The sequence below is a fragment of the Adiantum capillus-veneris genome, chromosome 2, assembly GCF_014529385.1.
Source record: "Adiantum capillus-veneris isolate H3 chromosome 2, ASM1452938v2, whole genome shotgun sequence".
Lineage (NCBI taxonomy): Eukaryota > Viridiplantae > Streptophyta > Polypodiopsida > Polypodiales > Pteridaceae > Adiantum > Adiantum capillus-veneris.
This window is the reverse complement of record NC_140932.1, coordinates 88,478,050-88,550,138: the sequence shown is the minus strand read 5'-3', so window position 1 is coordinate 88,550,138 and position 72,089 is coordinate 88,478,050.

The window sequence follows — 72,089 nt, the reverse complement described above, 5'->3', positions numbered from 1 at the left end:
TTTAGATCTAGCCACCTCTCCGTACTTGCCTTATCTTTCGGGGTTCTGTGATGCATTATCCCTTTCGCATGCACTTGTACACACCCATGATATTGCATTGCACACTTTCCATCATCCACCAAATTTTGTTTCACCATCATTGTCCACCCCCTAGTTGTACATCTAGGTTCAACCAAACACATGCTTGTTGACCTCCAAAATTAAAAAGCTACACAAACCTTTAAGCAAAAGCACAAAACACATCGTAACCTGTATGTACAAATGTATATCCAGAATCTTCCTCCCGCTGTCATGAAGCTTTGATTCCACAATGGAAAAAGAGTAGAAGTTTGTAGATTGAGTATCTATAGTACACAAAGTTCTCTACATCCCTAAATTTACGGCTCATCAATTAGAGTCTAGATCAGTAAGATGTTGTTGGGTGCATCCAACGTCAATAGCCATTTTCACCTTCTCATGGACATTATTTTTCCATTTTCTATGTATATACTCATGGGCTCACATTGAGTTCCAAGTTGTATCTGTTTACCTGCCATAACTTTTAAAACCCTAGGTATATAAGTGGATGTAGCTCATGTGAAAGGAAAGATATCATTTTGAGAGAAACCTAGAGTAGAGAAGAAGAAGAAGAAGGAGGCTATGGAGGTGGAAGTATGGAACCACATGTACTCTCTTCACGGATTGATCATACGCATGCAACGAAGAGGAGTCCTTTTGCCTTTCTCTTGATTTTCATTAAGCTGTGTATTAGCGTATTGATGGTATAGACTAAGAACTAATGGCTCTCTAATTCTTGAATGCCTATTGTATGTTTAATTCTAGTAGTGTGTACATGATTAGATTAGTATTTAGATTAAGGATTTGTGCATGAATTTCTCTAATCATAACTCCATGAGCTTGGGTGAGCTTGTGATTAGGATGTGATCTCATGAGGATTAGTAGAGAATACACCGATTAGCAACCTTGATTAGCATAAGGGTTAGCATGTGTGCATACACTAATCTCCTTCATTAGTTCTCTCTTCTTCCTATTATAGGTAATCTCACGTGATTTCCCCAGTCAATTCTATCTCATTTCTCTCACACAATCACCCATGTGTGATGCTTCCATGCCCTAGCCGGGTCGCTACTATCCTTGGATTGATAATTTTTTTGATTCTTTGGAGCTATGCTACAAGGGAGTTAACACTTTGTGCCATTTCTGGGGACGCTAGAGGATAATTTTTTAGTATAATCGAGTGTTTAGGAGTAGATTTAGGTAGAAAACCCTCAATTTCTCACTAATTGATCAAATTCTGTGATTTCTCACTAAACCCTCAATAATGTTATGACAATGACGGTTCAAATTCTGTGATTGCTAAAATTGCACCATTATGCCATCGAAATTGCGGTAGAAATGGTGTGTGTGCACTAATTACCGGATTTATGTTTAATTTTGCTAGTTTTTGCACACACAATTGAACTAGTAATTGGTTGCAAATTGATGCGTAATTGATTGCATTACAAATTACAAAGCACATAATCAAGCGTATGTGCAAAAGTTTTCCAATCGCATCATTAAGTCTGCTAATTTCTAGATCAAAATTGGGCAAAAAAGAGGCAAAAAAATGATCAATTTTACATTGATTTGATTGTCAAATGCATTGGAAATTGATTGGGATTGTAATCTTGATGTTACAAGTGCTAGAAATCAAGTACAACAAGCTGCATATTTTTCAAAAAAAATCGGCTAATTTTTGGTAATTATTTTGTTATTTTTTGGCATTTTTAGTATTTTTTGTGCTAATTTAGTGCTTAAAATTGTTCAATTTTTAAAAAAAATTTATGAAATTATAAAAATCTGATGTGAACAATCAATTCAAAATGAAACATTTAAAACGATCAACTCTCGCTAAGTTTTTGGTTGTTTTTAGCATTTTTCCGGTATTTTTTGGATAATTTTACCTTCTCGGGCAAATTTTTTTAACTTTGTTGCATCTGTGTATATTTTCACCTTCCCTGCTTCCGTGACCACCGGGCCCCGCTCAACCTTGCCTGAATCCACGTTTGCACTTACCTTGTCCTGCACTCGTTGCCCCCATCCACACACTCTCTAACCAGTCTGCACTTTTTGATCTCGTGTGACCCAACACACACACACACCCAAAACAAAATCAAAACAAACAAAAGAAGAAAAGACAAGAAATTTAACACACAAAGAAACAAACAAACACACACATATGTTTTCTCTCTCGCGCACACACACAAGAGACAAAAAAAATTTAAAAAGTAAACAAAATTTAAAAACTCAGAAAACAAATTTTTTTGTTTTGTTTCTTTTATCTGTCTTGTTTCTCTTCATTGCACTGAAGATGCATCAAACATCCGCACACACCCTGTTTGCACACAATTTAGCACGCATTTAGAGCCCCCAGAGTCAAATTTCATCCGAAATTGTCTGATTTTGTTGATTTGAGCCGTTTTTAGCATATTCAAGACAGACCTTGTTTGACACAGATTTTGATTCTAGGTCTACGATTTTCCAGATTACACGCTTTAGAGTTGTTTCATACGCAATATTACATTTTGGCTCGATTTGATCGCAGAGTCCCATGATTGACCATATTTGACCTCGACTTGCGATAGAGATTCGTTTTGGCCTTGATATTGACCAAATTTAGCTAGTACAAGCCTATTCATATGCGAGATCTCAATTTGGCAGCTTTTGTCTATTCTTAGCACACCGATGTGCGATTAGAGATCGATCTGGTTACTAGACCTATATTTGGCTATGACTTGGACCGAGTGATCGATTTTAGAGCCAGATTGCACACAGAGATCCGGACTACCATTTGGATAGCCATTCATTTCCAGATTACGCCTTGCATCTAGTGCACTGGTTTATTGCCCCCTAGCACCAGATTTGACATAGACTGTGGTAGTAATGGATCTTGAGGCCATATTTGATCGATTATTATGGATCCATGGTGAGCTATATTGATCACTTGTGTACATCCATGTAGATACCCATCAGAGGTATATCCACATTCAGCCCAGAGACAGCCAGGCCCTCACATTTCAGATCCTCCATCCTCACTGCCATCTAGGAGACGAACTTCATCAGAGATCATAGCAGAGGCTAGGCAGATATGGAGCGTAGGATGTAGAGCCATACTAGTGCACGACTAGAGCTATGATTCACAGAGATAGTTATACCTCAAATTTTAATTCTTCCTACTATTAGCACACGTGCTAGAGAGGTTGTAGACATGGTACCACGTGCACGAGATTTACTGATGATTGGTAGATCACCCAAAGCCACCATGCAAACACGAGCGGAGCCTAGGATTGACACTCCAAGTATTGAGGATCAAGATGAGATTGGGCTACATTTTGTAGGCCATAGAGGAGCCATGCCTTGGTTTCTTGACCATGACGGACATTCCTATACTAGAGGTACCTTCTCAGATGACATAGACCCTTATATACGGCAGATAGCTAGAGTTCAAAGAAGACATTTTGGTACGACTGAGTTCTTTATCGATGAACTCAAGGGCACATACATGTCCCTGTCGACCAACCCATATGATGCTATTGACAGAGCACATCCCGATGATTGTTTAGATACCCATGTACAACTTAGGATAGTGCAGTTATGTAGATTGGAGCACACATTGACTTATGTTGATGATTGTGGGCGTAGATACAGATATGAGAAGATGAGAAGGTATATTGAGCCATCCATGAATGTTATGGCATATCTTATTTGAGATCTTTGCGATAGGATTTATAGGACCCATTGGGTGAGATTTACTATTTGATGATTGGATTGCCAGGATACTAGACAGATACCCACCAAGCGTTCACATACAAGCGTACCAGGTCACCTCCCAGAACTTCATCACCTAGACAAATTTGGCCATAGAACATAGTTGATCAGTTGCGGTCTAGAGTGATTGAGATGAAGAGGACAAATGCTCAGATTGACGATAGGATGAGTACACTAGAGGGCCCTACCATGGAGCCACCTACATTGACAATTCTAGAGGTAGATACTTGTTCTACGAGGGATGTACAGCCTAGTGAGATTGCTCCTACACTAGAGACGAGCACTGAGCCACTAGAGAGTGATAGAGTGCCAGATTCCATAACTATTATTGATGATCCCCTTGCACCTATCATAGAGGTAGATGTCCCACCACAGCCTATACATGAGGAGATAGTCAATGCACATGATCATGAGAGTGTTGACATTACTACAGAGTCTTTAGAGACCGAGATACCTATAGAGAAAGATGCCTGCATAGAGACACCTACTGATGAGCATTCACCACTAGGTTCACTGATATAGATGAGGTATTTAGAGACCATGACTGTCACCCCCCGAGTGTAGATGTCACACATCAAGATGCAGAGACCCCTTTGACGAGAGTGACTTCTACCATTGTACTTAAGATACCCTGAGAGGTAGAACCTACATTAGAGGATGTTCCCACCAGGAGTAGTCCCACCCATCAGCCACCTGGGATATATCATGCCTATAGCTCATCATTGAGAACTTATGATAGGACTACTAGACATGTTTATGCTCTCATACAAGGAGGGGCTCACCTTTGGAGTCTAATGCAAATTCAACAAAAGGGGGCCTCTGAAGACTTTTTTTGTGAAGAAAAATAGGCCTTTTGGTGGAGTTTTTAATATTCATCTCCACTCCAAATTTGAAGCAATGACCAAGAGAGGAAATGTGGAGCAAGAGATGAATAATCACTTCAAACATTTTGATAATTTTTGGAGTTACCACCAGTGAGATATGATTTTTTGAGTGGACCCCAGTGTGCCCACTTATCTCAAAGTAACACATAGTCTTCTCCCACCTCCTTTCCTACTTCCACACACACACACACACACACACACACACACACACACACACACACAAACACTCAGTCCTTTCCATCCCTCACTCAAGCATGCAACTTTCTTCGCTTCTTTCATCTTCTTCACCATTCCCATCTCTCCTTTACTCCATAGCTCAAAAATTATAATCTCTACACACATATAGCTCAATTTCTCTCTCTAGAATCAAACTCATATTGCCATAACCTCTTCATCCTTCCACAAAAAGAGAAAAAATCAGCAAATAACCAAGCTCAATCTCTACAAAAGGAAGAGTTTGATCTTGGAAAATTCAACTTTTCCATTGTCACAAGAACTACACCTATAGAGTTCTACAACCGTTCATTCGCTGAAGGAGATAGGTGGAAAATTCCCTTTCCATCTTGTTTTTTCCATCAAATTGTGTATATTATAATCCTTATATTCTTACTTTTTATCATTGTATAAGAAATATAATGCACCTGAGTGAATATGCCATCTACTTCTACCCCATCCTACTAGCTACAAACTACTAACACTAACTACTAACATACTAACACAAAATAGCCATAGACCTAACCATAAAAGAAACCTCACCTCAAGCCTACATGTGCATAGTAGCTCTCTCTCTCTCTCTCTCTCTCTCTCCTTCATTAAAACCCTACTTTCACCTTATCTACCATCAATAATATTCTCTTTTGAGCCCACATCCATGACTCACGCAGACAAAGAAGGCGTGCAATGTTTTGATATTTAGAAAAACTCATAATCTTGATTTGTTAGCTTGTAAATTAGGATTTTCAATAATCTTAATGAAAGGTCTATAACCTATAAATAGGCCCCTCTCCTTCTTGTAAAAAACTTCCAATATCTCAGATAGCACCCCAACACTCTATGCGTGAGGAGAGACTAAGGCGTAGCAACCACTTTGTGAGATTCACTTTTGGTGTGAGAGAAGCTTTTAAGCTACACATGGAAAGTGAGAGAGCGTGAGTTCACAAATCTCAAAACCACTCTTGTATATGTTCCTCCATCATCAATAAATTGAGGTTTGGTGCATCAAAGGTGTGATTTTACGTTCAAATCTTCTCCCTTCCACTTGTGCAATATGGTTTGGTGAATTCAAGGTGACGTGTATTTTAAGTTTCTATCATTTGATCTTGTTTGAGAAAGTGTTTTAGTGTGTTTTCATTGCCAATTTTGTGTCCATTGTAAGAGGGTATTGTGGTGAGAGGTCTCCCACACCCTAAGATAGTGTGTGTGTGTGTGTGTGTGTGTGTGGTGTTGACAATGTTTAGCATTTACTAAGCATGAGTTAGTCTTGTACAAGCTCTACGACAGCATCATAACAAACTATCTCCATTTTCAAGTCACAAACAAGGTATTGTGCAAGTTCCATCCCTCTCTCTTTCTTCCCTTTTCTCTAGCTCTCTTTGCTCCATTTGGTGTGTGCATTGGTGTGAGATTTCTTGTGTGTGTTTTTGTGGCCCATCTTCTTGGGTGTGACAAAATCTCTCTTGCATCCTAGTTCGCATACCATAACAAGGTGGTGCCCATTCACTTGTTTGGTTGCGGGTTTGTTTTTATTCCTTTCTTGTGGCTGCCCCTACCCTAATTGAGCAACACGGGAGACTTGAGGGGTGTTTAGAGGTCGCCTCTCTTGCTGTCTATCCCGGAATGCCTCAATTTTGGTGCCCCTACTGAGGAGGGCTTGTGTATGTTGTTTTGAATACTCAACCTTTGGAGTAATCAAGTAGCTTGCATGAATCACGAAGATTTGTATGACCCATTTGTTCCTATTGCAAGGCAAAAGGTACATATTATTGTAAGCACAAAATTACAATTTCAGCGAGTAATTTGTAGAATTTTGGGCCCTCTTAGGTTGTCCGAGATAAACGCTTCAGTAAATCCTTTGATTTTGCCTCTCATTAGGTACAACCTTAGTTTGGACGTTTATATTTTTGTTTTGTTTTAAGCATTTAAGTCATGGATAGAACGTGGATAATGGCCCAGGAATAGAGATTTTTTCCTTCCATTTCACTCCACACATTAGAATAAGCATTGCAATTAGTAGGAAAATTCATTTTCAACAACTTATGGAATTCATGTTTGGTGCCAAAAGGGTAGGAGAAATTATCGCGTCACCAAACCCTGTCATCCTGCCTCTTGTTGATTATCATAGGTCATTTGATGTGCATATTTTTATTTTGTTGTAGAATAGATTGCATTTTAGAAAATATTATTGTGTAAAACTTTTTAAGAAAGAAAACAAAAAACGTGTTGTCACTTTGAAATTGATTCAATGGAGGCCCAACGCCAAATGTCAGGATATCCTCTCTTTTTTGTATAGCCTGGAAAGTATGCCAAGCTATTTGTAGCAAATTTCAAAAATCTTTCCGCATAAAAAGAGTGATAGGAGATAAGGAATGCCAAGAAATGTTTGAGTTGGTAGTTCTGAGGAAGGATGCTAGCACATGGTTTGAATCTCTATCTCAGGAGGTTAAGGGAAACTATAACTAAGTTGTTGATTATTTCAAGAGATATTTCTTTGACCCCCAAAACACTCAAAAGCTATGGCAAGACATCGTTTCTCACAAACAAAAAGACTTAGATGACTACTACATGTATAAACAATAATTTCTACGTCTTTGGGCTATATGGGTGAAAAATGTTTCTAACACTGGTGATGGTGTAGAATTCGTAAAGAAGGAGAGATTCATAGCCGGTCTCTTTTCCAGACTCAAGATAAAAGTTGAGGTGGGTGCACTTGCTACCTTTGATGCAGCTGAAACTAGGGCCGTTGACAAGTATAGGAAACTCAAGTGTCTAAGATGAGAGGTTCCAATAGAGGGTCCTAGATTTAAGGAGAAATTGCAAGCATAAACATCTAGAGAGATTCCTAAGGTAAAAACCGAGGTAATTGAAAATTTGAATGAATCCTCAAGTAACTTGTCAATGCAGCTTGCACAAGTTGTAGGTCCCAAGGGACAAACAAAGAAAGCAGAAGAGCAAGAGCCACGACCTAGGTGACTTTTTCAGTGTTGGAATTACGGAGAGTTTGGACATGGGATGTACGATTTTCCTTGGCGCCATGGGGATCCAGGGAGGCCTAACTTGAATCATCTAGTGATGAATTCATGTGAAGGAACTAGTCAACAACCATGGCTTCTACAAAGGCCAAATGGAGCAAGACCACCTCCAGAAGGAATGGAAGGAGTTCCACCTTTGCCAGATCCAAATGTGCATGTGGTAAAGGTGACAAATTCAAAAGAGGTTGACATGGAAGAAAATGGCATTAAGCGTGGCTGAGGAAAAGGTAAGGGGAAAGAATGAGTTACGTCACAAAGTGACCATGGACGAGAAAAGAAGGCGAAGGAAACCAAGAAGCTAAGAGGACTTGACGTCGTGTCAACCTCCAAGAATTCCCTTTTGGACATGGTATGGCTCCATGCAACTTGTTGGAAGACATGACAGGTAAGGGTCCTGATATCTCATGGCCTCATCTTCTTGCATTATGTCCACAAGTTAGGACGGAATTAACAAAGTCAGTTAGAACTAGGATAAAGGTAAAAGAGAGTGTGCCTATTGTAAAAATTGCACAAGCTGGAATGAATGGGGGTTTGCATCATGACAGAGGGACTCATGCAAAGACTAGGCATGCACATCCATGAGACACCTGAAATCAAATTGAAAATGGAAAACAATGGCAAAGCTAGGTGTGTAAGCATTTGTAAAAATGATTTTGTGGAGGCCTTTGGCACTAAGAAGGCAGTGGATTTTTGTGTTATGTCGACCAAGTAAAGTGGCTATCCATTTATCCTAGGAAGACCATGGCTAATGAAAATGCGATCTTTGCAGGATTGTGAAAGTGGAAAGTTGATCTGTAGAAATTACAATCATAAGAAGTTTGTCTTTGACATGAAGTAGAAACGTCAAGAGGAGCTCCATGAAGAATCATCTCAAAGTGAGACGGAGGAAGAGTGGACTGATAGCACTTCAGAGGAAGAAGGTAGCGGTAGCACTATGGAAGAGGATTCTTCCATTTAAGTCATGGGGGTGAGGTTTAATCCAAACAACCAAAAGACCTCTTGTCATGTTTTGGAGGAGGTAGGTTCCCAAGAGAACCAAAATGTGGAAGATGAAGGAATTTTAGAAGGTATGTTGTCTACAACACCTACAAAGGATGAAAGAGAGGAGCTCAAAGGTGTGTTAAGAAATTTTTCTAAGCTATTTGCTAATGACTACACCGACATGCGTGGAGTAGATGATGCTCAACACAAGATCAAGCTAAAGCCAGAGGCCACACCTAAGGCTCAAAAGATATGAAGCTAGAAGTCATCAAGGAGCAGGCTTTATTCAAGGAGGTAAGAAAGATTCTTGTAGCAGGTTTCATTTATCTAGTGGAAAATTTAGAGTGTGTCTTTCCCGTTGTTGTCACCCCCAAGAAGAACGACAAGTGGAGGGTGTGTGTGGATTATCGATCAGTAAATGAGGCAACAAAAAGAGATCACTTTCCCCTCCCATTTTGGGATGAGATACTAAGTGAGGTAGCTAGTCACAAGAAGTACACTGTGTGTTATGGCTATTTAGGTAAATTTCAAATAGGTATCTCATTGGAGGATCAATTGAAAACAACTTTCATCACTCCTTGGGGTTGTTATGCTTTCAGAGTCATGCCATTTGGCCTAAAAAATGCTCCTCCAACTTTCCAACGCTTCATGAACATGGTGTTTCAAGTATTGTTTGGGAAGTCCATTATGGTTTTTATTGATGATTTTTACATTTATAGCTCAAAATCATTACATCTACAAAAGGGTAGAAGAATGTTTGAAGAGACTCTACGACATGGGAGGTCAACTCAACCCCGACAAGTTCCACATAGGTGAGAATGAATTGATCTTCCTTGGTCACAAAGTTTCTTACAAAGGTATCGAGGTGGATCCTTCAAAGGCGAAGTCTCTTATTGAGTTACCATCACCCAAGAGTCTTAAGGAGGTCATCTCATTCATTCAAAAGGTGAAGTATATGCCATGCTTCATTCACTTAGCCTCAGAGTTACTTCACCCTTTGCAAAAGTTGACACAACAAGTAGATTTTGCATGGTCTGATGAGCTTGAATAGTACTTTTGTAACATTAAAGTCATTCTATCAGAGCTACCAACACTCATGCCTCCTTGTTGGGAGTACACATTCTTTGTTAGCTCTAGTGTTAGGAAGGAAACACTTGGTGCAGTTTTATTACAACAAGATCCCTACAGTACCATGATGTGTCCCATCTACTTTGCTAGTACGGTCATGAATGCTTTGGAGAGAGGCTACACGGAGGTAGAAATCATGATGATTTCTCTCATGTTTGCAGTGAGAAAGTTTAGATCCTACTGGCTACCAAAACCTTTGGTAATTCTCACTGCAAAAAATTTGTTCCCTTGGGTGTCATCTCAAATGAATCTTAGTACTAGGATCTCTAAGTGGATTATGGAGTTTGTTAACTGAGTCAACGTCAGTTAATAGGAGCTGCTAAAGATAAAATCCTTATGAATGCACATCAAAAATGAATATGAAAAAGCAGTGAAGATTGGAGTTACACACTTTTCATATTTTTCCAAAATGGCCATGTATTGTAATTTCACGATTTATTTAGCCATTGTGATAATTGTAACATGTTACGGGCTCAATAAGAGTTCCAAGATGTAGAGCATAGGTGTTTTAGTGTACGTGTCTTGCAGATACAATAAGTGTGGAGCCTCAAAGGACTTGGGCACTAGACATTACACATTTTAGACATTGGCTAAGGTATAAAAGCCAACTTTGTAAACATTTTATTAAGTTTTGGATAATGAAATACATAGCGTGAGCTAATGATGATCACTCCTGTTCTTCTCACACTTCCTACTCCCTCCCCAGTTGTCACATTGCAATCGTGTTTGCTGCATTGCAACTGCAGGTAAGATCTCTACGCATTGACGTAAACACATCACAATTCATAGTTTTTGCCGTCGTCGACCCGCGGCCTAATTTCATCATAACTAGGAATTTACACTTTCAAATCAAAAACTAAGCATAGGTGGGGTATTGGGGCATCATTGCTAAGCATTTAGATGCATTCTGGGTCGAAAACGACTAGGTCAAAAATCCACTGCTGTTAATAATCACGATTTTAGAACTTGACCTAAAATGGGTTTTGAGACCATAAGCATGTGTGCTTAGGTCTTATAAACATATCCGAGAAGTTTTTTTGGATGTCATTTGATGCTGTAACAGATGTGGTTTGTTTTCCGATGAGCGATTTTCTTTTGGTGATTTCAGTCACTTGAGTGTATCTTGAGTTAGATGCTAGCTGTTAGTTGTTTTTCGAGAGATTGACAACCTCTTGTAGACTCTATGCACTATTCGAGATAGCTTCGTCCCATGGATTGACAATTTAATTGTGGTTCTCACTAATACTGCAATAAGATAGGATGGTGAGGTTAGACATGTGTCCCACATTTGGCACCGTTGCCAGGGACGAATAGACCTAAACTAGGAAAAATAGAAGCGCCTTGTGTAGTTGTCCATTAACTTCCTCTAGGTTCACCTGGAGTTAAACTTTCTTTTTAAAACCACATAGCTTAAGAGTGTCGTCTTTTGCTGTGTAGAGGTAGCTTGGGAGTAGATCGTACTTGCTGAGTGTCTTTAGGATGGTAGGATTGTACAATTAGATTAGGATTTTGAGAATGGTTGATAGATGAGACAAGTCCTAAGATCAAAGCTCAGAAAACCATAAAAAACAAGAAAACTAGTGTTTGTGGACACTTTCCACAATCCCTTTGCATGAGAATCTAGGAGTAGGGTAACTAGGATCCAAGGTGGAATTTAAAACATTGCTCTCTCTGAAAGAATCAAGTGTGAGTTGTTATTGGAAGTTGCGTAGTTTTAGGTCTACGGCTAGAAATAGCACAAAAAAGACTCCAAACCACTCAATCCGACTGGAGAGTAAGCTTAAAAGTTGTACGAAGCAGTGGGTAAGCTCAAGGGCACTTTGAGGTAAAATTTTCAAGAGTTGGCCAAAACTCAGATTATTTACTTTTTCTTGATATTTTAGGCCAAATTAAGTTTTGACTTGATTCATAGGCTCAAAATAGATCATGAGAAGACTATTTAGTGAAAATGTTCAAAAAAGTGTCAGTTTTGGGCCTAAAGTTAATAATCGCAATTATTAACTTTCAGTTCAGATTTGACCAAGGTTCATACCATTGACTCATTACATGTGTACAAACAACTTTTGTAAAGGACCATAAAACTTCGATCACCAAATTGACCAAAAACTGGGTAAAAACTAAAGTTTGTACTGACTTTTTGAAACTTGAGTGTACTTTGGGAAAAATTTTGTCCAAACTTGATGAAATTTGATCCATAGGCTTATATTGATGTGATAAAGATGTGTACATGATCACTTGACCAAAAAGATGCAAAAAGTTGTCAGTTGTAAATAATCACGATTATTTACATTTGTCTTATTTTTCAACCTTTTTTTACTAAGTTAGCATACCACTAGTTTTACCATCTTGTAATAAGCCCACAAACAAAACTTGGTAAGATTTGGATCATTGGATTGAAAATTGTGACGAAATTTGCAAAGTCAATCTGCGGACAGAAAACTGATAACCATTTGACCAAAAATTGTCCAAACTTGATGAAACTTGGCTAGAGATCTTAAGTTGAGTTCCTTAATAGATCTGTGTCAAGATTGGGACAAAAACTTGCAAAAATTTAGCTGGAGTAAATAATCACGATTATTTACATGTGCTTCAAAAATTGACAATCTTGGACATTTGAGTATACCACAAGGTCAAGCATACCAAGTAAGTAGACCACACCAATCAATTTTGATAAAATTTGGATCACAAAAGTGAGACTTAAGCCAAATTTTTGAAATCAGAGTCTGCAAAGAGAAAACTACTGATAAAGAAATCTTGTTCGAATTAAGTTTTAACTTGACTCAGAGGCTCAAAATAGATCATAAAAAGACTGTCATTGAAAAAGTTGAAAAATTATCTATTTTAGGTCAAAAGTAAATAATCATGATTACTTTTGGCTCAAAACTGATCAAGGTTGCTACCAGAGACTCTATGCATGATTACAAACATCTTTTGTGAAGGCTCATAGAGTTTGGATCACAAAACAAGCCAAAAACTTGACAAAAATTGAAATATGTACTGATTGTCGAGAAATTGTGTCTCAATTGATGAATCTTGTTCAAATTAAGTTTTAACTTGACTCAGAGGCTCAAAATAGATCATAAAAAGACTATCTAGTGAAAAAGTTGAAAAGTTTATCCATTTTATAATTAGGTCAAAAGTAAATAATCACGATAATTTACTTTTGGCTCAAAACTGATTAAGGTTGATACTAGAGACTCTATATATGATTACAAAAATCTTTTGTGAAGACTCATAGAGTTTGGATCACAAAACATGCCAAAAACTGAAATCTGTACTGATTGTCAAGAAATTGTGTGTGACTTGGTAAATCTTGTTCAAATTCAGTGAAACTTGACTCATAGGCTTATATTGATGTATTAAACAATTGTACATGCTCAATTGACCAAAATTATGCAAAAGATTACCAAAAGTAAATAATCGTGACTATTTACTTTTGAGAAAAGAAAATAAAAAATAAAAAAATAAAAATTCATGTAGTAAATAATCGCGATTATTTACATTTGCTCGATAATTGACAAACTTTGCACAACTGAGTATACCACAGGGTTAGGCACATCAGGTAGACTCCACAAATGAAATTTGGTGAAATTTGGATTACAAAATTGAGACTTAAGCCAGATTCTTGGAATCAGAGTCTGCGAACACTAAATAGTTGATAACGTGGACAAATCTTGATCAAACTCAACCAAACTTGTTCAGAGACCACAAAAAGGTAATTACTTGGCAAAAAAAGCCTAAAAAGTGTAGAAACTGAGAAAAGTAAATAATCAGGATTGTTTACTTTTGAGCCCCAGAAACAAGATTTTGGACTTTCGAGCTTGTATAGTGTTAGAACAACATAATACAAGGCCAATGGCCAAGTTTGGGTTCCATTGGGTCAAAATTAATACATGATAACTCAGTTTTCAAGCTGCAGATTAGTCCTTTAGCTCCTTGCAAGGATACAATTTGGAAATCTCAATTGCTGACTCACTTAGCTCAAACTGAAGAACCAGGTTGCAAGCAAAGAATTGGGAGCTTTACAAGAGCTGAATTCAAGTCAAGTGGAAAAAACGGATAGCAATCTAATTTGCAGGTTAGGTTATTCAAGGCCTAGATTTTCATCATTTCAAAGGATACAATCAATTCTGCCATTTTCGAGTTAGAATTAATCAACTCTTGTGAGTCTAAGAGAAATCAACTGCCAAAAGTACTTTGGCAAAGGCAGTCTTATCAAACCCGAGCAGAAATGTTTTCGCTAATCAATACCAAAATCTGCTAGGAGACAGTTTTTACAGAACCAGTCGACATGGACTCATCTCAAGCTGAGAGTTCAATTACAGTAGAGCAAGCCAGTAGCAGTGGTAACACAGTTACAAGTGCAACGGAGAAGATTTTACAGCTTTATGGCTACAATGGAGATAAAGTCTTGTATACAGATTCAAAAGGCCATAGATACTTGATGAATAGCAAAAGCAGCAAAGGAGCGAAGATCGTATTGATCAAAGTAAAGCCAGATTTAGAGAACTCCCAGATGTTCAGAGACTTCAGTGGAGCCAAGTATTGCAAGCTGAAAGATGAAATGCAGATAGAAGTTCAGATAGTCAACCCAAGTGTTTATCCAGAAATCTGCACAAGACAGTAAAACATACAGTTAGTGCATATGCAATCAGGGTCATTGTACATGGACTACAATGGTCAGATATATAATCAAGAACCAAAAATGAAAGATCCAGCAGATCCAATTGAATCCAGTCTAATTGGAAAAACGAGCCAAAGATGGTACAAAGGTCAAGATGGAGAAGTCTACAGCTTGATGCTCAGTGTTTTAAAAGAAAATTTCGACAACTTGGAAAGCACAAAAGTTGAAGATTCTCAGCAAGAGCCTAACATGACAAAACCAAATGAAATACCACCCATCATGGCGTATTGCTCAGATTGTGGACAAAAAGGTGGACAATTTTTTGAAGATTGTCCAAGAAATCCTTACAACAGGGACATATCAACCTCCAAGCAAGGTATAGAGAAAATTGGAAATCCAAATCTCGATGTAAGTGCATCTATCTTGTCACTTTTAATGCAATCAGATGATTCTGCATTATCATTAGAAGCACCGGTGAAAACACCGCAAGTTCAAAATTAGCATAAAGATTCACAAGCACCTGGAAAGCTTAAAATTGATTCTTTGAACAACAAATTCCTACATAAAATTGGTCAAGATGTTGAGATCTCACGAAAAATTGAAAAGACTCTTAGGTTTGCAAATGATTTTGCATCCACTGACACAAGTGTGCAATTATTCATGAGTCTAAGGGACACATCAAACATAATGATGCTAGCTTTGTATGGTTCACATAATTCATATGCACACTAAGTAGACCAAAAAAGGGAAACTGTACAAAAAAGATCAACCTATGTTTGAACGGCCCACATACCATCTCATGGAAGTACGCCCTATGATAGATCAGAAAGGATGGTTCATTTCAGAGGAAAGGGTCTATTATAACCCATCCTCTCTAGAGCGGAAGGATATTACCCGAGTGAACCCAAAAATCTATTCATATCCAAACTCTCCTCCATTGGAAATCAAGCTTTGATGTTGTGACCAAACAAACATATACTTTGACCAAAACAGTCGTAGATATAGACGAGAATCTAGCATCTATGATGCCTTGGATCCTACAGAATCTCATATCATAACAAATCGATGGGATAGACAATATTAGTGCAAAGATAATTCTATCTACAGCTTGACTTGGGAAATAATTTTTCATGTTTCACGGAGATACATAGGAAACTATGCAAAAGGTTTACAGATGCCAAACATCAACAGTGCTACCCAAAGTGTAACTTCACAATCTCAAAAGGTGAGACTCAACCAGAGCCAAACATTTTTGAGCTCTCACAATGAAGTAGGCTATAGTGACCACCCTAGGAATGGATGAGCTACAAATTCATCAAGCTCAGCTCTAGTACCAGAAAATGATACACCAGTTAGAAGCCCAACAACTTCTAGCCAGCAAACCCCTTCAAAGAAAAGACCTTTGGAAGACCATATGGTTGTTGGAAGTTTTTCATTGACCGAGAAACCATCAAAATTAGCAAAAAAATTCTTCTATGAAGATCATCGGGGACAAAAGTTTTAGTTGATCTCCACAATTCAAAGTCAAAAGCCGAGAAATCCCATAGTGTTCAAACAATTGCATGAGACGAAGCTCGCATATGCATATCAAGATGCACATGGTAACGAATATCAGCAAGATCTTGACCTTGTACAAACCCATGTGGATGATACGACTGAAGTCAAAGACTATCTGAAGATGATGAAAAACCTCAAGTTGCCATAACAGGTGACAGAAAAATCAAGATCAACAAAAGCTAAAGTCCAGAAAGATACACAAAGGTCACCACCAAAATCTCCTCCGAAGAGACAAATTCTGCCAAAAAGTATAGTGGATCTTCTAAGATCAAAAGTTACTCAAATGCAGGCACACAATGCTCAACGATTGCAAGAAAAAGGTATGGTATTACAACAAAACGAGCCAACATCAATTGAAGCAGGTGATCAAAGCAAAGAAGATGCAAATAAAGCTCAACCAAAGGACATTGCCACAACAAAAGCAGTGAATAAAGAAAGAAATTATGAGACGATCAAGTGCAACATTGTTGGTGAGAATGAAGAAAAGATGTCAAAAGAAGTAAAGCTAGATAAGAACCTCATGTCCTTTTGCACTTGGAAAATATCTGGTCGACCACAACTGGAAGATGCTCCTGAATTTGTAAGCATATCAGAAAACAAATGAGTAGAATGCTGGCAAATCATCTCCACTAACATTGAAGTAGGTTCACAGATCATCATAGCTCAATTCTATGTGATCATAGCAAAGGATATGCCAGACGACATCATAATGGGAATTCCAATGGCCAAGAAGGTGTTAGAGATACAGGATGTAAATAGGATGCAGTCTTCAGAGACAACAAAGAATGAAGACCAACACTGATCATCATGGATGACAACACAAAGTCCTCAAGCACAGGTAAAATGGAGATTAATATCAAAGTAGATCTTATTCAAGATGATCCATCTCCATCAAACAAAACTTAGAAGATCTTGAAAGTCAACAATGGAGATACAAAGGTCATCGCGAGATTTGGATTTCTAAGTCTTCCAGTGCTCCTAGTCAAAATCCAAATGCCGACATTGAGCAAAGACCTACAACAACATCAAAGACTCGTATCAACAGGTCCAATCGGAGAATGAAACAGATAATGGAGTCTTTAGAGTCAAGAAGGACAACCCAACCAACGCGAATACAAATTTAAAGATGATAAAACAGGTATGGCAAAAGCAACCTTTAATGATCCTTTACTAGTCCTCTTTTTTAGGAGTCAAGCTTACTTTTACCTGAAGAAATGTTTGTAGTAAGCTCAAGAATGTAAAAAGTCAAGTCGCTAGGGTGCAAAAAACACTCTTTGGCATAGTCAAAGTTGGGCTGCTGAGCCATAAAATGAGCAAAGCATAAGTCCCAAAGCTTCAAGTCATATTAAACTCTGTGCTGAGTCATAGTTATTAGGCTTACGCGCAAGCTAGAAAAGTTGAGCATGTCTAAGTCGTGTTGCCCATGCTGGATGAGATGAGCATAAGAGTCAAAGTCTATTAACTTAAAATTGGTGGAGTGTCATAGAGTTCAACACTCACGCACAGTGCATAGTAAGATGAGAGCACATATCCTCGTCAATGAAAACCATTCTTAAAGAGGTTCCAGCTTGCAAATCCATGTCACATGCTTTTATAGCTATACCATCTTTTTGAAGAACTCCTCAAAATATTTCCCATGCATTTCTGTGTATGCATAAATAGGATGTCCCACCATTGGACATATGCATTAGACACTCTTTTTTGCTTCCACCTATGTACCTTGAGTGGAGTACAACAGGCAAAAATTTTTCCATCATGCTACCCTTTCATATTTGATGTCTCTTTATTTCCACATCTATCAAGAAATAATCCCTTGAGTACTTTATTAATAATTCCTATGCTAATAAGTACTCCAATAATGGACGTATCCCAAAGGAACTTTTTTCCCAATGGGTTATTTCCCTTTGGTCATCCAGAGATTAGACCCTAATTTAGATCCTCAACATTTCAATTCTCTTGTACATACCTTTTGTAAATAAACAACAACCTCACCATTATGCTATTACAATGGACAAATGCAACATCATCACTCACAACCAACATATTTTGACCAATGAAGATGCTGTAGCAAATTGAACCTCGTCAACAAATTCAACAAAAAAATAAGACCATCAACCCGTCAACACCCAATCAAAAACCTTCCACAACCTCCACGGACACTTTTCAACAGTGCCTGAGGACGAGCACTAAAATTGGAAGGGGGGAATGTTAACTGAGTCAACGTCAGTTAACAGGAGCTGCTAAAGACCAAAGCCTTATGAATGCACATTGAAGATGAATATGAAAAAGCAGTGAAGATTGGAGTTACACACTTTTCACATTTTTCCAAACTGGCCATGTATTATAATTTTCTGATTTATTTAGCCATTCTGATAATTGTAACATGTTACGTGCTCAATAAGAGTTCCAAGATGTAGAGCATAGGTCACTTAGTGTACCTGGGTTGCAGATACAATAAGTGTGGAACCTCAAAGGTCTTCGGCATGAGACATTACACATTTTAGACCTTGGCTAAGGTATAAAATCCAACTTTGTAAAGATTTTATTAAGTTTTGGATAATGAAATACATAGCTTGAGCTAATGGCGCTTGCACCTCTCCTTCTCACGCTTCCTACTCCCTCCCCGGATTTCACATTGCAGTCTTGTTTGTTGCATTGCAACCGTAGGTAAGAGCTCTACGAATTGACGTAAACACATCACAGTATTTCGTAGTTTTTGGCGTGGCCGACTCACGGCCTAATTTCATCATAACTAGGAATTTAAACTTTCAAATAAAAAACTAATCATAGGTGGGGTATTCGGACATCATTGCTAAGAATTAGATGCATTCTGGGTCAAAAACAACTAGGTCAAAAATCCATTGTTGTTAATAATTGCGATTTTGGAACTTGATCTAAAGTGGGGTTTGAGACCATAAGCATGTGCGCTTAGGTCCTATAAACATGTCCTAGAAGTTTCATTACGTTTGGATGTCATTTGATGCTGTAACGGATGTGATTTGTTTGCCGACAAGCGATTGGCTTTTGGTGATTTCAGTCACTTGAGTGCATCTTGAGTTAGATGCGAGTTGTTAGTTGTTTTTGGAGATATTGACAACCTCTTGTAGCATCTATGCACTAGGCAAGTCAGCTTCGTCCCATGGATTGACAATTTAATCGTGGTTCTCGTTAATACTACAATAAGATAGGATGGTGAGGTTAGACATGCGTCCCACAGAGTTGCAAGAGGTCCAATACTCCTTCAAGGTAGAAGATGGTGTGCGTGCACAATTGGCAGGGATTCTCACTTATAAGGTGCATGAAAAGGAGATTAAGGTTCCTAAAGTAAAGACCCTACCATTGGCACCACCAAAAAGTATTCCTAATGATTTTACATTGTTCTTTGATGGAGCTTTTTGACGAGCCAGAGGAAAAGCTGGGGAAGGGATAGAGTTTCTCAACCCAAGTGGAGAGGCGGTCATGAAAGAGAAGGTCAATCTACCAGGTTCAACTAGCAACAATGAAGCGGAGTATGACATACTATTTCATGGTTTGAAGATGTGCATTAGTCAAGGTATACAATAGCTCATGGTAAAGGGGGGTGCACGTCTCATTGTGAAACAAACCTTAGGCATTTGGGCATTCTTGCATTTGGGCATGCAAGAATGAAAGCCTAAGGACAAAGGTTCATGTCATCCGTAGGTTGTTTAATCAATTTGAAGAAGTGCATTTGTATCATATTCCTAGGAAACAAAATGAAGATGCCAATTTACTTGCACAACAAGCAGTTACATGTGTTGAGAAAGAAGTGCAGGTCATCATGGTGGCAGCATTTGTCAAGCAACCGAGATCTCAGGAATCGGAGTCATTGGCTCCCATTATTGGCTACATCTTGGACGGAAAGTTTCCACAAGATTTCACAAAAGCTCAGAAGAAGAGACTCATGAAGAAGGCAAGCATTTATCTCTTCCTAGAAGGCCTCCTTCTATCAAAGAGGGAAGGATCAAGTGTGTAGAAGAGTACAAACTATTGAGGGAATTCCATCCATTCTAAAGGGTCTGCATGAGGAAGCATGTGGTGGTCATTTTACCCAAGATTTAACTGTGAAGAATATTTTTCTTCTTGCGGGGTATGTTTGGCCAATTCTGCATATGGATGTCCAACATTGGTGTAAAAGTTATCACAACTGTCAGGTAAATGGAAATAGAAGGTTGGTGCATGGTCTGAGGCAAATAGTGCTTGCAAATGGACCCTTTGAAAAGTGGGGCATTGATGCTATGGGTCCTCTACTTAGAACTAAAAATGGTAAACTCTACATTCTAGTGGATGTAGATTACATGACTAGGTGGGTAGAGGTTTAAAGTGTGGCAAGGGTAAATGGTGAGCAGGTTTTTCTACACTAATATTTGTTGTAGATTTTGCACACCTTTGGAGATTGTTTCTGATAATGGTTCAGGGTTTAGGAAGGTTTTACTCACACAAGTTTGTGAAGATCTTTACATTCTGCATCGTCATAGCACACTCTACAACCCGCAATCAAATGGTTTGGTGGAGAAGGCTAATGGTGTCATTGTAGGAATCACTAGAAATATGGTGAAAAACAAGACAAAGTTATGGGATGACTTCTTGGATGGTGCCTTGTGGGCATATCGAACCACATACAGGGAGGCCATAGAGTTCACACCATTTCACTTGGTGTATGGTCAAGAGACCTTGCAACCTATTGAGCTCAACATTCCAACAATGTGACTGCATAGCAAAGAAACACAAGATAAACAAGAAGCATGGATGGATCAACTTCTTACCTTAGTAGAACTTAAGTGGAAAAGAGAAGCAGATTACGAGTGCTACAAGAGGAAATCTTTACAAGCAAAAGAAAATCTTGAAAAAAAAAACTGAAGGACAAAGGCATCAAGGAAGGAGATCTTGTGCTAAGGTATGAAAATTGACTTGATAATCATTTTGATGCCATATTTGAGACTAGATAACGGGACCATACATTGTCAAAAGGGATTTCAATTCAGGTTATTACCAACTCATGGACTTAAATGATAAAGAGCACTCTAGGAAGATAAACAGGTATCGGCTAAAGCCCTACTTGAGTTTCCTTCTACCAAAGGATTTATCAAATAATTGTCAAAGATCTACTATCTCTTGTAAGTTTTGTTGCATGAAGCATGAGTGTGACAATAAGCCACACGATGAAAATCATGTCAAGGGACCAAATATCATAGAGGACTCAAAACTACTCTATTTGAAAAATATGTCTTTTGATGATACATGAATGTATCGTCATCCTGGGGAAGGGCTAATGATAGCCATTTTTCGGCTCTTTGTAACTTCCATAGTGAGCTACCTCACCCTACCAAAATAACCCAAACACTGTGGTTATCCCTACCTTTTCATGTACATAGGCGTGTGTGAGTTAAGGGAATTTTCCAATATCTCCTTAAAACCCTCAGCTTGCTAGTCATTGGGTTAGTTGAATCAAAAACATAAATAAAACCAAAAATATAAAATATATTATGTCCCATTTGTGTGTAAATAATTCATTGTATATAGGACCTAAATATAAGGAATTTTCATAGTTATTTTGATGTTTATTTGAATATTTCTATTTAGGTGTGCGTTATTTTCCTATGTATGCTATTACATTGACTCACCATTACCACAATTTTTCTTACCATTTTTCATACTCTTTATTCCATATAGAAATATTTTCATGCAAGCCTCTTTTATTTTTGGTGTGAATCCACTCCAAGGAAAAACCTCAAAAACATACCTTCCACCATTAGTCATTGTCTTTCACTAAATGCCTATTTTCTACAGGTATTTTTTCTTACCTCTTGTAAATAAATATACATCAATAAAAAGAAAATGAGGACCCTCCTCATTTGATTCTCTATATTTTCATATATTTATATTTTATATATGCAGCTAACACTATTCTAGATTTCATGAATTAATTATATACTAATTTGTTTTTTTTCATCATATCCATTATTATATTTGTGCATAATCCACAACCATGCATGTTTTCAAACTTCTAGAAATCCTTTAGGTCATGCTCTCATACAAGTAGGGGCTCACCTTTGGATACTAATGCAAATTCAACAAAAAGGGGGCCACTGAAGACTTTTTTGTGAAGAAACATAGGCCTTTTGGTGGGGTTTTTAATATCCATATCCACTCCAAATTTGAAGTAGTAATCAAAAGAGAAAATACGGACCAAGAGATGAATAATGACCTCAAAAAATTTGATAATTTTTAGAGCTACCATTGGTGAGATAGGATTTTTTGAGTGGACCCCAATCTGCCCACTTATCTCAAAGTCTTCTCCCACCTCCTTTCAAACTTCCACATACACACACACACTCATGCCTCTCCATCACTCACTCAAACCTACAAGTTTCATGGCTTCTTTATCTTCTTCATCATTCCCATCTCTCCCTTACTCCATAGCTCAAAAATTATAATCTCTACACACATATAGCTCAATTTATCTCTCTAAATTCAAACTCATATTACCATAACCTCTTTATCCTTTCACAAAAAGAGGAAAAATCAGCAAATAACCAAACTCAAAATCTACAAAAGGAGGAGTTTGATCATGGAAAATTCAACTTTTCCATGATCACAAAAACTACAGCGACAGAGCTCTACAACTGCTCTTTCGCTGAAGGAGATAGGTGGAAAATTCCCTTTCCATCTTGTTTTTTTATCAAGTCGTGTATATTATAATCCTTCTCTTAATTTTTATCATTATATAAACCACATAATACACCTTGAGTGCATACGCCATGTAATTTTACCACATCCTACTAACTACAAACCACTAACATACTAACACAAAATAGCCATTGACGTAACTATAAAAGAACCTCACCTCAAGCCTACATGTGCATAATAACTCTCTCTCTCTCTCTCTCTCTCTCTCTCTCTCTCTCTCTCTCTCTCTCTCTCTCTCTCCCTCCTTCCTTTCTTAAAACTCTACTTTCACCTTATCTACCATCAATAATGCTCTCTTTTGAGCCCACATCCATGACTCAAGTAGACAAAGAAGGCCCGCAATGTTTTGATATTTAGAAAAAACCATAATCCTAATTTGTTAGCTTGTAAATTAGGATTTATAATAATCTTAATAAGAGTTCTCCAACCTATAAATATGCCCCTCTCCTTCTTGTAAATAACCTCCAATATCATAGCACCTAACAATCTATGCATGAGGAGAGACTTAGGCTTAGCAACCACTTTGTGAGCTTCACTTTTGGTGTGAGAGAAGCTTTCAAGCTACACATGGCAAGTGAGAGAGTGTGAGTTCAAAAATCTAAAAACCACTATTGTATATGTTCCACTAGCATCAATAAATTGAGGTTTGGTGCATCAAAGGCGTTATTCGACGTTCAAATCCTCGCCCTTCCACTTGTGCAATACGGTTTGGTGAATTCAAGGTGACTTGTGTATTTTAAGTTTCTATTATTTGATCTTGTTTGAGAAAGTATTTTAGTGTGTTTTCATTGCCAATTTTGTGTCCATTGTAAGAGGGTATTGTGGTGAGAGGTCTTCCACACCCTAAGGCAATGTGTGTGTGTGTGTGTGTTGGCAATGTTTAGCATTTACTAAGCATGAGTTAGTCTTGATAGCATCATAACAAACCATCTCCATTGTCACAAACAAGGTATTATGCAAGTTCCATTCCTCTCTCTCTCTTTTGTTTGCTCTAGCTGTCTCTGCTCCATTTGGTGTGTGTCTTGGTGTGAGATTGCTTGTGTGTCTTTTTGTGACCCATCTTCTTGGGTGTGACAAAATCTCTCTTGCATCCTAGTTTGCATACCATAACTAGGTGGTGTTCCTTCAAGTGTGTGGTTGTAGGTTTATTGTTGTTCCTTGCTTGTGTTTGCTCCAATCCCAATTGATAAGCATGAGATCCTTGAGGGGTGTTTAAAGGTCGCCTCTCTTGTTACCCACCCCGGACCGCATCACTACCTATGATGCAGTTGAAACTAGGGTTGCTGATAAGTATAGGAAACTCAAGTGCCTAAGGTAAGAGGTTCCAATAGAGGGTCCTAGACCCAAGGGAAAGTTGCAATCATCAACATCTAGAGAAATTCATTAGGTAACAGCTAAGGTGATTGAGAAGCTAAATGAGTCATTGAGAAACTTTTCAATTCACCTTGCACAAGCTGTAGGTCCCAAGGAGCAAACAAAGAAAGCTAAGGAGCGCGAGCCACGACCCACACAAGTACCACAATGTTGTAATTTTGCGGAATATTGGCATGGTATATATAATTGTCCTTGGCCCGGTGGGGAGCCAGGGAGACCTAACTTGAGTTACCGAGTGATGAATGCAGGTGAAGGAACTAGTTACCAACTAAAGCTTCTACAAAGGTCAAATGGAGCAAGACTACCTCCACAAGAATTGGAATAAATTTCACCTTTGCTAGATCCAAATGTGCATGTAGTAGAGGTGAAAAATTCAAATGAGATTGACATGGACTCCAAATGGCATTGAGTGTGGCCGTAGAAAAGGTAAGTAGAAAGAAGGAGTCACATCACAAAGTGACCACGGACAAGAAAATAAGGCAAATGAGACCAAGGAAACCAAGAGAACTCAACGTGGTATCAACCTCCAAGACTTTCCTCTTGGACATGCATGGTATGGCTCCATACAACTTGTTTGGAAGACATGAGAGGTAAGGGCCCTGATATCTCATGGACTCAGTTTCTTGCATTATGTCCACAAGTTAGGAGGGATTTACCAAAGGTAGTTAGCACTAGGAGAAAGGTAAAAAAGAGTGTGCTTGTTGTAAAAATTACACAAGCTAGAATAAATGAGGATATTACACCGGTGCTAGACTGTTACATCAAAGGAAGGTTAGTTAGGAAAGGTCTAGTGGATGGGGGTGCAAAAATTTGCATCGTGACAGAGGGGCTCATGCAGAGACTAGGCATGCACATCCATGAGACATCTAAAATCAACGTAAAAATGGAAAAACAATAGCAAGGCTAGCTGCATAGGGATTTGTAAAAATGTTTTTGTGGAAGCCTTTGGCATTAAGAAGGAAGTGGATCTCTATGTTATGTCTACCAAAGGAAATGGTTACGCATTTATCCTGGGAAGACCATGGCTAATGAAAAAAATGCAAGCTTTGCAGGATTGGGAGAGTGGGAAGTTAATTTGCAAGAATGACAGTCATAAGAAGGTTGTCTTTGACATGAAGGAGCAACACCAAGAGGAACTCCATGACAAATAATCTCAAAGTGAGATGGAGGAAGACTGGACCAATATCACTTCAGAAGAAGAAAGTAGCGGCAACATTACTAAAGAGGAGTCTTTCATCAAAGTCATGGGGGTAATCTTTAAGCCAAACAACGAAGAGACCTCTTGCCTAGGCTTGGAGGAGGTAGGTCCTCAAGAGAACCAAGGTATGAAAGATGAAGGGATCCTAGAAGGTATTCTATCAATCACACTTACAAAGGAAGAAAGGGAGGAGTTCAAATGTGTGCTAAGGAAGTTTCCTTAGCTTTTTTCCAAAGACTACACGAATGTGTGTGGAGTAGATGTTGTTGAACACAAGATTGAGTTAAAGCCAAAGGTCACACCTAAGGCTCAAAAGCTACAAAGGCTAGGAGTCATCAAGGACCAGGCTTTACTCAAGGAGGTAAGAAAGCTTTTAGCAGTATGTTTCATTTATCCAATGGACAATTCAAAGTGGGTGTCCCCGGTTGTGATCACTCCCAAAAATAATGGAAAGTGGAGGGTGTGTGTGGAGTACCGTCTCCTCAATGAGGCAACAAAAAGAGATCACTTTCCCCTCCCATTTCAGAATGAGTTAAATGAGGTAGCAAGTCATGAGAAGTATACTATGTATGATGGCTACTCAAGTTACTTTCAAATAGGTATTGTATTAGAGGATTAGTTGAAAACTGTTGAGATAGGCATGTGACATCTCTCTACACCTAAGCCTAATGATGTTCACACCTTTGTATATGTGTTGTATGGCCAAGAATAAGCCATGTATGGGCATTTGTGTCAGCCGTGTAATATCAAGGCTCTATATAAAGCCTTGTATTGTACATATACTATATGCTATGGAATATGATATCCTACTTTTGTGTGTATCTTAATTTTTCCATTTAGTGGTCGTGCATCTTTTATTAAGTGTGTGCAGATCACTGTGTAACAATGGAGTCTTTCACCTTTGAGCCTCCTTGAGCTCCCTTCCCCTCCTGATCCCCTACAACTGGTATCAGAGTGTGTTTTTTGATCCAAAGCTTCAACCCTTCTCTTCCGCTTGTACAAGCCCACTTGGACCTTGCAAGGAAAATCAAGGCAAAGACTCACAATCGGGCAGGCAGTCGTCGATAGCTAGGAGGAGAGAAAGGAATTGAATCAAGGGAGCGGTGGTTTTGCTAGTTGCAAAGCTTGAAGTTAAATCAAGCTCAAATCAAGTTCTTGATGGGCAGCGCTGGGAGCATCGAGCAGTAGCATTAATAAGCATCACAGTGCATTCACTAGAGCCTTGCCATCGGCATTGACTATTGCTGCAGTGTTGATTTTCAAGCACACACACAAGCTTAGAATCGGATTGAGAGAGAGCAAGAGCTTGATTGCTTCACACACACACACACACACACACACACACTCTTGTGGCCGCTCAAGGCTCTCCTCTGGCAGCCCCTATCCAAATCGAACCTCATGGATGTAAGTATAGGAGCAAGGCGACCTCAGCTGCAGCTTCAAATCCCTCAAAATCTCAAAAATTCCATCGCCCCTCTTTGGACGGTATCTGCTTGCTTTTGACAGGCTCTGCTCGTCAAATTCGTCTTCTTCTCATAAAGCTTTACCCCTTGGCACACTTAATCCCCTTAAGCGGTGTGTCCCACATGCATTGCGCATTACAAAGTCCTTCGCAGAGAGAATCCTCATATCGTGGCAGCTCGACAAACTCCACAACATAGCAACAAGCGACAAGTTTTTATTTTTGTACAAAGTTTGATTAAGCGTTTGTAAATTGCCTACAAGCAGCTAGTGCAAAGCAGGTATTCAAAGTTTTCCCTTCGACTTCAAGGCTAAACCTTTTTTTCTTTTGTGAAAAGGGACTTTGCAAATCCTACTTGCAAAGAGTGACTTCGCAAGTTAAGCATAATCCGGCATTCATATTACCTCCTATAAAGGGCAAGACACTGCCATAGAGATAGTATCTCTATTGGTAAGACCGAGACCCTCTGTGTTTGGAACCACTTTGCATCATGGGAGAGAAAGGGATTGAAAAATTCAATGGAGACGATTTCCACACTTGGCAGACCAAGTTGCGAGGATATCTTATGAAAAAGCAACTATGGTCTGTTGTAAAACCAAGAATAAGCAAATCATCCACTTCTGTTGAAGGCACTCTCACTAGAGCCCAAATTGCACAAGCACAAGCTAAAGATGAACAGGCACTTGGCATAATTATCACATCACTGCACGATAATTATGTGAATTTTACAGATAGCTGTACCATTGCAATCCAAGCATGGGATATTCTGGAACATAACTTTGATTCTAAACAAAAGCAAAGTAAATTAGCTTAAAGAAAAATCTTTACAAACTTACTATGCTTCAAGAGGAGGATGTTTCAAGCCTCGTTAATAGACTAATGAGTATAATCATGCAGCTCACTTACATTCAATGCCAAGTCCCGGAAGAAGATCAAGTCGATGTGCCACTGAGTGCTCTACCTGAAAGTTTTGACAACATAGTAACAGTCTTAGAGAAAAAGGAACCCATACGTTCTCTGCAATATGTTATAGGGGCAATCCATGAAGAAGAAAAGAAAAATAAGAAGAAATCTTAATCAGTGGGAGGAGCTTATTTTACATCATCATCATCATCATCATCATCTAGGGCCTCATCATCATCACCTAGATTAGATAACAAGAAGTGTTATGAATGTGGCAAGCCTCGACACTTCTCCAAGGACTGCTACAAGAACAAATATTGTAGCAATTGCGGCATCAAAGGTCATCCACCATCAAAGTGCCAAGGAAGCAAAAAAAATAGAGTCAATCTTGCAGAAGAAAAGGATGGAGATGCAGCTCAACAGGAAAAGAATTGTCTCCATGTGTGTGCCGCCCCCAACTACTTTTGCGAGTATACTGATGTACTGTAAATATGGATGGTCTTCCACCTTCTTTGTTTAAGGGGAGGATTTCTTGCTCTGTGTGACACCATATGATGAGACCACTCAATCTGTGTGACTACCTTAGTCTGTGTGACTATTAGCCTGTGTGACTTTAGGTCTCGATTCAGCTTCATTCAGTATAGTCCATGCCTAAGGGGAGGATTGTTGAGATAGGCATGGGACATCTCTCTACACCTAAGCCTAATGATGTTGACACCTTTGCATATGTGTTGTATGGCCAAGAATAAGCCATGTATAGACATTTGTGTCAGCCGTGTAATATCAAGGCTCTATATAAAGCCTTGTATTGTACATATACTATATGCTATGCAATATGATATCCTAATTTTGTGTGTATCTTAATTTGTCCCTTTAGTGGTCGTGCATATTTTATTAAGTGTGTGCAGTTCACTGTGTAACAATGGATTCTTTCACCTTTGATCCTCCTTGAGCTCCCTTCCCCTCTTGATCCCCTACAAAAACAACCTTCATCACTCCTTGGGGTTGTTATGATTTAAGAGTCATGCCATTTGGCTTGACAAATGCTCCTGCAACCTTCCAACACTTCATGAACATGGTGTTTCAAGCATTCTTTGGAAATTCAATTAGGGTGTTCATTTGATGATTTTTACATTTATAGCTCAAAATCGTTGCATCTACAGAGGGTAGAAGAAGGATTGAAGAAGCTCTATGACATGGGAGGTCAACTCAACCCCGATAAGTGCCACATAGGTGAGGATGGAGTGATCTTGCTTGGTCACAAAATTTGTTAAAAAGGCATCGAGGTGGATCCTTCAAATGCAAAGGCTCTTATTGAGTTACCATCACCCAAGAGTCTTAAGGAGGTCATGTCATTCATTTATAAGTTGAAGTATATGTCACACTTCATTCACTTAGCCTCAGATTTACTTCACCCTTCGCAAAATTTGACACAATAAGTAGAATTTGCATGGTCTTATGAGCTTGAAGAGTACGTTTGTAACATTAAAATCATTTTGTCAGAGCTACCAACACTCATGCCTCCTTGTTGGAAGTACACATTTTTTGTTAGTTCTAGTGTTGGGAAGAAAACGATTGGTGCAGTTTTATTACCACAAGATCCCCGCATTACTAGGATGCAATTCATCTACTTTTCTAGTAGGGTCATGAATTATTTTGAGAGAGGCTACATAGAGGTTGAACTCATGATGATTTCTCTCATGTTTGCAGTGATAAAGTTCAGATCCTACTGGCTACCAAAATCTTTTGTAATTCTCACTGCAGAAAATTGTTCCCTTGGGTGTCATCTCAAATGAATCTTAGTACTAGGATCTCTAAGAGGAATATGGAGTTGCAAGAGTTCCAATATTCCTTCAAGGTAGAAGATAGTGTGCGTACACAATTGGCAGGGATTCTCACTTATAGGGTGCATGAAAAGGAGATTAAGGTTCCTAAAGTAAAGACCCTACCTTTTCCACCACCAAAAATTATTCCTAATTCTTTTATCTTGTTCTTTGATGGATCTTTTCAACAAGCCAGAGGACAATCTAGGGGAGGGCTACAGTTGCTCAACCCAACTGGAAAGGTGGTCATGAAAGACAAGGTCAATCTACTAGGTTGAATTAGCAATAATGAAGTAGAGTATGACATACTACTTCATGGTTTGAAGATGTGCATTAGTCAAGGTATACAACGTCTCATGGTAAAGGGGAATGCACTTCGCATTGTGAAGCAAATATTAAGCATTTGGGCATGCAAGAATGAAAGCCTAAGGACAAAGGTTCACGTCATCTGTAGGTTGTTTAATCAATTTGAAGAAGTGAAATTGTATCATATTCCTAGGAAACAAAGTGAAGATGTCAATTTACTTGCACAACAAGCAGTTCACGTCATCTGTAGGTTGTTTAATCAATTTGAAGAAGTGAAATTGTATCATATTCCTAGGAAACAAAGTGAAGATGTCAATTTACTTGCACAACAAGCAGTTACATGTATTGAGAAAAAAGTGGAGGTCATCATGGTGGCAACTGCCGTCAAGCAACTGAGGTACTAGGGATTGGAGTCATTGGCTCCCATTATTGGCTACATTTTGGACGGCGAGTTTCCGTAAGACTTCACCAAAGCTTAGAAGAGGAGAATCATGAAGAAGGCAAGCGTGTATCTCTTCCTAGAAGGCTTTTTATATCAAAGAGGGAAGGATCAAGTGTGCAGAAGAGTACGAACTATCTCGAGGAAATTCCAGCCATTTTAAAAGGTTTCCATGAAGAGGCGTGTGGTGGTCATTTTGCCCAAGATTTAACTGCAAAGAAGATTTTTCTTGCGGGGTATGTTTAGCTAAGTCTGCATGTGGATGTCCAACATTGGTATAAAAGTTGTCACAATTGTAAAGTAAATGGAGAGAGAAGATTGATACATGGCCCCCAAGGCAAGTTGTACTCACAAATGGACCCTTCGAAAGTGGGGCATTGATGCTATGGGTCCTCTACCTAGAACAAAAAAAGGTAAAGTCTACATCCTGATGGCAGTAGACTATATGACTAGGTGGGTAGAATCACAAAGTGTGGCAAAGATAAATGAGAGAACGATGAGCAAGTTTTTCTACACTCACGTCTGTTGTAGATTTGGCACACATTTGGAAATTGTTTCTGATAATGGTCCAGGATTCAGGAAGGGTATACTCACGGAAGTTTGTGAAGAGCTTCACATTCTACATCATCATAGCACACCCTTCTACCCATAGTCAAATGGTTTGGTGGAGAAGGCTAATGGTGTCATAGCAACCATCATTAGAAAGATAGTGCAAAACAAGACAATGTTGTGGGGTGACTTCTTGGATGGTGCCTTGTGGTCATATTGAACCACATATAGGGAAGCAACAAACTTCACGCCATTTCACTTTGTGTATGGTCAAGAGTCATTTCAACCAATTGAGCTCAACATTACAACCATGCATCTCCAAGGAAGAGTAGTGCATGGTAAAGAGGAAGCATGGATGGACCGCCTTCTCACCTTGGTAAATCTAGAATGGAAGAGAGAATAGGCCTACGAGTGCTACAAAAGAAAGGCTACACAAGTAGAGGAAAAACTTGATAAGAAGGTGAAGGACAAAGGAATCAAAGAAGGAGATTTGGTCTTAAGGTATGACAATCGACTTGACAATAGGTTTGACGCTGAATTCAACACCATATGGCAAGGTTCGTATGTGATCAAAAAAAATTTAATTCAAGTTACTATCAGCTCATGGATTTAGATGGCAAGGAGAATCCTACTAAGGTGAATGGGTACCGACTAAAGCTCTACTTAAGTCTCACTCTACCAAAGGATCTACAAGAGCATTGCCAAGAAGCTACATCATCATGTAAGTCTTGTAGTTTGATTTATGTCAATAGTTCAAGACAAGGTGAATAAGTAAAAACAAAAGAAGACTTTTTTGAGGCACAAAACATCGCAAATAGCTTGGAACCACTCTCATTGGAAAAGATGCTTTTTGATGGTACATGAATGTACCATCATCCTCGAGGAGGGCTAATGATAGCCAATTTTTAGCTATCAAAAATTTCCATAGTGAGCTACCTCACTCTATCAAAATCACTCAAACATTGTGGCTATCCCTATCTTTTCGTTGTACATAGGTGTGTGTGAGTTAGGGGACTTTTTTCATATCTCTTTAAAACCCTCAGCTAGCTAGTCATTGGGTCAGTTGAGCCAAAAAAGTAAATAAAATAAAAAATATATATATTATATGGCCCGTTTGTGTGTAAATATTTCATTGTATATAGAGCCTAAATATAAGGAATTTTCATAATTATTTTGGTATTTATTTAAATATTTCTACCTAGGTGTGTGTTATTTGCCTATGTATGCAATTTTTCCACAATTTTTCTTATCATTTTATATACTCACCATTACCACAATTTTTCTTATCATTTTATATACTCTTTATTCCATATAGAAATATTTTCATGCAAGCTTCTCTTATTTTTGTTGTGAATCCACTCCAAGGAAAAACCTTTAAAAAAATACCTTCCATCATCAGTCATTGCCTTTCATGAAATTCTTATTTTCTATAGGTATTTTTCCTTACCTCTTGTAAATAAATATACATACAATAAAAAAAAATGAGGGCCCTCTCATTTGATTCCCTATATTTTCATATATATATATATATATATATATATATATATATATATATATTATATATAACTCACACTATTCTAGATTCCATAAATTGTTTATACATACTAGCCTAAGGTTTTCAACATATCGATATATTATATAATTTATGCATAATCCACAACAATGCATATTTTCAAACCCTTATGAATATATTATGTCATACTCTCACGCAAGGAGGGGCTCACCTTTGGAGCTTTATGCAAATTCAACAAAAAGGGAGCCACTGAAGACTTTTTTGTGAAAAAACTAGGCTTTTTAGTACGATTTTTTATATATATCACCACTTTGAATTTGAAGTAGTCGTAAGAAAGAAAAATTGTGGACCAAGAGTTTAATAATCACCTCAAAAAATTTGATAATTTTTGGAGCTACCACCGGTGAGATAGGATTTTCTTGGTGGACCCCAGTCCGCGCACTTTTCTCACAAGTAGCCCATAGTATTCTCTCACCTTCTTTCCTACTTCCACACATACTCACTCACACACTCATCCTCCTCCTTTATCACCAAAACCTGCATCTTTATGAATTCTTTCATCTTCTTCACCATTTTCATCTCTCCCTTACTCCATAGCTCAACAATTATCTTCTCTACACACATATAGCCCAAATTCTCTCTCTAGAATCAAACTTATATTCCCATAACCTCTTCATCCTTTCACAAAAAGAGAAAAATTCAGTAAATAATCAAGATCAAGCTCTGTAAAAGGAGGATTTTGATGATGGAAAATTCAACTTCTCTATGGTCACAAATACTCACCGATAGAGTTCTACAACCGCTTCATTCACTTGAGGAGATAGGTGAAAATTTTTCTTTCCATCTTGTGGTTTCCATCAAATTGTGTATATTTTTATCTTTTTCTTACTTTTTATTATTTTATAAATCATGTAATGCACCTTGAGTGCATATGCCATGTAATTTTACCCCATCCTACTAACTACAAACTACTAACACTAGTGACTAACCCTTCTTGTAAATTGCACCCTCTATTATCTACTAGAGTAAGCACCTTCAAGTTACTCACCTCTCTCTCCTTTCACTCTCAATAATTCTTCCCCTTGGTACCACATCCATGTGACTCAAGGGATAATGAAGACTCATTCCCATTTTGAAAATAAAAAATATTTAATAATCTTTTGTATCGACAATAAAATTGATTAGGTGTAATCCTAGTCAAGGCTCCCAAAAACAGCCCATTCCTCTTTGTAAAATAGATCTCCACACTATTTCTCACTACTTTGAGCATACCATTCTCCATCTTAGTTTTAGGGAGAGAGAGTTAGCTATCTATACACCATTACTTGTGGTGAATAGGAAAGCTTCTTTGAGATAGTTGTAGCATTGCAAGGAAGTGATTGATTCATAACTTCCAATCAAAGTTGTACCTACTCTTACACATCAATTGAATCAATAAACTGGTGCAACCGCGGTTCAAAAATCTCTTGGATCTTTCCAATTCATGCTTGGCAACCTCATCTCGTTTGGTTTCAGGTGATGCGTTTTTATTTCGAGATTCTTGTGTAGTATTTGCTTCTATGTGACTCAAGAGCTCTTGTGTTTGTTTTGTTGCTTTGGAGAACATTATAAGAGGTTTGTATGGTGAGAGGGTTCCCATAACCCTAAGATAATGTATAGATCACAATATCATCAAACTTAATTGCATCTCTTGACTTGTTTCCAACCTGTTTATACATCTGCGTCAATCATTTAAATTGAAGCTTAATTCCTACACAAATCTCTCTCTCTCTCTCTAGGTGTTTGGTGTATGTATTTGTAGCATTGATATTAGTGTTATTATACCCTTCCTTCTCACTTGTATTTCTCAGGGATTCTTCTCTTCATCATCCTAGTTCGCTCTCTACCTAGGTGGTTGCCCTTCACTTGTTTGGTTGTGGGTTTTGTTCTTGCTTTTTTCTTGCTTGCCATTGCTCTAGCCCCAATTGAGCAGCACACGAGCTTTGAGGGGTGTTTAGAGGTCGTCTCTCTTGTTGCCCACCCCAAACCGAGTCAATAGAAATACCTACTTGAGTTCAATGCCATTGGATATGCCTGAGCAAAAGTCACTTATCCATCTACACTTCTCATTGTCATCAAAGATGATAGTGACATTGTGAGGATTGAACTTAAGGAAAGGTATGTAGACTCCATCGAACTCGTCTTGAGATACATAATGAAATTTGTTGCTACGATTTGACTTCTTCCAAACCCTCATTATGACTTTTTCACATAAGCCATAACTTTGATTAAGCATGAGGGCCTTTTTCCTAGGAATGATCTCTTGGCTTGGTATGTCTAGAAGGGAGCAAAGGTTAAGGTAAACAATATATCCATGTACTTTGACATCACCTTCTTGAATATTCTATGTGACCCAAAGTGATGGGGTCAACCATATACCTATCAGGAACTTGGGTTCGATGTTCAGGTTGTGCCTCAATGTAAGTCCCCACTCCAACTCCCCAATGAACATTGAATCCAATTGCCTAGTTGAAAAATACTTTTCATGCACAATCACTTGGGAGTTCATCTGGACGATTAACAAGATCCATGTAAAAGAAAGACAAGGAGAGAGAAGACTTAGTATACATGTGGACCAAAACTGACTCTAATCTCTTTATTCATCAAAATTTTATTTTTATGATTTGTTTACAATATTAAAGATGTCTTGGAGCCAAATCTCTAAATTCTCTTATAACCCTCATGACTAGGTATTCCCTTAGACCTCCCACATAGCAACATGGTCTATAGTTATCTTCTAGCTTTTCTTTCCCTATGACTGTTGTAAATGCTTCAAACTTCTTAGCAACTTCAGCAATCATTAGCATTTGGGAGCACATTACCAAGTAGTAGTATATATCTTCTAGACACAATCACATCCTAAGTTGAAGTAGTTTGAGACTACCACCCAAATTTTTTGGACTATCATCGATGTAAATAAACAACTGTTAGAAGGGTTCTTGATGAAGAGTAAGGTAATTGTGGTCTACACTCTTCCAACAAGTTGTGTTTCTTGACATTACAAAGATTTTAGTCTCAATTTCTAGCTAAAAGAGTTCTCTTGCATCCCTTGATAACCACATTGCCATATTGTTGAATACTATAGCCAAAACCTTGTTTCCCTTGATAAATCATTCAGACGTCACCTTAGGAGCCATTTTGTTGCTACAAAACAAACATTAAAATAAGTTCTTAATGCCATTGTTGAGCACTTCAACCACTTCATCGTGTAACTCAAGACCACATGCACAATCCCTTACAAGAAGACAAGTCAAGAGGGTACCATCAATCAATGTCACTCATAGATACATCGTGAATATAATATTCTTTCTCAAATAGCATGCATGAATGTGTGCATGATGCCTAACTAGACTGACTAATATCAGGCTTCAAGAAATCCCCATAACCTTGAGCAACAACTCTGGTACCGGGTGAGAGATACCCCTCCCCAGGGGTCTATGGACAAAGTACACAATTTACAGTTTTATACAATTTTCAATATACATCAGAGTTGGGGAATTATTTTCATATGGGAGGAGTTCTCAATGCCGGACCTAGCATGGATACTAGGCCATGATCCAGACTGCATCCAGAGGCACCTAGAGACTAGTGCTACCTCTAAATGGTTGTTATGAATGAAAGCGCACTCAAGAAAAATAACATTGTGGAGAGAAAATATATGTGTACACCGCATTGTGGAAATAGAGAGAGAGAGAGAGAGAGAGAGAGAGAGAGAGAGAGAGAGAGAGAGAGAGAGAGAGAGAGAGAGAGAGAGAATAGTGGAGGGTGAAATAGAGTGTACAAAGACACAAGGGAATGACAAAAGAAAATCTTTAAATGCTCCATCTAAATAAAACAAGCAACCATACATTAAAGCAATAACAAAATTTGGGTATATCATAACATCAAAAATATAAAATGACTAGCAGAGCACCGAAACCTATGTGGAGATCGACCGGTCCACCCATCCACTTCCGCTCTACAAACAGATAGAATTTCACTTCGCTTTAAGCAAGGCAAAACTCAAACCTACCTGAGCCAGACATAGGTTAAGGCTGCTTCGTCTCCCTCCATGAACCCGATCTCTGAAAGGACCCCAAATACCAACAGGTGGTAGGGTATCAACACCAACCAAACGAGCTTAGGAGCCACCTCTCTTCGATTCCCAACATCGGGTGTTTAGAAAAAGCCAAGATAAGATTCTTGACACGTTAGCCACGTAGATTATTCAACCCCCGATGCACTAACCATGTAGATGAGCCTGACAAAAAATCAATACCTAGAAAACACCCCCAATCTAGAAAACCCCCAGGTCAATGATCCTTTTTTCTAAGGCTAAGCAATGTAGGTGGTCATAGTCTTGTAGCGATGCTGCCATGAGAAACATAACACACGAGACTAATCACAAAAGCATCTTCCATATGCACAAACAATCTTTCCCAAGTAGTAAATTGTAGAGGGTCTCTACCCTTATACGTCCACCATAAACCATCAAAATCACTTCGTGATCCAATCCACAACCATAATCCAATCACATCACATGGGTGAGCACTCCACCCAACGCAGGATGATGCACAACCAATCCTGCAAAACCACTTTAGACATAACATGGATGCAAAAATTCTGACAGTATTTTAGTAGCATAATCAACATGTTAAACATCATGAAATAAGCATGGAGTAACTTCATACACAATCTGCAAGTCCATACATACACTCCTATATGAAAAAGCAACAACCGAGAGAGTAGCTACTCAGAAAAACGTCATAGAGAAAGAGAGATGGTGGCTATGGAGTTTAAATCTTCTCATCGTGCTTTAGGATGAGAGTAGTGAGAGCTATTTAGAGGTTTTCACCACGAATGTCGTCAGAGAGCGCGTGCACCGTGAAAAGAGAGAGAAGATAACAAGAAAGTAGAGAGAGAGTATGTTGGACAGGAAGCGACTCACACACCCATGAAGTGAATGCAAACACTACCTAGATCAACATAATGTCAATCGAGGACACAGATGACACGATAGGCAAACGGAGGAAATCTCTTAGGCTTGTCAGGCTGAGACCATCCTACACATACAACACTCAGGAAGCCCAACTAAACCACAATCAACAACCTCACTGCTCTCAACTACACCACCTAGCCACATACACACATACGGAAGGTAACTCACCTAATCATGCCAGATTCGTACGAAACTTAAGGAACACCACCCCTCACTAGGATACACCTGTCCCTAAGCTTCTATACTCAAAACCCTCACTCTAAACCCGTCTGCGGAAAACGCGTAGGATGACAGAGCAGAATTCTGAAATTGTCCGAAACTGAAATTTATGAATACCTATGCGTAGCTTATGTCGCCATGATTCTATTGACTACTAGCACGCAGAAAACAGACATCGTTTGATACACTTACGGCCACAAATAGCTCGTAGATGCGTCGGAATGTGCACTTCGTCTCGCGTGGAATGCTTGGCATTGTCGCGTAGCTCTCCTCGAGCGTACCGCAATGGTGTAGTCGGATCTCCAATGTATTGAGCGAGCCGGGCGTAGCGGGAGGATGAAGCTCACACTCACTCTCTTTCTCTCTCACACATAGTAGACGGCAACGCTAAAGTTTGATTATGGTTAAAGTCTTCTTTACAAAATGACCTAGGTACCTTATATACTAAGGCTACCTTAGGTTTAACCAAAATTGGGGTTGAAAGGGTCAAATGGCTTTGTATTTACAATCTGGAAGTGCCATTGCACCCCGGCTTCTGAAACTAGTCATTCTCAACTACACCACCTAGCCACATACACACATACGGAAGGTAACTCACCTAATCATTCCAGATTCGTACGAAACTTAAGGAACACCATCCCCTCACTAGGATAAACCTTTCCCTAAGCTTCTATACTCAAAACCCTCACTCTAAACCCGTCTGCGGAAAATGCGTAGGATGACAGAGCAAAATTCTGAAAGTGCTTGAAACTAAAATTTATGAATACCTATGCGTAGCTTTTGTCGCCACGATTCTATAGACTACTAGCACGCAGAAAACAGACATCGTTTGATACACTTACGGCCACAAATAGCTCGTAGATGCGTCAGCGTGTGCGCTTCGTCTCGCGTGGAATGCTTGGCGTTGTCGCGTAGCTCTCCTCGAGCCTACCGCAATGGTGCAGTCGGATCTTCAATGTGTTGAGCGAGCCGGGCGTAGCGGGAGGATGAAGCTCACACTCACTCTCTTTCTCTCTCACTCACAGTAGACGGCAGCGCTAAAGTTTGATTATGATTAAAGTCTTCTTTACAAAATGACCTAGGTACCTTATATACTAAGGCTACCTTAGGTTTAAGCAAAATTGGGGTTGAAAGGGTCAAATGGATTTGTATTTACAATCTGGAAGTGCCATTGCACCCCGGCTTCTGAAACTAGAATAACTACTCATTTCAAATGACGTTTATAGCCATAATCCGCAGCATTTCATAACTCGCAAAAGATAACACTTTGGTACGAAACTTGAGTTATGTTGTGTTGTTGACCAACGGTCAACATTCCCCCCTTCCGCGTTCATGTCATCCCTGACATGACCTGATTGTCGATGGCGATGTGGTCTTTGCTGTCGTTTTGTTGTTGGAAAGAAAGTATAGGCTATAGCCTTTGCAGTATCTTGTTCGTCCAAGCCGATGTACATAGTCTTCACATGATTCAGGAAAATCATAATTGATGACGAACTTGATATCTGTCACAGCCACGCTTCGAGCTGCAGCATTTGTTTCTGTCATTATAGGTCTACTGCCAGATCTAAATTCAAAAAGAACCCAATGTCGTTTAACTTGACTCTTATCATCATGGATAGAGAAAGCTCCATCCATCATTTGCTCCAGCAAATCTGTCAATTCGGAGTATTTGTGATTCTCAGAAACAACTTCTACAATCTGTAGAATTGAGTGATTGGCTTTCTGATCTTGTGAGCCAATGACAACTTTGTAAGGATTTTGTTGTGTTGGTGACCCAGCGGTCAACACTTAGCTGCTGTTTTGGCTTCAGCTGTTGCATTGCTTGTATCTTTGTCGAACCACGACAAGAACTATGATCCATTAGAGCGGACATCTATCATCATAACCATTCATCTTTTGAGATCCTCTGATTACTTTTATGTCTGCTCTTCTTCATTGGTGACTTCTTTGTTTCTGTGCAATCATGTTGTTAGTGTTGTCTGCAGCTTTGTCATTGTAGGCCATTCTTCGACTCTCCATTGAGGAGAAGTATGCTATGATCTGAAATTGGTGCTCCAATTCATTTGTCAACTGATTTGAGTAGCATTTCCTTATTGTTGATGTAGAAGGAATATGTACAAGAGGATGGTGATAGGTGTCTTTAGATTAGGGTCTAAAACCTGGATGACCAAAGGGAAAAACCCGGTGGGAAAGAAAATGCCTTTGGTATACGCTCTTATTGGAGTTGAGCAGTTGAACGTAAAGTACATGTTCATGAAAGGTGAGTTCTTGGGTGAAACACGCAAAGAGTGCCTGATGCAAGTGCCAATTATGGGACACTCTATATGCATATGAGAAATTTGTCAACAAAAGCATGCAATGTGAAAGAAGGAGATGATGGGTGTTTCGAGGAATAAATGTAGCACATGTGACATCAAAAGATGTCTCAATAGCTTCCACCTTTCCAAGAAGGGTTTTTGATGTAGAAGTTTCTCCACTCGTATCTCACTGTGCTCAGTACGTGAGTGTCTTTTGGACCTTCTCCTTCCCTTCACCAGACTTAAGTACTTAGACTTCGACTCTTTTGCTCACCTATACCAGCATGAGCGACACAACGTAAATATGCTCAACTCTTCCAGCTTGAGCAGTACCTAGAATAGCTACGACGCTTAGACCACAGAGAATATTACTTGAAGCTTTGGGACTAACACCTCACTCATTTTGTGGCATAGCTACTCGACTCTGACTTGTATGACTTGTCGGTTGCATGTTGACACTGCTTTGTGACAAGTTCTTCGGCTGTTGTAGTGGCTGCTGAGACATACTTCATGAAGTTTCATCGTTTCCCTGTACCTTCTTCTCTTTGTAGTGCTCAGGCCTCTCATCAGTCTTTTCTTCATGTGGATTATGGATTTTTTGATTTTTTTAATTTATTTTTTAATCTTAATAATAAACAAAGAAAATCTTAAAACAACTCAACAAAAGAAAAATCATTCAAATAGAAATCTAAATGCTATGTACACTATACACATGTCCCTAGGGGCTCATATATGGATTTTGTCCCCATACTCCTCGGTAACTCTACTATGAGGGCATATACTCTAAATTTCGTCAAAAATTTATCACAATAAAACGCAAAAATTCAATGCATCTCACAAAACATTGCCCTCTAATAGTCATAATGTTAGGTCCGCATTCAGAATTCCTCCCCCCTTCCTATTTGGAGTCATCCTTTACGACAGGGTATCGCAAAGGGTATATGTTGTACTTGGGCAATTAAAAGTTATGCCTATGTAGGCCTTGTAATGTAGCCCTATTATGCATACACAGTCAATGCATGGAAAAGATTTATATTGTGCAAGATGTGGGTATAAGCAATTTGCTTATTGGCATTTGTTGGCGAGGCTTCCTATTCTAAGCAATGTAATGGTCTTTGAAGCTCCTGTATCGTTGCTTGATTGAAGCGACTTGCTCTCTTCTAACTGTACTGTAATCGTAGGAAGAATTGTAAGAATTCAAGCGGCGATGCACTGACAGCAGTTTTGTTGTTCTTCTTTGGGACCCATTTCTTTGCGATTATTGGTTGTTTTGTTCCTAGCTCTCGTTTGGGAACCCATACTTGCCAGTGCTTCATTTGTGTTTGAAGAGACTCCTTTGGGATCCACCTTTTTGTTGTGTGAGTCGACAGTGGTCTTTGCTTCAACCCTTGTACGCTTGGTTGGTGACGAGACTCAGGCTTTGAAAGTTGATACTGTGGTTGTTTTGGAATCCAAATGAATTCCTGATGTTTTTGTGCTTGAATCAACTTCTTTGGAGCCCAAACCTGAGTTGTGAAAGCTTCCGACTTTGTGATATTCTTACATGTTCGTGCACGCTTTCCTTGCTTTTTTTTTGGTGTTGGATCTTGTGATTTGTCATTAGAGATCTTTGTCTTCTTGATCCATATCTGTTTTTGGCCGATCTGGCTTTTTGGTATCCAGATTTGTCGATCTTTTTGGCTTTGACTTGTTGTCCTGTTCTTTTGACCTATCATGGTTGTTGCTGAAGGGGTTGGTGATAGTGATGGTCTAAGTTGATGATAGGGGATGTCGTAAGATTCATCACTATCGCTACTATCCTCAGCAAGGTTGACTTCTTGTACTTTCCCTTGATTTTTTGGCTGGTAGTGGAAAGTTATTGTCTGTTTGCTCGTGGGTGGTAGTTTCTTGGAGGACTTTTGTAGCCCATTGATTAGAGCATTGTTAGCTCGTTGCTCTGCTCGTATTCCTACTAGCTGAGTCTTTGCATCCTTATTAGGATCCCTGTATGAGGATGCTTGTGGTGGTTGTGTCTTCATTGAGGACTTTGGAATCCACTTTTGATGCACTTTATTCGTGTAGCAATGACATTGATTCTTGGGTCGTTGATCTTCTTGAAGCTCGAAGTGTTCTACAGAGTCATAGAACTCGTCTTCTTCTTCATCTTTTGATTCTCCACATTTATTTGTTTGATCCTTATTTTGAGAGCTTATTGATGTCTGGTTCTCTTCGTTTTCCTGGATTACACTCACTGCAAAATAAGGAACAACATCATAGCCATTTTCATCACAAAACTTTGTTGTGGGAGCATCCTCCACGGCGCACACGTCCAGAGCAGCCAAGATGTGTTCCCATCCAAAAGGCTCTAACTCTTCTTCAGGAAATGGTTCTGGGATGTAGTCCATATCCTCTATAACCCGTTCTAGGATACATTCCTCACGTTTCAAGCTACCACATTGTGAAGCTCCACACATCCACAGTTCTTTAGGCTTACCTAACCAAGCTTGAAGTTCTAATCCTGCTACTATAGCGGAATCAAACTCCTCAACTGGTGTTCTCGTCACATCCCTATAGCTATGGTCCCTCAAGTTTACCTTTGTTATGGTTTCCATATGTCTCAGGTATATATGGTCATAACCCCAATCTTGGACCATTTTTAATTGTCGCATGAATGGTCTTCCCACAATGATTTCATAGTTGTTCTTCTTGCCAAAGTCAACAACAACAAAAGTGTGTTCATGTTCAATGCCATAAGAAGTAACAAGTACTTTTTCTAGAAGTCCTAGGGGCTTTTCCTTGTGTCCGTCTGCAAGTTGCAGGGTCATTCGTGTGGATATCAAGGTAGGTTTTCCCCATTTTGTCCAAACCTCTTTGGTTGCAATGGCCACACCAGCTCCACTGTCAAGGATTTCCATGGTTTTTACACCATTGAAATCCACAGGAGGGGTGGTGTTTCCATCTTCTCCCTCATAATAATCGCCTACCTTGTTTAATGGCACCGTCCTAGTATTTAGTTGAGGCATTTCAAGCTCTTTGATGCCTTCCTCGATTTGATTCATTGGGGTTTTTACACCAAATTTCTCTAGACTTTCACCCACATTAGCCCACATGTTTGGTCTTATTCTGAGCAACTCGGCTAACATTATTGTACAGGTGACTGGGGTAGATAGAATATCTACTAGCCCCTTTGAATCGATGGCCTTGTTGGGAGACAGTCTCTGTGATGGGACTGCAACCACATTTGACTTGGTCTCGTACTCTCCCATGTAGGACGGTAGTGTTCTTAGCGAATGGGGTTGACTATCCATAGATTGTACAGATCCTTTGTCTCCCCAATACGATCGCACATCTAGATTCATTTGAGATCCAGTCTCAAATTCCTCTATTGGTGGTAGAAACACTCCTCGTTCATCACCAGTCTTGTCTACTCGTCTTCTTATGTCATCGGCTTCATTGGCCTCTCTAACTTGTTTCCACAATTCATCAAGACCATCTATCTCTTTACAATCCTCAGGTATAGCTTGGTGAAATCCCTCGAAAGAGTTATCCGTGGTATTCAGTACTATCCTTGCTTCTAATGCTAGTTCTTTGAGGTTTGGTCTGTGCTTATGACTAGAATCTGGCTCTTTTAGTTCCTGGTTTGGTGGGATTACTTGTGTAGGCATGACACGGGTCACATCCTCAGGTTTTGCACCTGGTGATTCTAGTAAAGCTTGGGCTGTTTGAATCATTTTCCTGCACATTTCCAACCTTTGCTTTTCTAATTCCGCATAGGGATATGTCATCCACCTCTGTTCTTGGGTTTGGTTTTTTTTTAGCCTCCCATCATAGGCTTTCAAGAGGGCATCTAATGTCTCATTAACCTTTTCTGCCAACACAGATCCTCCTGAACTAGCACTTCTCGGTTTCTCATCTGTGGATGGTTCTTCTAGAGGTTTAACCATCTGTGTAAGAGAAGGTGCCTCCTTTTCCTCATGTTGTTTTATCTTCTCCTCAGCTTCGGTAAGCTTCTCAGCTAGGGATTTTTGCTCTCGTTCCCTGCGTGCTTTCATCCTAGTCTTTCTAGCTTTCCAACTATTTCGTTTTCTCTTGGTTTTCTGACTAGGTGCGTCTATCTTTGGTCCATTATCTGTCTTTGGACTCGTGTCACTTTCCGTGTTCTTTGTCTCTGGATTCTCATCAGCTTTCTTTTGGGCTTGTGCTCTCATAACCACTTGAATTGGTACAACATTTTCATTTTCTGAGCTACTAGGGAGCTGAACAATCCCTAATACATTTGTTGTGATTTTCCTGATTTGGTTAGGGTTTTTCGCGCAATCGGGGATCAAGTGAGTGATGCCACACTCAAGACAATAAGCATTTACTTCAGTGATCTCCGTATGAGGACATTGTTTGACCAAGTGGTTGTCACGACTTTTGTGACAATCTATCTCTGGTTGAGGAGATTCTTTTAGCATTTCCTCTTGGCTATAAGCAAGCTTTGACCTAGATAAGCCGCTATTTGCAATGAATTGCAATGTCCTTTCGTCCATTTCATACCTTCTTTCTTTCGACTGAAACCCAGGAGGTGGAGGTTGTACTGGCCTCACCACTCCATGTGTTTTTCTCACATTTTGTTGCTCCAAAGGGTAGTACTCACTTTGGTTGCTATACCACATTGTAGCTGGTGCTAGCGTTGGTTTATTTGATGCTTCCATCATTGGCATGTATCTCATGTCTACCGGCATTCTAGCACCTGGAAGCGGAGGTTGTTGTCCTAAGACAAGCTGTGGCCTTAAAACTCCTACTGGTCCTGGCGCATTCCCCGTAATGTATCTAGGTGGAGTAGGTGCTTCTGGAACAGGTTGTACATACCTCTCCCTATCATTTTCCATGCTATAATAGCACTCTTCCCCCGTATGGTTCGTCCATTTTCTCTCAATTTCACACCACTTCGGCTCTCCCGAATCAGACCTTACAAAAGGAATCAACCTCTTGACCAAGTCATCGATAAGATTTTCTTGATGAATAGGTGCCGTTGGCTTGGTAATGGACTCACTTATCTGTGAAACACTGTGCTGAGAGGATGTGTCATCTCCTTCACTCTTTAAGTCCTTTTCTTTGTATGCCTCACAGTTATCCACTAGATAAAGAGCTTCTTTGATCAACTAGTTTAGCGTCATCCTCCTTATCATATGCAGATCCTTCTGAAGGCCCGCATGTCTCATTCCCTGGATAAAGATCAGCATCAGTCGTGCTTGCGTAGGTAATTCCGCTCTCGGACAGAGCTTAACATATCTCTTGAGCCGTAATGATGCTTTGCATACTGATTCATTCTCTTTCTGTTTGAATCTATGGATTTGTGAGATTGTGTTGTGAGCAATGCCTTTTGGCGAGAATTCTTCAATAAACTCCTCAAACAACTTGTCTAGGGTCTCAAAATCCCATATTTCCACCGAGTCGAACCATGTAGCTGCATCATCTTCAAGAGTCAATCCAAATCCCGCAAACTGTGTTGCAAAATCTGAAACATCCGCTGCTCTAATCACTCTTCTAAAAGCCGCTACGTGATCTCTCGGATCTTCATCTCCGGAGTATTTTTTGTTTACCCATTTCTGGACTTGGGATGGTCTAACTTGTCGATTGTCTACAAGTCTAACCACAGACTCTCCTAATCTTTCTCTCGTTATCGCTCTTGAAGGGAATCCTGGTGGCTCTCTTCTTGGAATCCCTATAGATATTCTCGTGTTTGGTGGAGGCATTTGTGGTCCTTCATTGACCAAATATCCTCCTCTTTCTAGAACAGAGTGTGGATTTGTGCATTCTACAACTCTGTATTCTCGTCCATACTTGTCGACAACTATAGATCTCCATTGACAGTCGACTCCGTATGTGTAGACATATAAGAGTTTGTAATCCGTTATCTCTTCTAGGTATGGATCTGAGCACCTATAAAGATTGACCTCATTGTCATCAATGTATCTATATAGTCCTTCACTCTCATGACCAATCATCCAAACTCTCTCAACAAGATGGGTCTTTATCAATTGCAAGTTTGGAAGATCCATTGTGGGAGGATATTCCTCTATCGTCAGGATCTCCAAGCTTGTGTAAGCTGCGTTTGAATCTAGGGTAGACATGATTTCTGGGCTTAAAAGAGCTTTTTCTTGGTTCAAGTAGACTTAGTCCATTGTGTTCAAGTGCTTTGGTTAGGGAAAAGTCGAAACTATGTCCAAAACCGCAACCGTTTCGTCACAATTCTTGCAAATTGCCGCTTTTAGACACCCCTGACTTCCGGATGAATTTTGAGGCCTCAAACGATGTTTTTTTCAAAGTTCAAGTTTTGCTCTAAGATCTATAGAGCCGCTCTCAGGCTACGTTTTGATATAAAAACTTTTCCGATCCGATACCGTTTGTGAAAGTTATGACCAAAACAGTGAATTGCGGTTTAGTATGGTCAAAATTACAGTTGGACCCTAAAGTTGGCCTAGAGATATCCTACGCGTAGGATGTCTTTTTGCTCAGAATTTAACAAAATTTGGTCCAGAGACTCCCCTTGAGTCCAGCAACACAATGGTATGCTCAGTTTTTAATTTGGACCTAAAAATGGCCTTGAGACATCCTACGCGTAGGATGTCTTTTTGCTCAGAATGACTTGAAATTTTCACCCCAGCTTCTCCTTGATGTGCTGATCACAGTGGTGTGCTCATAGGTTGGTTTGGAGTCCTAAATCAAGCTGAAGACATCCTACGCGTAGGATGTCTTTTTGCTCTGTTTCAGCTCAAACTTGCACCGTAGCTTCCCCTTGATGTGCTAAACTCACAGCTATTTTTACTTTTTGATTCTGACACCTATAGGTTGGTCAAATGATCAAGAATCTGCTTCAAAAGCCTGATGTCTGTTCTGATGAATTCTAAGTCAAATCAACTCCAAATTGGACCAAAATTGACTAGGAGGCTTATCTAAGGCTATATGACAGCATGGTATGGTCACAATAGAATTTTGGTTTCAGAATTATGCCTTAGATATCCTACGCGTAGGATGTCTAACTGCTCAGAAAACCCCCCAAATTTGAACCACAGACTCTCCTTACGGTGCTGATCACAGTGGTATGCTCAAAATTAAGTTTGGAGTGCAAAATCACACATATGACATCCTACGCGTAGTATGTCGTTTTGGTCTGTTTGACCCCAGACTTGTCCCACAGCTTCCCATTGATGTCACTAACCCAGTGGTATGCTTAGATTTTGGTTTGGATTTCCAAAGTCCCAAATTTTAGTTGTTCTTGTTTTTTGTCATTCAGAAGTGCTAAAGTCCGCTTTGAACCCAATTTTCTCACCCAAATGAGCTTAAAACTCTCACATGCACTCAAAACATCATTTAGAACATGCTTATGGAGTCATCCTATGGTTTGGTCTCAAAAATTATGCCTTGGGCACAATTTGGGTAGGATATCTAGCAATTCTCGTCTTTTGGCTTTGATCTGTCAAAATTTGGTCAAATTTTCACTTTCCAGGTGAAAATAGGGTAAAACCTACCTTCTGAACACACTGGTCACCTCAAATTTTCCAAAAAGTGCACAGATCACCCTATAGACATCCTACGCGTAGGATGTCCACTACTAATTTTTTCAGACTAAAGTGTCCTTGATGCTTCCTTATGCTCTCAGCAAGTGCAAGTATGCTTCACAATTGCAAAAACATGCAAAAATCACTAAATTAAGCCTTTGCTGAAATTTTACATTTTTTGAATCCGCCTTTTGGCTTTTGGTCAACAAAAGCAGGGAAAAACACCCAAGTCAATATGTTACTAGGGTAAAACCTACCCTCTGAATCCACTAGTCAACTCAGAATTTCAAAATTTGGTCTCCAGAACCCTCTTGAGACATCCTACACGTAGGATGTCTATGCTTACAGAATTGCAAGTTTTCTTCAAAGAACCTTTGCAAATGCTGTTTTATATGCACAACATCAGTCAGTCATACAAAAATATCCACAAAATCTTGTTTAATGCATTTTTACCCTCAAAAGCACACTTTTCCGTGATTTCAAATGCAATCAAGCACTTTAGCAAAAAATTCAATGATGAATAGCTCGAGATCATAATCGAATCACTTACCTAAACCTACTCCTACAAATCATATGGGGTTTTGCATCTATGAGTAGAAAAACGCTTCACTGCCACACACGGACTAGTAAACGCTTTTATCACCTCACAAATCACTCGACCACCAACAACTACTCTAATCCACAGATCCTAACTAAACCTATCTAGTCGCAGACCCTCGGCAAGACACATGTAAAGAATGAGGATGCAAGAGAGCTACACAAGACAAGCACAAAGCACACAGAGATGGAAAGCTTATTCTTCTTCTTTACAGAAAAGAGAGTACAAAATGACTAAGTGCTAAAGCTGAAAAGTAGCACATATGTACATGTGGTCACTAAGTGTGAACACGCTAGAAGCGTACTAGGTTGGCACTATAAGTGTAGTCCAGCTGTAGAATCACTCGCAGAGATCCTCCGTGTCGGTCACCTAACGCGCCAGTGAGTAAATGCCGTAAGCGGCCAAGACCCGTAGTGGATGCCAGCTCAAGGTGTAGAGCTCGACATCTCAACACTCCCCCTCGAGCTCTGCATGTCGCAGAGTCCAAGCATAGTCCGGAAACGTCGAAGCTTCTCAGCTCCGAGGGCCTTGGTAAAGATATCCACTATCTGCTCCTCTGTGCTGACGTAGACCAAGTCGATGTCTCCCGCCAACACTCGCTCTCGAACGTAGTGGTAATGGACCTCTATGTGTTTGGTCCTAGCATGGAACACTGGGTTCCTAGCCAACTGCATGCTGCTGAGGTTGTCACAATGAATGACAATCTGCTGGTCCACCTGCACTCCCAAGTCCTCAAGTAATGTGCGTAGCCAAGCTACCTCGCACGCCGCAACTGCTGCACTTCTGTACTCGGCCTCTGTGCTCGATAAAGCAACCGTAGGCTGCTTTTTGCTGCTCCAAGTAACAGCAGCACTCCCAAAAGAGAACATGAAGCCACTCGTAGATCTCCTATCAACAATGCTACCTGCCCAATCTGCATCTGTATACCCATACAATGCTAATGGTGCATCTGCTGCATAGAACAATGCGTAGTCAAGAGTACCTTGCACATACCTAAGTGTGCGTCGTACTCCATCCAAATGTGGCTTCCTCAAAAGCTGCATGAACTGACTCTCCAAGCCTACTATGTAGCTCAAGTCTGGCCTCGTGATAGTCAAGTAGATTAGACTACCCACAATCTTCCTGTACATGTTGACATCCTCAACAACATCACCCTTCTTTGCACTGAGCTTTGCATTCACATCCAAGGGAATAGAAATTGGCTTACAATCAGCCATACCATACTTTGACAACATGTCCAAAGCATATTGTCTCTGTGATAGCCATACACCCTCTGGAGTCCTGATCACCTCAATGCCAAGAAAGTAGCGCAACTCGCCTAAATCTTTCATTTCAAACTCCTGTTTGAGAAGACCCTTCACATGGTCAATCTCCATAGCATTGTCACCAACAATAATAAGGTCATCTACATATATGGTAATGACCACAATCCCCACATCACTCTCACGTACATAGAGTGAATGATCAGCATGAGCTCTCCTAAAACCAATATTGACAAGATACTTGGCAATCCTGTCATACCATGCTCTAGAGACCTGCTTCAAACCATACAAAGCTTTGAGAAGTCTGCATACATAATCTGGGTAACCTGGATCGACATAACCAGGTGGCTGATCCATATACACTTCCTCTTGCAGCTCACCATTCAAGAAGGCATTCTTTACATCCATTTGATGCATAATCCATCCTCTAGATGCAGCCACTGCTATGACAGCTCTCACAGTCGTCATCTTTGCCACTAGAGCAAAGGTCTCCTCATAGTCTATGCCATACGTCTGTGCATAACCCTTTGTGACCAGCCTTGCCTTGTGACTCTCAATGTTACCATCAGCCTTATGCTTGGTTTTATACACCCATTTAGAGCCAATAGCTTTCTTGCCACTTGGCAATGGCACCAACTCCCATGTGTCGTTTGCTTCCAATGTAGCCATCTCTTCATTCATTGCATCATCCTAATGCACATTTTCAACTACATCCTCAAAACATGTGGGCTCCACATCCTGTATCACCTTAGCCATGTAGGCTTGGTGATGCGCTAGATACCCATCATAAGTCAATTTTTGAATTGGATTTCTCACTCTATTAGATCTACGCGGTCCTGGGTCACTCCTTTTCCCTCTAGCATCTTCTTGTACTTTCCTTACACCAGGTGTCCTGACAGCCGGAATTCCAAATTCCTCATCAAGACTTTGTTTAGAACCATCTAAATCCATGTCTACATGTGAAAAACTTGATGATGCATCAGCCATAAAGGGAGGTTCATCAACCTTTTCCTTTCCTTTTTGTGATACGTTCCCTGTACCTGCTGGTGGAGTAACCTGCGTACGTAGTCTACCATTCCATGGCTTCTCAACAAAGCCATGAGAAGAGGACTCTTGGGGTCCACGCAAAACCTGTGACTGTGGCCTCACATTTTGTACAACTACATCATCTTTTACATCAGCCCCAATAGTGCCATGTGCATTACTGTACCAGCTGCTCATCTCATCAAACACTACATCTCTGCTCACTCGTAATTCTCGTGTAGTAGGATTGTAGCACCTATACCCCTTTTGTTCAAGGGAATATCCCACAAGAATATATTTCTCTGCTTTAGGATCCAATTTCCTACGCAACTCATCTGGTACATGCACGTAAGCTATGCAGCCAAACACTTTCAAGTGTGCCAAATCAGGCTTTGTACCTGTAAACTTTTCCTCAGGTGTTACATCATGCACCGCAGCTGTAGGTGTCATGTTCATAATGTACACAGTTGTATTTACGGCTTCAGCCCAGAAATGATGAGGCATGTTCTTCTCATTCATCAATGCATGTGCAACCTCTGCAATGTGCCTATTTTTCCTTTCTGCGACCCCATTCTCTTGTGGAGTATATCTGCATGTAAACTGCCTGCGTATACCATGCATTCGCAGAAAATCTGAAAAATCATTGGAGAAGTACTCTCCCCCTCCATCTGACCTCAATGTCTTGATTTGCATATCTGTCTCCTTCTCAATCATAACTTTGAAGTCTTGAAAGTGACCAAACACTTCACTTTTGTTACGCATGAAGTAGACCCATACTTTCCTTGTATGGTCATCAATGAAAGAGACATAATACCTGCAACCATGTATACTTGCATTATCGGTTGGACCCCAAACATCTGTGTGCACCACCTCAAGTGGCTTTTTACATACATTGTGCTCATGTGGAAATGAGCCCTTTGACTGTTTTCCAAACTGGCATGCTGCGCACACTTTATGCATACCATCCACCTTGAATTTGGGCAAACCTTTTACAATCTGTTTTGATTGCATGCTGCGCAATCTCTGCTCATTGACATGGCCGATGCGTTTGTGCCAAATGTCAACCTCAGCCACAACACCTGTGCCCTGTGCAAATAATGCAGCTTTTACCTCAGGCATGTCTACATTCAGCGTAAACATTCTGCCCACACATTTGCCCTCTGTGATCAGCTTACAACCATTCTGGAAATCTTCTACATAACAGCCATTCGGATTGAAACGAACCTGCAAACCCTGCTCAACCATTTGTCCAACAGAAACAAGATTCTTCGTAATGTTTGGGACATGAAGTACATCTGCTAAGTACTTTGATTTCCCACTCTTTGTATTTAGAGGTATGTCCCCTACATGAGCAATGGGGTGAGCTGTGTCATCTCCTATCTGCACATAGCCTGACACATCTGGTTTGCGCATATCTCTAAACCACTCTCCACAAGACGTCATGTGATTAGAGGCACCTGAATCCACATACCAAACATCATCTTGGGTGGAATTCTCTACAATCATTGTATTCATTACATGCTGCATAACAAACATGCGCTCGTTTTTGCTGTCATCTGCATCTCTGCTAGTAGATGCATAGTTGCCCTGTTCTCTCTTTCCACTTGCTTTTCCCTTTGGACAGTCACGTGACATGTGACCTCTTTCACCACAAGTCCAACATTCTCTGCTATCTGGAGTATGTTGATGCTTGCTTGATCCTGCACCACGACCTCTTTGACTCCCCCTGCCTTGAGACTGGTTTCCCCTGCCACCTGTATTGTTTTGATTTGATTGACCTTCCAAAAATTGGCCCCTGCAACCCCTTGGGCCTCGACCACGACCTCTACCTCTACCTCTGTTGGATTTAGAATAGAAGGCCTGTTCAGAATTATTTCTGCCATGAGAAGAAGATGTGTCAAGGTTCTTCTCCTCCAGAATAATCATAGAAATCAAATCTTGGAACACGGGGATGTCGTCTCTTGTATTCATGGAAGACCTGAAATGTACATACTCATCTCCTAGACCATCCAAGCATGCACGGACAATGTCATCGTCTTCCACTGAGACTTTAATAGATCCAAGAGTCTCAATGATACTCTTGATCTTCAAAGCATAATCATTGATGGAGAGGTTGTTCCTCTTAACCTGATTTAGCTCCAACTTTAGTTGAAGCTTCCTGGCCTTGGTGTTCGCCTCAAACACTCTGCCTAAGTTTCTCCATGCAATGGCGAGGGTTTCGGCATCCTGTAGATAGCCCATCATGCCATCTGTGATGCTCATAGAAATCCAATACATCACTTTGCTCTGGCGGCCTTGTTGCCAGTCCCTCAAAGCTTTCCTTTGTTCTGCTGTAGCATTTGCCTCGGGAATCTCTGGTTCCTTTTCATTGTCTCCTTCTACATAGTCCCAATAACATTTTCCTTTTAAGAAATTTGTTATTCTGAACTTCCATGCAGGGTAGTTATTTTTCTCAAGCTTCTCAGTAACAATCTGACTGAAACCATCAGACATCTTGAAGCACTAAGACAAAATAGCTGCAATCTGCAAAAACCTGCAAATCTACTGAACCTGCTATCGTGGTACTTGTAACGCTTTCTACACTCAACGAGTGTCCACAATCAAGGTACATACAACCACTGTACTTGTACAGTAAATCTCTGTATACTGCACTTTGGAGACCTGTTCAAAAACTTGGACGAAAAACCCCTAAAACTTTGGCATCTGGTCGTGGATTGCAAACGAAGGGATTGTGATGCTCTTGCTCTCTTAGCCTCTCTTGCCTGCACCAGGCTCTGATACCATGTAAAGAATGAGGATGCAAGAGAGCTACACAAGACAAGCACAAAGCACACAGAGATGGAAGGCTTCTTCTTCTTCTTCACAGAAAAGAGAGTACAAAATGACTAAGTGCTAAAGCTGAAAAGTAGCACATATGTACATGTGGTCACTAAGTGTGAACACGCTAGAAGCGTACTAGGCTGGCACTATAAGTGTAGTCCAGCTGTAGAATCACTGGCAGAGATCCTCCGTGTTGGTCACCTAACGCGCCAGTGAGTAAATGCCGTAAGTGGCCAAGACCCGTAGTGGATGCCAGCTCAAGGTGTAGAGCTCGACATCTCAACACGCGTCCTGGCTATCCACTTGATCACGGAATATCCTCTTCCAGATCCACTTAAGAAAAATACTTTTTTTAGCCCAAACTAAATCAAGCAACCATCACACGAGTGTTAGTAGGAAACCTACTTAGGTCCTTGTGTCCCCAGCAGCGGCGCAAATGTTGGACGGGAAGCGACTCACACACCCATGAAGTGCATGCACACACTACTTAGATCAACATAATGTCAATCGAGGACACATATGACACGATAGGCACAGGGAGGAAATCTCTTAAGCTTGTCAGGCTGAGACCATCCTACACATACAACACTCAGGAAGGCCAACTAAACCACAATCAAGAACCTCATTGCTCTCAACTACACCACCTAGCCACATACACACATACGGAAGGTAACTCACCTAATCATGCCAGATTCGTACGAAACTTAAGGAACACCACCCCTCACTAGGATACACCTGTCCCTAAGCTTCTATACTCAAAACCCTCACTCCAAACCCGTCTGCGAAAAACGTGTAGGATGACAGAGCAGAATTTTGAAAGTGCCCGAAACTGAAATTTATGAATACCTATGCGTAGCTTATGTCGCCACGATTCTATAGACTACTAGCACGCAGAAAACAGACATCGTTTGATACACTTACGGCCACAAATAGCTCGTAGATACGGCGGCGTGTGCGCTTCGTCTCGCGTGGAATGCTTGGCGTTGTCACGTAGCTCTCCTCCAGCCTACCACAATGGTGCAGTCGGATCTCCAATGTGTTGAGCGAGCCGGGCGTAGCGGGAGGATGAAGCTCACACTCACTCTCTTTCTCTCTCACACACAGTAGACGGCAGCGCTAAAGTTTGATTATGATTAAAGTCTTCGTTACAAAATGACCTAGGTACCTTATATACTAAGGCTACCTTAGGTTTAACCAAAATTGGGGTTGAAAGGGTCAAATGGCTTTGTATTTACAATCTGGAAGTGCCATTGCACCCCGGCTTCTGAAACTAGAATAACTACTCATTTCAAATGACGTTTATAGCCATAATCCGCAGCATTTCATAACTCGCAAAAGATAAGACTTTGGTACGAAACTTGTGTTATGTTGTGTTGTTGACACAGCGGTCAACAAAGTATTCTTCTTCTTCTTCTTTCCGCAAACAAGAGAGAAAATCTTATCGAGATGATGATAAAGAGATTGCACAACTCCATATAATAGATATATATTGTCGTACGATAGTAGACGCAACTGATGGCACTAAAAATTGGGCACTCCTTGCCAATTTATATGTGTTGAGCCAAGCCGGAGTGTGCCCCAAGCCAAGAACTAGCACTACCCCGTCTGTGAAGCTTAGCTGCAAGATTTTGGGCACTTCGCTAAAAACATGGCTTAGCTTTTGACAATAAGCTCTCCCAAATTTTCTTCAATGTTTCAGTAAAACTAACTAATTGGACAGTATCCTGGCAGCTAATGAGACCGTGACTAGAATATGCCGCACCATGATGCCCCGACATAATTATTTCTTTCACATACTGTCTCGACGTATTTATGGTATTTCTTTTTATAAAAATAATTCTCGTAAAAACCATGTTTAATCCTGTTTTATCTCCAAGTGGTCATTTTTAAATCAAATAGTGACTAAAAATAATAATTTTATGTTTAGGTCATGTTAAAAAGGCATGTTGCCTTTCAAAAACAACGAAAAGCACGAAAAGCTTAAATAGAGTAAAAAGCAAAAAAAGTGAAACTTTCTAAAATTGAACCATGGGTTCCCCTTTTCACTAAAAAGCACTTAAAATCATGGAAAGCTAAAAATAGCATGAGAAGCGCTCGAAAAGGAGATTTTAAGAAAACTAAACCATAGCTTCCTCGAAAGTCGTAGATTAAGGATCCGACCTTGCTTTTTGCAAAAAAGCACCAAAAGGCACAAAAAGCATGAGAAAGCTAAGAAAAAAAAAATCAAAACTAAACCTAACCTCGTCTGACCTAGTGGAACATAAAAATGACCTTGTTATTCACTTTAGAACCTTGCAACACAAGTAAATAAGCATCCTTAAACCAAAATTTTACGGAACACACATTAGAATTTAGTTTTTTTATTTTCTAAAGAGAACCAAAATTTGGGGATCTTACTCTCTTTTCATTTGCTTTAATTGTTCAATCTTATCTCCTACCTCTCTCCTTCTCTTATATAGTGCTCTCATCCCTAGCCATGGAGAAGCTTCATCTTCATCTCCCCTTAGCCTATCAAAGCCCAGGTTGGCTAGGGCTGCAAAGTTTTGGCCAACCAACAAGGAATCACTCAGGTCATTGTGATGGTGAGCATACATGGGGGATATGTTCATCCTCATCCTTGCTCAATGCTTCCCCATCGCTTGTATCCCTAACTTTGGGTTGTGTTTGCAAGTTCTCCCACCCCTCCATGTGGTCTTTGTTTGCACATCTCCTCCATTGGGAGTAGAGAAGGGTAAGACCAAATGATGAAGAGGTAGACACCATGGAAGTTAAGCACATTAAGCACAAAGAAGCTTCAGAAAAGCAAGAAAAGATGAAGGCCAAGGGGGAGTCAATCAAGAGGAAGTCTAAGACACGTCAAAAAATTGGCATTTCAAATTTCACAATTGGTGACTATATAGAATCCTATGATCTTGTGAATGATGTTTCTATGCAGGACTCAAAAATCCTTAAAGGGGAGGGCTACCCAATTATCTCAGAGAGACCATGGCTCATGGCCAGAGCAAAGTAATATTTATAAATAGGAATTCTCAAGATGCAAGGTAGGAGGGGAAAGGAGATTACATACAACAAGAGATGATCTTAGAGACTACTGAGGATGCACTCTCTAGCAATTCTACTACACCATCAGAGGAGGAATCTACCCCAATGAATGACAATGACAACTTTTTTGAAATCATGGGTCTCATCCTCATCGATCACAACAAGATGGATCCACCAGATATATAGTTGCAAGAAGGTGGCATGAAGTCTTTAACACTACAACAATCAAAGGAAGCCATTGGATACCAAAATGGAATGGTTGTTACCAAGGAATGGGATTGTGAAGTCCATTTTAAGGAGATTCTTATGCAGATGGATGTAGTGGCCATTTATTAGGCATCTAGGTTTGGCAACCTAGATGTAGAGATTGTGTTTTCTCACACTGTGTTGGATGCATTTAAGAAAAGATTTAAAGAAACCTTAGCACAATGGACGGCTATAAGGGTCACAAAGAATGGATCCCATCATGATAAACATTGGAATATATGTCTTTCCATGCATATAGTCAAGATGAAGTGCTTTTCAACTTATAGATTGCAGCCTAGCATTGGTCTGTTTGTATATGTTACGCACTTAAGTACAATATGTATCAATCTTGTCTTTGACCTAGTAGGTTTGTGTCTTATTACCAATATCAAAGAATGCACTAGAACTTTTTGATAGCACCCAAAAGGACAATGACTCTTTTTATAGCTTCACCTATAGTGGTAAGCTAGGTTTCAAAGACAATTGGAGCTTGCCGCATCGACAAGGGGACCATAGATAAAGGAGTCTTGGCACAATATTCGAGTTCACGTTCCTAGTTTTTTCATGGAAGGAGCCAAGATAGTCATTTATCCTTGCACTAGTTGTGGTTACAAATCTTACCCTTTCTGAAAGGTGGTAGAAAGTTCTATTGTTAAGACATTGAATATGGCGGTCCTATTCTCTACCTTGGATTTTGGAGGATATTTGCACAAAATTTTGGAATCCATGGGCTTCGCATCTACCCCATGGCAGCTAGATTCATTTGATCATTTATTCTCTATCTAGGGATCCTTTCCAAGACATAGTGCATTTCATGGAAACATGTGAATGCCCCATATATCTCACTATTGGCCACATGCAATGGCTAGTTCACAAGGCAACTAGATACCAACTCGTCTACTACTCAATCAACTCAAGCATGGAACTATAGGCATGAATGCCTATAGCTAAAAGGGGAGGGCTAATGAGGTCCTGGTCCACCTCTCCCTATGAAACATCCCTCCCTTGTCAAAAATTCTCAAGATTGTCGTGTGGGAATGGTTGCTTGACGGTTAAAATAAAATCTCTCATAGAATCTTTCACCTAAAGCAAGAAATCTTGCATGGTAAGGACTATCTGTCCCTAAGAATAAGGAAAGAAATGGACTCATTTTCGTGCCTTTTAGCTCTAAGGAGAGAATATTGCTTAGCCAATAGGAAGAAGGCTAACATTACATAGAAAAAGCCTTTTTTCTCATTTTGAAAATGTCTATGAAAACCATTTTGGTAATATTCTCACTATCATCAAAAAGTAGGGCACTTGATAGTGAAATCTTGCACAAGCACCGAACACCTTTTTATGACCCGTTGTTGCTATCCTATAAAGAGAAGTACTTGTACCTATGCATATTGCACAAGCATCAGTCACCTTTTTATGAAGTACTCACAATTCAAATTTGAACGGATCGTACTTGATAGCAATTGAGAGGTACTATTTAGGACTATGAAGGAGTCAGAACCAAGCGAATAGAGGCCCTTGAGGGGTCTCTAGGACCTCTATTTTCTTGGTTCTGACCTCATGAGGCCCCAGGCTTAAGATATAGAATTTTGAAGCCCATGGTTGGTGGATTCGGAACATCCAAAAACCTTAGGATAGCACTTTAAAGCATCGAAATCTTTGACGTCTCTAGCTCAAGATATAGCATTTTTAAGCCTAGGGCCTCATGAAGTCAGTACCAAGAGAAAAGAGGCCCTAGGCTTAAAAATGCTATATCTTGAGCTAGAACGTCAGATCCCAACGTTTTTAAGTGCTATCCTAAGGTTTTTGTGTTTGCGGTATTCTTTTTGTACTTTGAAAACATCTCTTATGTATTTTCTCTCATCGCACATAACATCACTCATTGAGATTCATAGACATGGATTTTTGTGTACACTTAAGTTGGGGTCTAAAAAAGCATTTTATACGCGCATGTATTTAAGTGATTGAGCAAAATTTTATGTATGTAAGTTATGAGAAATAGAATTCCAAAAAACTACTTTTGTATTTTTCAAAATTACCTCTCTCTATGCTAAGTTGGCATTTCTTACAGGGCCCAAAATTGAGTCCAAGTTTCTCCTGATATACCATTGGATCCACAAGAAATCATTCCCCCCTCCTTCATTTTCTCCTCATAGGGCTACACTTTCAAATTATTGATAACTATGTTAGTTAAATAAAAATGTACTCAATGGTTTGTACAACCATGGACACCACTTTTCTTACAAAAGCAAATGAGGGGGACTCCTTCTCATTACCACCTCTCCCCACCTCATAACCTCTTTTGTCTTGCATTAAAAACATGGTCAGTCATTGAATATATATACTTTCACTCTAGATTTGAAATCAAGAGCACATTAAATGAATGAGAGCCTATATGGCTATAAGTGGTAGATTTATCTTTTCCAACAATAAACCATCCTCAAAAACGTCTTGTAAAATACCCTCTCCCCTCCCTCAAATAAGCTAGCTAGGACTAGCATACCTTGTAAAAAAAACCCCATCCCTCTACCCTACTTCCACTCCTACTATTCTCTCTGGCTGGACTTGCATCATCCAAGAGACATGGCCGACCCACAATCACATGGTGTAGGTCACACCCAATAAAAAATTAATATAGGAAATTTCTACCCTCTTTCCCTATATAAGGAGGGTTCTCTATCACCAAGACAACATCTCTCTCACCAACATGCAATCTCTAAGCATTATAGGTTATGACAGTTTTGAGGTGTAGGCACTATGTTTCTACACTTCCAACATAGCTAGAAGTGTTAGTCCATGCAAAAGGTTTTTGGGAGACACCATCACACCAAAAGGATTAACGGGGTTATGCAACACAAAATGCAGACACACAAGAAGAGTTACAAAACATGAAAATCATAGTGCACATCCCACCCCCTCCATCATCATCATCCATCATGAATTGGTACAAATTGAAGTGGAGGACTCGCCATTCAACATCAGCAAGAGTGAAGGTTACCCTCACGCTACTCCTTGACATCACCTCCCATCCATCAATGAGGCACCCATGGTCTCCTCCCTTCTCTCTTTTCCTTGTCTACCCATTATATCTCTCCCCCACAAATAATATACTCTTCCCTTTTTGCCACTCCCTCTCTATTGTGTTGGATATATAAAGACTTGTATGTCATACGAGTGTTTCTTTCTTCTACTTTGCATGTAGAGGTGTGTAGGTTTTCCACCACTTGTGTGAATAGTAATCCACGCACCTACACTCACAACTCTCACTATCTATCTACACTTGTTTCTCTATCATCGCATACCACAATTCACAACATGTTTAGTTGTGTGAAATTGTGTATGGTGTGATGTATAGTCTTGTCTTTGCATCCTAGCTACATCCAAAGCTAGGTGGTATCCCTAATGTTTGTCTTTCATGATGAGGCCATTATGAACTAGCCTCGGTGTTGAGGTCACTAGGACTATCTTGCAAAACCTTCCCTCTATAGGTACACAACAACATTTGAAAGCACTTTAAGGCACTTGTAAGTTTTTAAAAGCATTTGAAAGCATTCAGAAGCCCTTGCAAGCACGTGAATCACTCTTTGAAGAGCTTTGAGAGAAACATTTTTGAGAGGAACTTTGAAGCACATGAAGTATTTCCTGAGCTCTTGAAGCCCGCTGATGTATTTGGAAGGATTTGGAAGCATTTGAAAGTATTAAGAGGCATTCAGAAGACCTTGGAAGCACTAAAAAGAATTCAACAACACATGTAGAAGCACAAGAAAGCTATCAAAGGACTTTTTTTAGAAGCATCTTCAAGCACTTGGAGTTTTTCATGACCTCTTCGAATAAGATTCAAGTAATTGGTGGCTTTTGGAACCACTTGAAAGCACTCAAAGGTATGCAGAAGCACTTTTAAGTACTTGAAGCCTATTGAAGCTTTTAAAAGCACTAAGAATTAGATAGAATCACTTAGAAGCACATGAAGATACTCAAAAGCACTTGGAATCAAAATTGAAGCACTTAGTGGCATTTGGGAGCCCCTGATGGATATTGGAGGCTTGTGGGACTTTAAAGAACTTTTCAGCAATTGAAATTGAATGAAAGAATTTAGTGAGCACTTGGATTCACTCATAGGCAATCATGAGAAGCTGGAGTAATTTATCACTCACTGCCAAGCACTATAAAGAAAGGTTAAGCCTCTAAATTGGACTACTATACACATTAGATTAGTTGGAGGCACCTTCCAACACCGTAAAGCCTTTGGAAAACATTACAAGCCCATAGTAAAGCACCTAAATAACGCATAGTAAAGAATTGTGACACAATGTCAAAGGTGTTTGGGTATATATACTTGAGGCAAATGGAGTAGATGCACTGGATGCAATACATGCACACTCTTGCCTATTCTCTTTCAAAAAATATATTTCTTGTTTAGGGATATGTGGGATTCCACCAACTAGAATTGAAACATGATTCCGTGATTTTGGCCATTACGGTGCTTCTTCTATGCAATTGATGGTAACAAGCATATAAGGGAAGTGAACCCTCCTCCACATCATGTTGTAGGTAAACTGGCAGCAATGAAATTTATTTGGTGAATTCCTAAAGCCTTGGCAACATCTCTGCTCCATCTAGATTTCTTTGATTCTAGGAGGTGCCATTGCTGGTTGTGGTTGAGCCTGCGCTCTTTTAGCCTTGGCTTGTTTTCTGCCTGGGTTGTATTTATACACCCATTTTCTAACAATTACACATATAAAAAGCTATTATACATAGTCATTTTAAATAATCTCTAAATGTCCAAAAACATTTCTTTCAATGGAAATATTTTTTGATCGATGAATATTTTGATAAAAAGAAAGTACTTATACAATGAACATTTACCAATTTCGATAGAAATCGGTGATTGCCTCTTGCATTCTGAGATCTTGAGAGACTACAAAAGGAGAGCTCACTTGGTTACAGTGAAATGACCAACAAGCACAACATTATTCAAATATAGATTTTCACTTTGATTTTATGCCTACTTACTTGTTTTCTGTGTTGTGCGAGACTCCTGCGGTGTAGCAGTCCCTCTCTCACCATAGAGCTGGCCGAAATGAATAGAATTTAGTCTCTCTTCCCGTGCTCTGCAACCATATGTATCACTTCAAGGGAGGGTTTTAGAACAAACTTGGAATTTTGTTTTTCTCTCACCACAGAGCTGAGTTAGAATTTAGTGGTCGAATCCTGGAGTGTAGTAGGCATGATGCTACACCTCTCACTTCAAAGTGATCTATAGTATTCTCAATTTTAGATCAAGACACATCATCATTTCTAATGGATAGAAATGCAAGTGTGTTCCTCGTCAAACAGAGGGTGGAGAGATGCATACTTCATGCCCTCTTCATTTTTGTGTGACTCAATAGTTACCCTTGTGCTTCGGACTCCATAGACACGTCAGTATTTATCATTAGATGACTTGGTGTTGTCTTGGATGTAGATACATATGATGTATGGCCTACATCTGAGATGATTAATTGTCCGCTAATAGTTGAGTTGTGAGTTCCACGCACTTCATCACGGATTAGATTTGGTCACATTATCATTATTACTACATAGAAATATGAGGGTTATACTTTGCAACCTAAGAGTGGAGAGATGCATATCTATGCCCTCTTCATCTTAGCATAACCCTTGTACTTTCTAATTCCTAGATACACCATTATTCATCACTAGGATGACTTGGTGTTGTCTTGGATGTAGATACATACCATGTTTGGCCTCAATCTAAGATTGTTTAGTTGTACGATGATGGTTGTATTGTGAGTTCCACACACTTCATTGGGGATTAGATTGATTAAACTATCAAACAATGTTACAATAGTGTCTAGGACTTATGTTGAGCATACCTCACACAAGATGGGTTGCTCACATATACGCTCCTTCGACTATTTATTTGTATTCTCCAACACTCTACACTCCCCCCTACGCACATACAATGTCTAGTTCTTGTGATGAGCGTACTTCACACTCCTGGCATCATTTCACCTCTCTCTCTCTCTCTCTCTCTCTCTCTCTCTCTCTATATATATATATATATATATATATATATATATATATATATATATATATATATATATATATATATATATATATATATATATATATATATATATATATATATATATATATATATATATATATATATATATCTTTGTGTGTTCTGTGTTTTTCCTTAAACCTTTAGTCATTTATTGTATAGTGTAAGGTTTGCAATCATAACATAGTGTTTCTGGCTAAAAATTATGTCATAGTGTTTATGGTTCACAATCATGATATAGTTTCAGTAATTTACATTCATATCATAATTTTTATGCTTTGAGATTATATCTTACAAGTATGGAAAACACCAAGCTAGAGAAACATCAGCAAAAGTTTCTCTTTGAGGTTATAGTATGTCACTTTGATCACATGTCAGAGGACGAGCTTCATTGTTTCCTAAACCCTTCAACTCCGGAGCATTATCAAAAGTTTAGAGAGACTTTAATGATGTTTGCATTTCATCATCTCTAGCTTGTATTTCCGCACACTACTTTTGACATATCTCTAATGATGTCACGTTCATTAGTGATCATGGTCAAGCAGTGTATTGGGTAGATCGCAAAGACTTTTTAGGAGCTAAAAAATCATGAAAATACTACTTTGCCAAGCATAGCTACTCGCATACAACTTGTGCAATAGTTGTATATTGAGTTCAAGAGAAAGGAGAAGCTGGAAAGATCAGAAATGCGTACGAGAGTGAAAACTAGATCTTCTGGTGTTGTCAAAGATCTAGGAGACATTATTAGAGCAGAACCTACTACCAGTGGCGCTATTTCTTTAGACCAATCACAACTTATCCCTGTATTACATTTTTTCCCAGATAATGCAATCTTCAGCATACAGGCTCCACAATTTGGAGAAGGAAGATGACCACACATGAAGCGTGTGGGTGTCAGCCATCCTGCATTTAAAGATCCACTCTATGCTACAAAGATCTTCAAATTCCACTTGCATGGACCCATAGTGGATCAACTTGTTAAAGTGGAAGCAACAATTTTGGACATCGCTTATCATGACATTATTTATCCACTTGCCACGGTTCACCACGTGGAGCATCCAATGCTCATTTCATGTTCTTGGAATGAAGGCCATGTAGAGAAGTGGATAAAAGACTGCAATGCAGATGACAGTCAACCTTCCATTTGCGATTATGTAACCAGTAAAGGAACAATAGAGCTATTTCAAAATAGCATTTTTTGGAGATAATTACTGTCCTACTTCAAACCCTAAAGTATCTATATGCACATGACTACCTCCACAATGACCTGCACTCACAAAACATGATGCTTATTTTTCACAGAAGGGCGTTTATGCAGGCATTGTGGATTGGGGGTCATGCACAAAGATCAAAACAACGTTCCACTTTTCTCCTCTCCCTGACTTTGCACATAAAAGCTAGAAAGCAAAGCAAGAGATATTTTTTGTGGGTCGCCCCATAATGTATATCTACTAGTCTCCCCCCTGGAATAAATCCATGGACGTCTTCTCCACGTGCCATACTTGTAAAAGGCTCTTAACGTGCATGCCCGTACCTCTAGAGCAAAACAAAAAGGATTTTTGGTGCAATGTACGTACACACCTTGAGAAGGAAAAATAATCCCTCAAGCCAGCCTAACACTTTTGATCTCTCTCTCATTGTGTGTGTGTGTGTGTGTGTGTGTGTGTGTGTGTGTGTGTGTGTGTGTGTGTGTGTGTGTAAACGGTGCCCATGGAGTGGGTTATGACACTGTAATGACTTGTGGTCTACCACCAACTGATGACTAAAGTGATGATTTTATTTCTATCTTGCTTCTAGTGGCAAATATAATTTATATATTTGATCAAGTTATCATGTCTTTTTCTTACAACATGGTGGTAGATATTCTGTAGACTGAAGTGATAGAAAGGTCACGATCAAAACATCAAGTACTAGAGATGGTGTCCTAGAAGACACCATCTCTGATATCTAGCTTATTTTTTTCTAACTGTTGTGGTTTGTATTAGGCTGAAGTGATAGAAAGGTTGAGTTCAAAAGACCAAGTACCACAGATGGTGTCCTAGAAGACACACCACATTCTAGTTCACATTAATTATGGAGTCTCATGGCTTGTCTAACTAAGCCATCCCCTTGAACATCCAAAAAAATCATTTCAAGTCAATTCCAACGTACTATGCCCAAACAAAGTGCTCATACCTAAATTAGTGGTAAAAAACCAAGGTTTAGCAATAATCTCCGCAACCATTCTCAAGAAAAAAAAACTAGTAAGACAAGATCACAAGCCAAGTTTCAAATTTATAGAAAATTTATAGAAGGCATCCAAATCTTTCAAATCTTAAAACATTCCCATGCAATACAAGTCAGATATAAAATGTTGTTGAGCCATTCAACATTCACCCAGGTTAAGAAAACTAGCTTGCTTCAAGAGAAATAGCACTTAAATTGCTGCTCAGTAGAAAAATAGCTTGGGAAGGGTAGCTTCATCAACAATCCCCGTGTGCTATTAAATCAACAAGGTCACAACAATCGAGTTTTCTCGCTTAACACTAGAATGGTAACTGGACACTTTTTATGTCCTTAGACACTTTTGTGTCCTGTTAAGTGACCATTTTTCTTAAATTATTTGAAGAGTATGAAAATGAATTTCTAGGTGCTATGTATCCACAAAGTTGCTTTATGAGCTGAAAATATCGATTTCACCATTAACCTTTCTCTTGCACAAAATTTTTGAACCTAAATTGTGTGAAAAAACGGGTCTTGTTTTCTGTTTTTTTCCAAAGTTTGGCAACTATACCACTCTAAACTTCATGTTTGTGAGGTTCAGATTGCGAGAGGATAAGCCTTCATAGTTCTCAACATGTTATGATTCTTCTAGGGAGAACTAAGTGATTAAATTGAAAGTTTTGACCAACTTATAAGAATTGCATAATCCTATTTTTTGGCCAAAAATTAGCACTTTTATGTTTTTTTTGGTGGTTTTTTGTGATATCCAGATGCAATTTTGATTGTGTAAAAGGCATGTACAACATAAAGCTAATCTTCCTTGAGTTTTGGGGGACCTAATACGCTATATAGCATAGTGTATGATGATGGTTGAATTTTTTGATTGCTGAAGAATACGAGACATTTTATTGTAGCAAGTATAGTTTTCTCAATATTGCTTGTTTCTTAGGCCAACGTATGTATTTTGTAGTTAATAACCATATCTAATCATAACTACAATTTTGGCTAGATATTGAGTAGTTTCTATGAGATTCTAGTGGTCATTATGCTAAACCCAATTTTGTCATGTTTGTTGTATTTAGCACTTCATCATTGTCCCCAAGGTTCCACTTAGTAAGAGATCCATTATTATTTTGACATGCTCCATGGCTCCTTTTGAATCCAAAGGCCCAAAGAGAACTAAGAAAACATGTATATAGTGTCTATAATGAGCGTGACTATAGAAACTTGGATGATTGGTGCGTACAATGGCAAAAATGCAAATTTTTTGTACCTATTTTTTTCCCCAAAAACAAATAGTGAGATAAAAGCGACCACATTTTTTATCACCAACCCATGGAAGTTAACATGGCATTTTATCTCATCTCTTGGGCACAATAAGACTCCAAAGATGATGGACTAGTCCATTTTGTCCAAAACAGCCATTTTCTATGGTTTTGGAAATTTTTTCCAAAACCCTGAAAGGACACTGTTATGTCTTGTTAGGTTACCAAAGTAGTGTTAACAGTGCAAGTTAATCAACAAGGACACTAGAGGCACACTCTCTGTCCAAGTGTAGGTGATAGGTGCAAGTGCACAAATGTAACCCATCACAATAACAAAAGTAAACAAGGCTATTTGAGGATGCACAAATGTGACCAATCACAATAACAAAAGTAAACAAGGATATTTGAGATCCACAGATCCTCATCTAAAATAGGGTTTGAAGGCTGTAGATTTGGCATCCTCCTTCTCTCCATGCTAGGTCTAGCAGGTCAAACAATTGTAGCTACTATTCAATCCCCAAAATCCTCCAACAAGCCTATGGCGAGAAGTCACCCAAATAGCACCAATACCATGGCCATATTATACCCCATAGGGGCCATGGACATCAGATTGAGAAAGAGAATAGTAATTCATACATTTAGAATGGGGGGATAAGATTGCCATATGTGAGGCGGTTGCCCATTGCCAAGAAAGAATTGTACATCAACTTAAGACTCGTAGAAGAATGATATCATTCCATATAGATGGCCAAGAGCAGAATTCTTTAGAGAGGATGACGAAATTGAATTTTGGAGTGGCGGGAAGCCACATGTACCTACAAGGGTGGGCAATTAATGCCATCTCAACACCCAACATTACAACCACCAAGCCAAGAGAGCGAGAGTTTCCACAAAGGTTTACAATAACCACAAATCCAAGAGAGGTCAAATTCCCCTTGAATATCTCAATAGGTCGAGAAGGGATGGTTTCCACCTTTATTCAAGATTCTAGTGTTTAATCAAGTCATGGTTCTTGTGCACATGTGATGCCTAGTAGCACAGTCGCTATCGACCACTAAGACAACATTAGTGGGGAAGTTGCAGTATTTGTCTTTGCTATGTATGATGGAGATGATGGTTATTTTGTCTTGTGAATGACTACCATCAGTCCATGCCTTGCACTTTCTATTAAAGGAGGATCTAGGCTTATCCCGGATTCGTCTAGGTATATCTTCCAGATGTATTGCACAAGTTTTTCTTCTAAGATGCATAGTTATAAAATTGGTCATTTTGACAAGGTGTAAAGTAAAGAACGATCTACTAGTCTCCCCCTTGGACTAAAGCCATGGACGTCTTCTCCATGTGCCATACTTGTTAACGGCTCTTAAAGTGCATGCTTGTACCCCTAGAACAACACAAAAGGGATTTTTGGAGCAATGTACGTACACACCTTGAGAGTGGTGGCAAGCGAAATAATCCCTCAACCCGGCCTAACGCTTTTGATGTGTGTGTGTGTGTGTGTGTGTGTGTGTGCGTGTGCGTGTGCGTGTGCGTGTGCGTGTGCGTGTGTGTGTGTGTGTGCGTGCGTGTGTGTGTGTGTGTCTAAACGGTGCCCATGGAGTGGGTTATGTCATTGTAATGACTTTTGGTCTACGACCAATTGATGAGTAAAGTGATGATTTGATTTTTTTCTTGTTTCTAGTGGCAAATGTAAATTACATAATTGATCAAGTTATCACGTCTTTTTCTTACAACATGGTGGTAGACATTCTGTTGGCTGAAGTGATAGAAAGGTCGAGGTCAAAAACCCAAGTACCAGAGATGGTGTTCATCTCTGGTATCTAACTTAATTTTTTCTAACTCTTGTGGTTTGTATTACGCTGAAGTGATAGAAAGGTCAAGGTCAAAATACCAAGTAAGAGAGCTAGTGTCCTAGAAGACACACCACATTGTAATTCGTTCATTATGGAGTCTCATGGCTTGTCTAACCGAGCCATACCCCTGGAATATCCAAAAAACTCATTTCAGGTCAATTCCACCGTATTATGCCCAAATTACAAAGTGCTCATACCTAAATTAGTGGTAAAAAACCAAGGGTTTAGTAATGGGGGTTATACAAATTGGTGAGCAAGCATTTTCAAGCAACAAAATAATCGAGCAAGTCCTTTCATGCATTCTTTATTACTAAGAGCGAATTGCAGAAGTACACGAAGGTTTTCCGTTATTGAAAACTAATCCCACAACCAAACTCAAATCCCATGATGACTAATCCCATGGAATCAAACTTGGAGCCAATTCAAGGTTGTCTCTTGCCTAGCCATGTGAGCATCTACTTCATTCGATGACCCCAAGCCAATGTCTGTGCTGTCACTCTCATCACCATGAACATCATTGTCATCAAAGTCCTCTGTGATTGACTTAGAGCTCACTTGATCACTACATAGAGGATGGTGAGCCCTAAACCATCTTCCTTTTCTTTGAGGCTTTCCTAATTGCAAGACTATACCCAATTTTTCAAACGAGAAATAAACTGAGAAAATTACATACATTTATTGTAATTATCGAAAACAGCTTTAAATATTTGAGAGAAAAATTGGGAGAATTTCAAGTTTGCCCTATCAAGGAAAATGTGTTTTTCTAGCTCTGCACCGCCTAAGCATTAATGAGAAAAACGTCTCAATTAGCAGTCAAGAGTACCTAGCATTCAAGAGCTTTCCTTGTCGAACAAGCTGGATAAATAAGTTTAAGTTATATGATTTCTTCAGCTTGAAAACAGAAGTGATCTGGCCAGATTCACAACACATGGCGGTGTTGCATGTCTTAAAGACAATCTATCCTAATGGGTGTTTCTACACTCTCTTTTTTTGAAATCTTGGAAGATACCTTTGCAACCTCATAGCCATGGAAAGAAAACTCCTGGAGCAGCCCAAAGCATTGATCTACTGATGCCATCATCGTAATAAAATTAATTGTCCTCGTCGTTGCTACTTTTCTTGTGAGCTCCCCTCTATTAGTCTCCCTACCCTGCATTGTTTGAGGAAAAATATTTTTCCAAACGTATAAAATTCCTTTTCTTGAATTTAGCACAGGAGGAATTTTCAAAAATTAAATTTATATTTCAGGTTTTTACACTATTTTTCTCTATTTTGAGGTGGAATTTCTCCTTTTCCCCTTGCTCTCAACCAACATTTGTGAAATTGAAAAGGGCACTATATTAAGATGAAACACAATATATTTTCTCAAACACCGCTACTTTGCGTCCTTGCCCGATAGCTATCATCTCTAGATTGCATTTTTGCCTTGCACGATGCGATGACCCATTTTTGCCCTACCTTTTCGTCCTTCACCCCATGAGGCATCTCCCCTAGATTCCTATTAATCCCACACACTTTCAAAACTTGCCCCACCTACTATATGCTCTTCATTAAACAAAAATAGTTTATTCACAAAAGCCTTCAAAGATTGATTTCCCCTTTTGCACCACCTAGGCATTCCCCCTCTTGCCATGCTCACCATCCCCCCTTCTCCTCCCCGTTCTCTCTTTGTCAGCGTGCCCCCCCCCTACCCCCCCTCCCCCAAAAAAAAAAGAACCCTCTTTTTTCCACCTACTGCTTGTTGGCTCATAAACCTTGCAACCGAATCTGCCACAATTGGCCCAGTGAATGTGTGAGTTCCTTTTAAGTACGCATTGTGCCTCACACTTTGAAATATCGACAAAGCCATATCTATGCATGTGGCATCATGCAAACCTATGTTTGCCTTGTATCCAACATATGTACACATACTTGCATGCTTTTCTTCTGAAATATTTGTTCTTAGCACCAAAATGCATGTCTCATCCTGAGGCACCCTTACCCCCAAACAAGATAACCATGTTTTTGAGAAATGTACCAATGGTTTATTGCTAGTAGCCTCCATGATGTGTGAATCTTACTATGTCATTGGGAACGTCGAAGGTTAACCGAACGCCTTGTTGGTGGATGTTGCAAAAAATAAAATTGAACAAAGAGTTCTTAGTTGGAGTGAAACCTTTGCAGACATGCTTGTCAGAACGCCCTAGCCTATGGAACAAAAATGATATTTTGGGGAGGTATCTCTATGTCGGTGTCATCTACAAAGTGGAAGGTCACGGATGGAACTCCCTCAAGAAGACCATTCTCTTATACTCCTATGTTCAGTAGATAACAATAGTCAAAGAAGAGAACATATGTCTATCATAAAGAAGCTGGATTGGAACCAATGCTTGAAAAAAACATAATTAGAAAACCCACGTGATGGTTAAGGTTTTTGGTCTTGTGTGGAGCTTTGTGTGGCTTGAGGAGTGAACGTCAATTGATGCTTGAAGGACTGAGAGTTTCTTGAGCATTGGTGACTGAGGACTCACTTTAATTCAATTCAAATTTTTTGTATTGTAAGCTCCAAAATGAAATCTGGAGTCAAATTACGGGAAACCATCAGTCCCGTGATATATGCCTTTGCTAAGCAGTTCGCTTTTGACTGGCCGATGAGGTGACGAGGCATTTGGGTGAAGAAGCGAGCAAATTTGATGTAGGCACAGTCCTAATTTGCACCTCTTCGCCAAGTAACAAAGTTGTAGGTTAGCGCCAGTTTTCTATCTGTCCCTCCCTCTCTACCACTCCCCTGCATATGTAAACATCAGCATCGACAGTTTGCCTCTCGCGTTTATTAGCTCCTCTGTATGAACATCCAACGCAGCGGTAATGACTCTCTTTGCCTTGCACACTTCGGGATTCCCAAATGTAAGGGTCGCCAATAAATGACAGGGGAGATCAGCAAGTCGATGTTCGGGGTCAGGTTTCGCCTCCACTGACATCGCTGATCTCTTAGGCCTTGTAAGAGCAAGAGCGCGGATGCCAACAAGCTGGCGGACGACTGGGATGTGATGCATACACGCCGAAGGGCTCAAAACTCTTGATTTGTGAAACCTGTTGAAACCACTCCGCGCCGGCGCGGACTGGTTCCAAGAGGTTTCACAACCCATGCAATGCTATGCAATCAAATATATTCATAACGGTTTTTTATATTTTTTAGATTAATATCAGCTTAAAGAAGCCTTCCTCTTTGGGGAAAATCGATTTTAAAAACATACAAAATACCCTTTTGCATAGATTCAAAGCGGACTTTTTCAAAATAACTGGCTTTTCTTGCAATTTAACACTATTTTTTCAATCCTCCCTCCCCACCACACCACCTGCTCGCCTTTAGAGAGAGAGAGAGAGAGAGAGAGAGAGAGAGAGTAATAAGCATGGAAGCAGGGGATTGCGTGGGCCTTATTCTATGGGCAAGAAGCAACAAATGGGTAAAACTCAACAATCAAAGGTGCGAGTGAGACAAACTCCTTGGAGTTTTTACTTATAAAGCGACTCCACCCCCCTGTTCTGCTGCTGCCAACCAGTCCGCGCCGGCGCGGACTGGTTGCAATAGCGAACCAAGGAGCTAATGTTGAGATGTTTGAGGGCGGACGATTATAATGCGACAGATTGAAGGGATTAGATTGCGGGCACATACGACAGTCTTGCCTCCACTGTCCGCACTGATGACGCCTTGCAAGACTTCTGCGTGGCCCTCAGCCCCGACGAGCTGTAGGAGCTCCAGCTCACGCTCAACATCAACTGACTGCCCTGCAAGCCTGCCGCTGCTGTGAAATCCTCTGACTTCGCTTCCCGGTGAAAATGTCAAAACGTGTATAATCATGACTAGCTGTGCTCACATAACGGTAATGTACAGCTTCGAAGCCTGCTAGGACTAGGCTCAACTGTCCGCGCTGTTGCTGACGAGGGCCCCTTGCAAGACTTCTGCGTGGCCTTCAGTCCCGACGCGCTGCAGCAGATCCAGCTCACCCTCAACATCAACGGCCTGCCCTGAAGCCTGTCTCGCTGCCATGCAATCCTCTGACTTCGCTTCTCGGTGGAAATGTCAAAACATGTATAATGACTAGCTGTGCTCACATAATGGCAATGTATAGCTTCGAAAGCCTGCCGAGACTAGGTTCGGATATCGTGGGATT